This window comes from Poecilia mexicana, unplaced genomic scaffold (genome assembly GCF_051168715.1).
Source record: "Poecilia mexicana isolate PSO_F unplaced genomic scaffold, ASM5116871v1 scaffold_10, whole genome shotgun sequence".
Lineage (NCBI taxonomy): Eukaryota > Metazoa > Chordata > Actinopteri > Cyprinodontiformes > Poeciliidae > Poecilia > Poecilia mexicana.
The window spans coordinates 32,285,149-32,357,237 of record NW_028263379.1 but is presented as its reverse complement, the minus strand read 5'-3'; the positions used below and the strand labels follow the sequence as shown (position 1 = coordinate 32,357,237).

Here is a 72,089-nt window from a genome sequence, read left to right as displayed (position 1 = left end):
CGTGAGGAAATCACCTTTTTTGTATTCCCTTCTCCCCAGTCTCCAGTGGTTCTAGGCTATCCATGGCTTCTCCGTCATAATCCTCACCTTGATTGGAGGAACAGTCGGGTAGAGTCCTGGAGCACATACTGTCTGTCATCGTGTCTTCACTCTGCTCTTCCCTCAGTAGTTTCTCAGCCTGCAGATGAACCCTCTCCAGCGGACTTGGCCAGTGTACCATCTGAATACCATGACCTTCGCATGGTTTTCAGTAAGTCAAAAGCTCTCTCTCTTCCTCCTCACCGTCCATACGATTGTGCCATTGACCTACTTCCAGGAGCACCACTACCTACCAGCCGTTTGTACAGCATATCCAAACCGGAGAGGGAGAGCATGGAGAAATACATCAGTGAGTCCCTTGCTGCTGGCATCATCCGTTCATCCACTTCACCTTTGGGAGCCGGGTTTTTCTTCGTTGGTAAGAAGGATGGAACACTCAGACCATGTATTGACTACAGAGCCTTAAACCAAATCTCTGTAAAGAATAAATACCCACTGCCATTACTTGCCTCAGCTTTTGAACTCGTTCAGGGAGCCACCCTTTTTACAAAACTCGACCTCCGTAATGCTTACCACTTGATCAGAATCCGGAAGGGAGACGAGTGGAAAACAGCATTCAGGACACCTCTTGGCCATTTTGAGTATTTGGTTATGCCCTTTGGCCTCATGAATGCACCTGCAGTGTTCCAATCGCTAGTCAATGATGTCCTCAGGGACTATCTTAATCAGTTTGTCTTTGTTTATCTTGACGACATTCTCATTTTTTCAAGATCTTTAGAGGAACACAAGACACATGTCCGCCTGGTCCTCCAGCGTCTTTTGGAGAATCGGCTGTTCATCAAGGCGGAGAAATGTGAATTCCATGCCTCTTCAGTAACATTCCTTGGTTATGTTTTGGGAAGCGGGCAGGTGAAGACAGATCCAGCAAAGGTTCAAGCAGTCTTGGACTGGCCTACTCCCACGTCTCGCAAGCAGCTTCAACGTTTTCTGGGGTTTGCAAATTTCTACCGTCGTTTCATTAAAAACTATAGCCAAACTGTTCTTCCCCTTACCCGCCTCACTTCCACCAAGGCTAGTTTCAGTTGGTCACCTGAAGCTGAACAAAGTTTCATAGATTTGAAGAGGAGGTTTGCCAATGTACCCATCCTCATTCAACCAGACCCATTTAGACAGTTTATTGTTGAAGTGGATGCCTCTGATTCAGGAGTAGGGGCAGTTCTGTCACAGATTTCTTCCATTGATGACAAATTGCACCCCTGTGCATTCTTCTCCCGTCGTCTCTCACCAGCGGAGAGAAACTATGATGTAGGTGATAGAGAGCTCCTGGCAATAAAGATGGCTTTTGATGAATGGCGTCACTGGTTAGAGGGGGCTGAGCATCCCATTGTTGTCTGGACAGATCACAAGAATCTAGCCTACCTTCAACAGGCCAAGAGATTAAATCCTAGACAGTCTCGCTGGTCCCTCTTTTTCTCCAGGTTCAATTTTACCATTTCTTACAGACCTGGATCAAAGAACACCAAGCCAGATGCACTTTCGAGACAGTTTTCCCCTGATCATGACATGCCTGAAACCACAATCATTCCACCATCAATTATCGGAACTCTTTCTTGGAGGGTTAGAGACCAGGTTCTGGCTGCTCAACAGACTGAACCCAGTCCCATTAATACACCACCCAACCATCTGTACGTTCCTTCATCCGTTAGAGCTCGTCTCATTCATTGGGCCCATACTGCAAAATTTTCTTGTCATCCTGGCATTAACAGAACAGTCTCGTTAATCAGACGAAACTTTTGGTGGCCATCTTTGTATAGAGATGTCAAGGACTATGTGCTTGCCTGTCCCATTTGTGCTCGCAATAAAACTCGCAATCAACCCCCTAGTGGGTTACTTCAACCTCTTCCAGTTCCCAATCGTCCGTGGTCGCATATAGCTTTAGACTTTGTTACTGGACTACCACCTTCACAGGGTTTCACCACCATTCTCTCTATCATTGACCGCTTCTCTAAGGCCTGCCATCTAGTTCCCTTACGTAAACTTCCCACTGCCATCCAAACTGCCCACCTTCTAACTAAACATGTGTTTCGTCTGCATGGCATCCCCTCAGAGATTCTGTCGGACAGAGGTCCACAGTTTGTTTCTAGAGTTTGGAAGGAGTTTGGCTCGGCACTTGGAGCTAAGGTAACCCTCAGTTCTGGGTTTCATCCCCAAACTAATGGTCAGACTGAGCGTCTGAACCAGGAGCTTGAAGCTACCCTTCGTTGTCTCTGCTCGTCACATCCTTCATCCTGGAGTGTGCACTTGCCTTGGGTGGAGTATGCCCACAACAGCCACACCTCAACAGCCACTGGCCTATCACCTTTCGAGTCCTCTCTTGGTTATCAGCCTCCTCTGTTTCCATCAGACGAGCAACAAATATCCGTCACCTCTGTCCACCATCACCTCCGCCGTTGCAGACGCATCTGGGCTCAGACCAGGGCTGCTCTCAACCGGACAGCCGAGGCAAACCGCAGATGGGCTGATCGTAAGAGAACCCCTGCACCGTCGTATTCACCTGGACAAGAGGTCTGGTTATCCACTCGTGACATCAATATCAAAGCATCCAATCGTAAGCTTTCCCCTCGCTTTATTGGTCCCTTTGAAATAACCTCTGTTCTCAGTCCTTCAGCTGTACGCCTCAGGCTTCCTGATGGGTTAAAGATCCACCCAGTGTTTCATGTTTCTCTTATTAAACCAGCCCGTTCCAGTCCTTTCTGCCTTCCTTCCAGACCCCCACCACCCCCCCGGGAAATTGATGGTCACCCTGCTTATGACGTCACAAAGATTCTGGCTATTCGTCGCCGGGGAAGAGGGTTCCAGTATCTTGTGGATTGGCGGGGTTATGGACCAGAGGAACGGTCATGGGTTCCCCGTTCTTTCATCCTGGACCCTGATCTTATTAGAGATTTTGAAGCTTCGCATCAGTCATCTTCATCTGGACCGCCTGGAGGCGGTCATTAAAAGGGGGGTAGTGTCAGGGTTCCTGTGTGTGTGTGAGTGAGGCATCTGTTCCAGCGAGGATCTTGGTGGAGAACCTGGGCAGCCTACGCAGGTGGATCTCATCTGCCTCATCAGTGTTGGGGATAAAGGAGCAGCAGAACATTCACTCAGTGCTGGATGATTAACGTGCACCGGTAGTCTTTCTAGCCGTTTCTTGTGATTACTAGTTGATTTGATCTGTCTCTGCAGTACTTTACCAGTGGTTTCAAGTCCCTGTGTTTGCCTGCCTCTAGGTCAGTCTCTGGATTTTCTCTGGACCAAGTTCCTTCGTTCTCTCCTCCTGAGGATTTCCCTCCAAGTCTGCCTGCCCGCTGTTCCCTCCACACCTCTCCACCAGTTCTCCGGCTCCAATCATTACCATCCTCACTCCTCTCAGGAACCTCTGTGACCTATCTCCACACTGGACCTTGGCAATTCCCCATGCCTCAACCATAGCCATTCTAAAGTAAGCCTTTTCTCTGTGCATCGCTGAACATCCATTTTTTGAGCCACCAGTAATCCCGCTCTCATTCCAGGCACCTCCGATTGTTTGACACTACCGCCCCTCAGAGGACTAAGAAGATTTGTCTGTTGACTAAAAGAGAATAAAAAATCTTACCTTACTCTGCTTGTTGATTTTGCATGTGGGTCAGAAGGTTAAAGCCGAACATGGCAGATTAATTACTGAAGTTAAGATATTGACTGGCCTTAAGAGAATTCAACTTCAGAAAACCTGAAGGATCCATTTAGACAGAAGTCTCTAAAAAGCCAATGTACTCTATCCTTACTCTGTCCTGCCAAACTACGGGACTGTAACATTTTCTGCCAAAGACAAAGATATAGAGAACACTCACGGTCCGTTATTTAAATCTGACTCTCAGCTGTCTGCAGCTTTCAGCTCCTTTCTGCATATTTATTGCAAATTTGTCAAAAGTCTTATTATCCTGTTGATCAAAACACCCGTTTAGCAAACTATTGAGTGTTCAATTTTTAAGCTGCTAGGTCGACATAACCCCAGTGTGAGGCGTTATCCAATGAGAATCTGTTATCTCTTTCAAAAAGAGTCATCCATTGTTACTGTAATGCATTAAATAACAATCGTAGTGTGATCTGTATAAATATTTCAGGCCTTGTTTTTTGTCATTTTGATAACAAGAACCTCAGTAAATCAGAAGCTTAAACATTTGAGAACAATGAATTTCCTTTAACTTCCATCTATAAAGTGTTGGTCTGCCACATAAAACCCCAATAAAACCCTTTAGCATTTGTGGTTGAAACTTGGCCTGTCACCATAACAAACTTTGCTGAATGATAAATTGCCCCAATAAACTATAATATTGATGTTTGGGACCATTTTCTAGTAACATTGATTATGGCATATGATGCAAGAACAGATTCTGAAAGGTCAATAAAGTTTAAATTCTAATGAACATTTAACACTGGAACTGGAAGACATTTTAAATATCCAAAATAAATAAACAAAACAAGAAAAACGACAAATAAAAGGAATCATGAAATCTCTCTAAACAAAACTGTCCTATTTGAGACCAAAACACCAGACTGAAGATTTTAGTCATCTAGTTATTGGTAGGGAAATTATAAATCATACAAATGGAAATCATCGAGCTAATCTTAACCCTTTCATGCACACATTATGATCCTTTATGTCACAACGTCTTTCCAAAGTATTTTTGATTATCTTAAGGCATAAAAAAGGTGGAAAAGACATTTTTGTAAAAAAAAATAAATAAATAATAATCTCTAGCATTTTTTTCTAGGTGATCAATTGTAATTTTCTCGAGATACGAAGTTGCTAATTTGGAAAATACATCAGTAGTATTGTTCCTTACTGTGACATCAAGTAACATCTTTGTTACTTGATGTCACAATATTGTTTTTTTTTTTTTTCACCTGCAAGAGTCGTCTACAGTAGGAGGAGGGACTGGGTTAGTCGGAATGCTTTTTCGTCTGTCTGCCATATTGGATTTAACAAAACTTTTATTGCACTTGTAGTGGATGGCCAGTAGTTTGCAGTGTATTGTATGACATATTAGTGTCCACTTCAGTGGTCTGTGGGCATTTATAACATAAAAATCCACAAGAAACACAAGAAAATGGCTTTTAGATAGCTGCCCACTGCAGTGACGGCTATGCATAAAAGGGTTAATTTATCATGTGATTAATTGATTTATTGCTGGCCTGGTTTTGATGACCCTACATGACCTCTTTGCTCTCCCGCCCTTTGACATGATCAGGCTCCAGGGATGATTTGATGTACGATGGAACAACTTGGTAAAGGTTTCAAAGCGCATCATTTCCTCAGCCAGAGACATCGTATTTTCTTCATCTCTGTGATGAATGTCCTCTCTAAACATCCGCTCGCGCCTCACTCTTCTTGTCAGCACACACAGAGGTTTTCATCACCGTGACTCCACGGTTTGGTATTCGCCACTTGACTCCATATTCCGTCTTTCTCCTGGTTCCACTCTATTGCCCAGTCTGCTCACAAAGCGGAGGTGTAGCATGTTTTCATCAGCAGGCAGCACAAATTAAGTCCTACAAGGCCTGGCGACGCTCACAAGATGCTAAAGGGAAAGAGCAGGGTGTGTGTCTGTGTGTGTGTAGAATTTCAGTGTAAAGAAAAGGGGAGAAAAAATGCAATAAAACAGACAATAAGACACCGTATGTCGAGTGTTAAGGGGGAAATTAGCAACTGGACAATGGATCCTGTTTCCAGAAGCTGTAAATGACGACGCACAAATAAGTTTTCCTCCATCTTAACTAGAACGACCGGTTTCTGCCCCGGAGCTGATTGCAGGACGCGGATTGAATGCAAAGATTAAAGGTCCTGCATTTGGCCGGGGTCGGTGGGGTGAAGAACGGCGGAACCTTCTGGAGCCATGGCTGTTTATGGATTCTGCTGCAGCGCGCAAGTAATACCAACCACTGCAGGGAGGCGATGGCAGCTACAGTTTTTAAATTAAAAAAGTCATCGTAAGAAAGCTTGCAATGCAATTTCCTGCTTTGAATTAGGATGTAAAATACACTATAAATGTATGAGGCTGTGGCTTTTTGAATTAAGGTGCCAATTATGTTACATAAGTCGCGGTTAAAGTGGGCCACAAAGTTTAGATTAAAGTGGAACACTTCAGAGGTGAAACTGTGAACATGTTAACTATCCAGAGGAGAAAGAGAACTGCTTTCCTGTTCACAAAAACATTAACACTGTGTTCAGCATCATTAGGAAATGCCATGTGAATATTTTCCACTTGTATGTCACAAAAAACCCCACAGCATTATTATTTATTTATTTGTTTGTTTGCTTGCTTTTTAGTGTTTTTATATGGTTGAAAAGCCTGTTTATTCCCCCTTTAATTTGTTAGGATTGCATTTTAAGGTTAAACCCTAGCTGTCTTTCCACTAACTGTAGTGAGCAAATTGAAACTAGATAAAACAAATTCTCTTAATAAAGACGTGAACATTTTGAAAAATTTCAAAAGTTGTTGCATTAGAGTGAGGTGGTTTTTGTCTAAATACTTTTTCTCATCACACAAATCATGCGGTGGACAGCCGGATGTTACTACTGGTGAAAACAACAAAGAAAACGACAGTAAGTAGTAGAAGGAAGATGGTTTGTTTTTGTTTGCTTGTTTGTCCTTTCAGTCAATATTCAGCTGCCTCTATCATAGCTCTCACAGTGTTACACAGATCATAAAAAGTTTAATCCATGGCTCTTCTGTAAAATCACTGGTTACAATTTCCCCAAAACGCAGCATACGTAGCCACTGATGGGGCAAGGAAATAACTGACCTAACACACTTTTCTTCCAGTGACCAGTGAAGTCATTTTCTATCTCAGTTGATGAGAACAGTATATTCATTTTTACAGATAGTCTCAAGTTTTTCTCAAAAACTCTCTGATTTAACATATGGTGGACACAATGCCGAATTTAGTTTTTGCCCAAAGTGGCTTCACAGGAAGAGAACTTTGGTCAAGATGTGTCCCCCTCCAAACTGATATAACTGGACAGTGGTGATCACACTCCTGCTAATCTGCTAATGTGTTAGCAGCGGAGCACATTTTTTGTTTCACGCCTTAGCACCTTTGCTAACTTGAAAACATTTAGTGCCCTTAGTTTGCTCTAAAAATTATCTGTATAAATTCATAAGAACTAATTTATTTGGGTGTTTTGTCAGCTTTCAGTTGAATGAAGTTCAACTGAAAGTTAAAGTTTTGGTTATTACCTGTTAAAAACTCTTCAAAACATTATATTCACGCTCTTATTGTTATTGTTTTTTTCCTTCCAAAAGTTGTACAACTAATTTGTTATGATCCTGAGATTTTACATCACAGAAACCTGTTTGCTTGACATTGATGTTAAAAATCCGCAGAAAACTATTAGATTGGTCTTTCTCTTTATGCATTTTAAGGTCGTTCTCTTCTCAGAAGTTGCAGTCTGTTGCGTCCGCTCTGAAGGGTTGACTCGTTGCTTTTTTAGAGTTGATATTTGTAATATTTCAAAAGGAGGCAACTGACTAAATAATTGATAAGAAGACGAATCCATGAGCACTTTGAAGGATTCATGAGCAGGAGCTCAACCTGCAGTGAGGGGAAAAAAGCTGATTCAGAGGGAATCTATTGGTCTGCTGTATCTTAGCATGACAGTGGAGCTAAATGCTTAACTGTATCCAGTAGGGCAGAGGAAACACGGAGTCATGAATCACCGCTGATCTGCTTGTATGAGAGGTATTTATCAGGCAGAATCGATCGCGGGTTGCAACGCCAGCCCGACCGCACATTCAACAGTCATGAAAATTTACAGAGCACAAAGAGTAGCTCGCAAAGCTTGGTGCTGACTGCGGGTAAAAGGGCAGGAACCATCGACTCGCCCGAGGTTCACACACAAGAACTTCTGTGTTTTCTGGCATGAAAGCAGCTGCTGCTGATATAAAGAGCTTGAAATGTTTGCAACTTTCATACTCCATACGCTCTTATTGACCTGTCCTTACAGTGATCAAATTATTTCTCTCAAATAAAAAAAAGTGATTTTCACTCAAAAGGCTTTCAACAGCCATGACGAGATTGAAGAGAAATCATTTTCTAAGTAATTCTGTCGGGTTTTGCCTCGCTCCTCTATCAGAGCTTCCTTACACTGCGGTATTGAAAAACACTTCACAATGAAAGGGTTTGAAGTGCGGCAGGAAAGGGGAGGTGTGAGTCGACTGCTTTCGACTTTCGGAAATAGACATAACCTCGACCCGGCAAATGGCGCTTTATTACGACAGGCCACGTTGTTGACGTTCGAGGGCTGCCAGAACCGTTTGGAACCTGTCGGGGTTTCCGATCTCGTTCTGCAGGCTGTTCGGGCCCGCTGGGGCCCCTGGAGATTTTTAAAGGAAATTTTCAATCATAGTAGCGTTAATAGCCTTGGTGGTGTAAGGCGAGAGAGATCTGCTGGGTTGAAGAGGGAGAGATGATTGGATATTTGATTCGGCTCATCTCTGGCTGTAAAATAGGGAGCAGATTAAAAACATCCCTTACTGTACGTTCTGCAAGACTGAGGATGTCTGACGGGACATTTGTCACCCTTCTTCCCTCTTGACGTTAAAATGAATGCGTTTCAAATTTAAAGTTAAAGGTATAGCATGGAGGAAATGCTAAAAAAATAAAAAAATAAAGAAGAATTCTGAAGAAACAGTTTCTCTTTTTCTTTGGCACCCAACAAATGAAAAGAAACCAGTCCTCTTGTTTAGCCAGGTGAGTACTAATAGTGTTGCCTCACCACATTTTGACCAAACAGGGTAAACCACTGCTGGAATAAGAAACAAAAGCCATAAGATTTTCTCATCCCTGTTTTATGACCTCTGTTTATTCCTTTGTTTCCATCTTTCCAACCATATTCCTCTTTATGTCTCGTTTTACCCCACATATTCTCTCCATCTCTTTCACAAAATGTCACTCCTCCTTATTCCGCTTGATGAACCCAGTTCATCCCTCTCATCATCCATTAGAAAGGTTTTGGGATGGAACCCTTCCTTGTTAATCCTCTTTACAAGTCCTGTTCAGCCCACTCATCTTCCTTAATCACTTTTTTCATCCTATTTATTTCAGTTACCCCTTTCTTTACCCTCCTGATTCGTCTTTACAGCCGTTTTCACCAGGATCATCCTCCTTTGCTCTCTTCATGCCCTTTTTTCCACCCATCTTAACGTCCTTCACCAGTTCAGCTCTTGATCAGTTTATTTATTCTCGGCTGATTCACAGTGAATAATCCAAGGAGCTATGTGAAAAGGATCAGAGTCTAACCTCTGTTGGAATTTGACTTAACATTGCATTCGTTTGGTACGATACTCTTATTTTTTCCTGCATCAATGTTTATATAAATGCAATTCTTTACATGCCATTGCTTCACTCTTTTTCCACTAATGTACTATTTAGGGTCTTGGCATAATGAACTTCTGGTTTAGATGCTGCCTGTCCAGAGGAGAAGAAAAACAATAGCCTATAATAAAGAATGAATTAATTTCTCACCAGAATATCTTAGTCTTCTTCTTCCTTGGTACTAATCATCGACTACTCAGATGATTCTCAGCTTTCTAATCCATCCATGCCCTTGCCTTGTCCTGCTTTACTTTGATTAAACCAGTGAACACACGGTTCCTGCTAGTGCAGAAGGACGCGAGGTAAACGTAAAGAGCAGACATCCTCGGTCTGCTCTGTACTTCCATTACCCTAGATAAAGCTGTAAGATGAGTGTTTGCTGATTTCATTCATTTCAAAACTGCTGAGGTGGCTGCCATAATGCTGGCACTCTCAAATATCTCTGGCCTATTTTTGTTCGGACCAGTCGAACCCGCTCCATAAGACGTCTTTGAATTTCCCAAACAAGAGCACTATCTTCAAACGGTATACCTGACATGTCACGGGATAAGACGGGGCGAGTGCATAATGTGACAATGTAGCGGCTGACATTTGGGCAGTGCTTTAGAGAAAACGTCTTTCAGGTTTAGCTAACGTTGCTGCTGGAGTCTTTCTTGTTAAAGTGGAAGTGCAGACTTTCTGATATAAAGGCCAGTATCTGGGAGGTTAGCAGTGTGATTTTCATAGTGTTGTCATGATCCGTGTTTCTGTGTATTTATATTAAGGTTTTTCTGTGTTCAGTTTCTGTCCTGAGTCTCTGTTGTTTCTGCGTTTTCACTATATTAATGTTATTGATTGCTTCCCAGGTGTGTCTCATTACTTGATTACCCTCCTTGTGTATTTAGTCCCACCTGTTGTCTTTGTCTCTTGTCGGATCCTCGTCGTACGTCATACCTTGTCTGTTCCTCGTCTGTTGTAGTTTTCAGTTCAGTTTCTCAGTAGAACTGTTAGTTCTGAGTTTCTGATTATTTCGTCGTCACAGTAGAACTGCTTAAGTCCTGTGTCGGCGTTGGCTGAGTTGCTCAGTCTATTGCTACCAGTGTTAGCTTCATTTTCCGCTCACTGTGCTGCCTACTTATTTTGACTGTTCGAGCTGCTACCTTCATTAAATTCATCATCATTATCATCTTCATCTGGGTCCCTGCGTTCTATCTCACCACCACCAACCACGCCCCCTGACAAGTGTAAGTTGTACATCAAACAGTTTTGGTCCTGAGTGAAAAGGTAAAAGAGAGCAAAAGCCCTGCAGCTAGCTGCTGCTCGACAGACAGGCCCTCTGATGTTTTCTTGGGAATAAAAGAACTCACAGCAATTAAATTAAAGGTTGCAAGAGAACATGCTGTCTAACTAAACTCTAAAACAGCTTCACAAACGTCTTCTCTGCTGTTCAACTTTTTTGCATGATTTTTATTTTTATTTTTACCCCTAAGAAACCGCTACTGAAATAAAGCATTATGTTAACTTTATTAAATTATTTATTATTCCACATTTATAGGAAGAGAATTCCCAACTTATCTGCATTATTAATGAGCTACTATAGTTTTAATTTCTTCGTTTATAATTTCACAAACTTCTCTTGGTGGTAGAGACGTACCAGATGTATTTTTCCTCACATACATATAAATCTTTACATATTCATATTAAGTATGCATCCATTCATCCATATAAGCCAGCGGAGCTCAACATGGGGTTTGTGCTTATGCATGTACATTTGCAGAAGCAGAAGTGAAACCAAGCCCTTAGAGCCAATTAGGCGCTGCCACCTCAGCAGTAAGAAGCTGTTTCCCAGTTCTCCCAGCTCTCCCAGAGCCTATTAACCCCAACTCTCCCAGTGAGGGGTTAATAGGCTCTGCCCAGCCATAGCTTCCAGCTAAGCTAAGCTATGCAAACTTCCTCCTCTGTGTTTGTCTAATGAGAGCAACGGGCGCATTTGCTGCATTGAAATATCAGAGTGGGAGAAGACGAGCGAACGCCTCATTAGGGTCAATGTGCTGCGAGGAAAACAGAGCTGTTACATTAACAGAAGAAAACTTAAACATTTCATGTTTGAGCAAAACAATGTCACATTAGTATCATGTTTTAACAAAAAAAAAAAACATTTCATGTTATCACTATATTAATGTTATATTGTAACATTTTAATGTTTTAATGTGATGTAGCTCTATTTTCTTGTAAAGTGATGTGCTCAGACCTTCACATTGTGCGTAATGGAAGGCCGGGTGATGTGGTGAGCTGAAAACAGTTTTAGTAATTAAAAAAAAGAGACCAAATTATCATTGACGACCAAGAATTCTGTTAATGGGTTTTATAAATGGAATCACTTAGTTGAACAAAGGCAACGTTATAATTTAAAAATGAGCTTTGATTCTAGGAATAATTTCTCTCTTGGCCTCAACAGATGCTACACTTCACACAGCAGAAGACAAGAGAGCAGAGATATTCTGCTTTAGAGAAATACGACCCTGGATGAAGCAGCTACATATTCAGTCATATAAACTATGCTCAAAAAATCTGACATTAAACCTGGCCGGTTCACAGTTCGGGACTCGCAGAGCTCCCAATAGAAAACTCACATAGTTCCTGATTTATTTTATTTTATTATATGTTTTGTAGAGCATATCTAAAATATTTGAAAGAAACTTCAGCTCAGTGAGGTAAAATGGTGGTAAAATCACACGCTATTGGCCGGTTTTCGCAAAACAGCCGATCCAGGAGCACCTTGGTGCTGATTGGCTGTGCTCTCCAAGAAGGCAAATAAGGAAGACTGTTGATGTTAGCTTACATGGTGGTGCCAAGATGGCTCCCAAGGTGCATATTAATTAACATTAATCTATATTAAGATTTAATCTATTCAGGGACAGCTGTCTTCCTGAAACATCTCTGTTCTAGGCTGTGGGTTTGAATGAACCCGGCATTGTTCCAAACATATGCAGACAGTCTGCAAGGCTCTGAAGTGTGGACGTTAAAGTGTGACACCAGAGCACAGCTGAGTCTGAGGACTCCAAACTGTCCCTGAAGCCCGCTGCGCTGTCCTCGTTCTGGGTGCTCCACACTGACAAACGCCTCATTGGAATCAACACTCTGAAGACAGACGACTTCCTGTCCACAGGTTTATTAACGCTGCGTGGAAGGTGAAGCTGAAATACAGAAAGCAAGATCAACTTTATCTTTGTCCCTGCCATACACGTACAACAGTGATTCTTGAGAATAGGGACAAAACAGGTCCTATGGATAAAGCAAAAAATTTGAATAAAATATACACAAAATATAATTTTTTCAAATATCTGACTAAACTAAAATGGGTCATGTGACCACAACAATGTATGTTTTCCTGGTGTTTGCTGATTTTTTTATTTTATTTTTATTTTAAACATTGTAGTCAATGGATGATGCCTGTAAAATCCTTTGTCCCGGAGCAGAATTCAATACATTATAATAGTTTAAAACAATTAAAGAAATACTAAAATTATATATTATGACAATTAAGTATAAGTAGTCATATAAATATAAAAATTATAAAAATATCAATGAATTGAATTAAAAATAATTTTTATATATTTTCCAACTCCATTGAAATTTGTCCCTAGTTTTTGTCAACACCGTCAGACATGAAAAGAATGTAAAAAAAAATCAGGCATTATTGGGGGGCACCAGAACTTCTGAGGACCCCATGACCACTTCCTTTCTCTTCCTTTGCAAAGAAAGCTAGTTAGCTCTGGTTAGCTTATGTTATTCCTAAGTCGTTTGTCACAACCATGATGTGTCAACACCATAACGGACAATTTACAAAACTTTGATGAAATTTTGTGAAATAAAAGCTTAATTTTGGTTTACTATAAAGATTTAATGGATCTGATGAGCTGCAATATGGCCTGCTTCAGAATAACATCATATAAATTGAGGTAGTTTGGCATTTCGTCAACTCCGTCAGAGTTTTTGTGACTCTTTCAGTGAAATTGTTGTCAAATCTCACTTAAATGTGCAATTAATTTATTTCAATGTATTTTACATAAATTGCATTACTTCGCATGTACCAAGTTTTTCATTTTATTCACTAGTTTGTCACCACCCTCAGTTCTGTCAACTCCGTCAGGTGGACTTATTGTTGTTGTTTTTTTTTTATTATATTTATTTTGTTTCTTGAGAAGCATTTGTCTGTAAAATGAGTAAAAATATCACTAATAGGGTATGTTAAAAAATAATTTTATATTTATTTTTGTCAGATGACAAAGTTCTGGGTCAGGTCAATTAAAAATGTAATTTTTAAAAAAAAATGTTGCAACTGGGAGCCTGTACCTGAGCATCTTTACATTTCCTAAACATTATTTATCATATTTGCATACATTGGGTTGAGAAATAATTAAAAAAAAATAAATATGGGAAAATTAAAACCCATTTTGTCCTTATTCTCAAGAATCACTGACAAACAAGCTGGAAATGAACTATATGACTTTCTCTCAGCAGTGACAAAAACTGAACTGATTCACTTTCATAGTGCGTAGTTTAATCAAATTTAAAAGGATGTTTTCAAAAACTTCTTAAATACCATGAATGATGATCCTTCTGCCTGGTGTTTTCCATGCTCCTCCCTACATCTTAATTCATATCCTGAAATCAAGGTTGAAGTAAAGCTCATTAACTTAAAGCACTAATTCCTCCTTTTTATTCAGACAATTCTTAGAACTAAAATCCCAAAACAGATCAACTTTATATAGAGGCTGTTCTGCAAAACCTAATATTAAAGTACATTTTCCTAAAAATTAGCATCTTAACAGGTTCTTGGAGGCATCCTATGGGATTTAAATACACTCAGTGAATAAAGTAAAGCACCAAGTTAAGCAGTGAAAGTGTATAATCTGATTTTTACATAATATGCTGCCCATGCTGACCAGCGATATGCAAATAATTCAGTTTGCAAAGGAGCTTCAGCATTTATAACAGCAACCACTGGACAGATAGACAATGAAAAAAATTATGAGCTGTAACTCTATCTGAAACTTATAACAAAAAACAAAAACTAGTACGAATCCATGAATATGAATGCAAAATGGAAAAGAGGTATGTAAAAACTCCATTGGTTTTAAGTGGGGAAGTAGCATCCAGGAGCATCTAGCTACAGCTCTGCACCAACAACAAACCAAGATAGAAATTCAACAGCAGTTACTGTACAGAAGAAATGTTTGCTACGTCAAGGAAGGGTTAGAGAACCACTTTCAAAAAAAAAAAAGTGAGCTCCATTACGGCACAGAGAGGAAATGTAAAATGTAGACAAATTTGGCTGAATCCACCTTGAGGATCTACAAAACTTATGGTAAACTATTCTGTAATCTGAGGAAGCAGATTAACGTGTTTGCTAACCTTGAAAATGTTTAGCGCACTTAGCTTCCCCCAAATGAATTTCTCTTGATAAATTCTAAAAAGCTAATTTACAAAGTTACTAAATGTGACATCTACGCTGGAGTCTGAAGTTTTGGTTATTGACGGCTAAGAATTCTTTAGGTAGTTGGCATTCTGTTCATGCTCTTATTTTGAAGTGCCTGAAGACAGTTTCGTTTCCTCTCCTTTGTTTCTCTCACTAGTTTTACCAACAACTTCATTTCGAACAAGAACAAAAATAAAATACGGACAGTCAAGAACAAGATACAGACAAATACAACATCTAAAGTTTTTATAGAAATGTCAAAGAGGGAAAACGGCTAAAGCAGAAAAAATCAATCAGGCTGAAATGCTTCCTGTTGATCTGTGTTTGGTTGTGTGGAACCAACTATAGACCAAGTTGATAAATAATCATCATTAATTATTACATCATGTAATAATGATGAGCAATCATCATTATTAGCATCAATGATGAGTAATCATCATTATTACATGATTATTCATTATGTAGTAATTACATGATGAATAATCAAAATGAGGGATCTTCACTGAAAATAAGTTCTGATTGCATTTTACAAGTAGACCAAGAAATGCTTTTTTAAAAATATGTATTTTTTCTTCATAGGAGTCAGAGACATTGTTTCTGAAAATTTTAACATGAGTAGCAATTTAATAATCCACCCACTACAACTCCACAGCACTGGAGAAATGAATAAGAAACAAATCCCTCTAAATTATAACTAGCAGGTGTGAACCAATAGAGAATTTACAACTTTAACACCAAACTGCACATATTCAAGCCAACTTGCTTTATTCACTATTGGACGTTTTCAGAGCTGAATCGAGTTAAAGATAGAAATTCTTCTCACGTTTCACCGCCATCGTCCACATTCTCATTCTGGCAGCCATCCTTCACTGAAAATATAATATTAAGGAAATAGACTCATTATCCTGAAAGTGCTAGTGATAGTCTAAAATCATATGGTGAAACTAAATCTGGTCTCGTAACAGGCACCGAGGGGCCGCTCCAAATGGAATCCTGACCACTGCCAGGTTCTCAGGCCAACTCTTGAAGGAGGAAGCATTTGGTCATTTGATTCATAGAGGTCTCCAGAGGACGGCGGCTTCCAGCTAGCTCCCTGTAGCCCCTCTTTAAAAAACAAAGAACTTTATGTCAGCTAAATATTACTATTATTACTCTGTGAATACAACGTGGGCAAATACCAGCACGTTTGCCGTGAATCAAAGCTTGGAACAATGTAGAAGTATTGGTTGTTTCAGGTAGTAGGGTGTAAGAGCTGCGGAAAATCACTTTGTATTTTATAATAAAAATAAAGAAATATACACAGATGAATGGAGAAACTCAACGGTTGAGAATCATGGAACATAGAGGGAATGCAACAGAAGGAGCCAGTGGAAAACAATATCTGTGTCTCCCCTACCATGTAATTCAAAATAAATACATTTGCTTACTGGAAATATGTCAGTTCAGAAAAAACTAATCTTTTTGATAAACTGTTTTGGAGCTAGGATTTTTTATTTTATTTATTTTTTGTCATTTTGAAACTGGTTTATTTCGCAAAATTACAATGGAAGCAACTTTTTTCGCATCACACGAGCCAGCCAATCAGGTCAACAGCCAGCCAATCAGGTCAACAACCTTTGTGGTTTCTGCCACTGGCAGAAACCACAAAGAAGAATATAGCAGGAAGTGGTAGGAGGATGATGTTTTTTAAGGACTTATATTGTGTAAACAAATGTATTCATGTGTGATGTTAATTGTGTTTCTTACTTAATGGAAATACCCCAACTGCAAAAAATGCATTTTGTTTCTTTTTTACATTAGTGGAATAGAGTTTAAAAAAAACAACTTCGCGCACATTTATAATGGAAACACAGCTGATGGGAACCAGGGAGCTACTGAGGAAAGGTGGGAATGACAAAGATGAGCTAATTAGAGGTGAGTGGATGCAGCTGGGGAAAAGGAACAGGTGGTGACAAATGAGGAAATGATTAGCAGCTGAGAAGGGGTTGCGGAGAGGCAGGCTGAGGGTGAAGTGAAAAATATACAAGTGGAAAAGAAACTTAAACAGAAAACAAGAAGAAACACTAGTCTGACAAAACAAATCCTAAACTCAATGAAAATAAATGAACCCACATGGCAACATAACAAAACATTATCAAGACAGAAAATATCTGAAACTAAAAGACCAAACAATAAAGAATCACAGGCTGAAAGGGTATCGCCACCAGATGCCACTGTATTTGATTTGATATGGAATATAGCTGGTCTTTGGTGCTAATTACAAAAATAAATAAATAAATCATTTATCAAAGCTAGGAGAAAATATGACTTGTTTGTGTAATTTTAAGCCCAAGAGTAGACGACTCCAGGCTGCCATTAATTTGGCCTTTGTTCAACAAACAACGTTTGATTTCCAGTGAGAGGGGAGGAGAGGCAGAGAGCCATTCAGACGCTCCAACCTGCTGGTGTTTCATCATGGGGATGTTCACATGAAAACAAACAAAAGAAACTTTGTGAAGAGACACACTCACACACACACACACACATCAACGCATGCAGAAGACTCAGATGTCACTGACTTTCTATTAGGAAGACTCCACACAAAGTATATCAGTGTTTTGTTTTCACCAAACAGAATGAAATATGAGCTGCACTTTTATCAGAAAGCTGCTGCACAAAGGAGCTGTCAGCTGATTTCCTCCAAAATCCAAAAGGTTTTAGACAACAACGCTACATTCTATAAACTTTTTTTTTGTTTCACTTGGTTGGAGGTCAGTTTGTTCAGTCAAAGGGTGTAAAAGTTTCTTCATGAATGAATGAATTCCTCATGGGAATTTTGACCTTTAAGTTTAAAATGTTGGGTTTTCCTAATCCTAATGTCTATCACTGCTGGATAGCTTGCATGCTGCAGTAGCCATCGCCTGAAAAATGAAGCTTGTCTCTGCGTTTGAAATGCAAGGCGGCCATATTTGATCCGGAGGACGGCTTGTGGAGGAACCTTTCCCTTCCCATGGTGGAGTTCCAGGTTCATGGAATGTTCCTGTTCTTTCCAACTTGGTCCGATGACTTTGACTTTTTGGAGCTGAGTGTTCACTAAATCACATATTCATTTTTTTATTATTATTATTTATTTCTTCTGTGGAATTAGTTTACGTATTTGCTGAATTCAAATATTTGATATTAATTGCAGCTTGTGAATCTGAAGCACCAATTCTACTTCATATGCTTATTGGGTGGCGCTTTCAAAAGAGGCAATCAGGAAGCGCCCTTCATTTTGTTATTGCTGCTGATTACCTAAAGATAAACTCAGCTGTGGACATTAGCTTCTGCTGTAGTGCCAAGACGGCTGCATGCACATTAATCCAAAGTGAAGTATATCAGCTGTTTGAACTATTAAAATAGGAAACCAATAAGCAGTAGATGCTTATTAAGTATTCACAGGTCAGTGGTCCTTAGCCCAGTATAAACTGGGGCCCACTGGGTTATAAATCACACGTCTACATAGGTTAATGTGAAGGTCAGTCTCACATATTCCCCATTAACAACAACATCTATTTATAAATATTTTTATATTTTTAACTTCTTACTAATTTCATCTTTTTCCACAGATACCAGGAGTCCACTCTCTACTTCAGTTATGCTCTACGTTTTTGCTGATTCATCTTGTAAAATGTTAACATAATACGTTGAAGTTTGTGGTTTTAATGTTAATAAAATGTCTAAATAGGTTTGCGAGACTCAAACTGAATCAATTTCATCCCGTCAGATCTGCTGATTTAACCATTTTTCACCCCACAACGATTTTCCTCCCAGATGTTTTCAGATTTTTATAAACGCACCACTACATTTAAAATGCAGCTCTGCTTTTATTCATCCGTCTGGCTGTTTTATTACTTGGAGTTATTGAATGACCAGACCTTGTATACACATATTTTAATTTCAACTGCTAAAAAGCTCACTTCTTTTGAGCTTAATGATTTGCTGCCAGCAGCAGCGCCTCATGGTGGATTTTATTCACACCTTCAAAGGATGAAAGGATGGTTGAAGAGTTTTTCTGAGGAGCTAATAGAGGAACAAGTCGACATAAACACAACACACACACGCCCACGCACACACACAGAAAAACTTTATTAGGACATTTCAATCTTGCTGATAAAAAGAGATCTCTTGTAAAAACATTAAACTCCAGCAAATTAATTTTTACACTTCCAGAAGCTTCCAAAAGCTTTTGTGAATTTCATTTAACGCTGTGCTTCAGAATGTAATTAGATGAACATAAACTCATTGAAAGTTTATTGATATTTAAAAAATGTCATCTGAAGTGTGATTGGTGTTTGGAAGACAAGTGAGCATTTTTAATAAAGTTATCCAAATGAAACACATTAGTGTCGATTTGACACCATATGTTTACATACATGTATGTGCATAACTTGCTATGGACTATTTAACTTATTTATTATCTTGTGGAAAAAAAAAAGTACGGTATAGGCTACATTGGTAATTTGTGTCCATACTGTATTTATCAAGTATGTCGAAGCAATAGCTCTATCTTCTTTTATGTTTAAATTATGATCTCCATTATTAATCTGCATAAAGTGGAGTGTATGTTCTTTTCACAGTAATATATATATATATAAATAATATATATATAGAGCTGCTCAACGCACCACTGTTCCAGTGAACCAGAGTCGCAGACAGACATGGTAACACACCAAGCTTAGTGTGGAGAATCGGTCCAGTCTGGGGGTAATCTGGAGCTCAGGATGGGAATCTAAATGATTTCATTTGCACCGAGCTAAAATCAGACAATTATGTTTAAATTGGACTGTTTCTTGCGTGTGCTTGACTAGCTGCTTTATTGTTTTGTTCATGAATAAGACGTCATTAAGACGTCATTTTACATAAAATAGCCCTTTTATGTGGTTCTTTTCTTAATTTGATTTTATCTTTCCTTCTTTGATCACAGCATAATAACCGGTGACTGAAAGGATCTTGAATCAGGTTTTTTCAGAATTTATTTCAGCTAGCTTTCAGCAATACAGAGGAAATATCCATGGAGTAAAAGCCCTAGGAACTAGAGACTTTCCCGACCCATTAACTGGAGAGGTGGTCAATAGTCAGTCCATGAGATGTGAGAGGGTTTAGGTGGGGCTGGCTATTGCGCAATAACAGACAATTAATAACTATAGTTATACAGCCCACAAACTGAGCAGCAGCGCCTTGATTCCTGAACATCTATTAACAACATAATGGCTGCAAACAGATGTTGATGACTTATAATGTATGATAGTTAAGTATCAGCTTCAGACGACTTGAAACTTCAAAGTGAATTAAAATGTAAAATAAGTCAATTCATAACCAAAAGGTCATAATGACCACAAAAAACTTAGTTTGGTTAGTTGTTGGAGTTGAGAGAAGGCTGGTTTTCAATATATATATATATATATATATATATATATATATATATATATATATATATATTATATATATATATATAATATATATATATATATATATATATATATATATATATATATATATATATATATATATATATATATATATATATTTTTTTTTTTTTTAAGTTTATTTGATAGGGACAGACACACATCGACATAGACAAACTGAATAAAACAGCAGTCCCATGTTTGCATCGTGGTGCAATAGCAACAGCTAATTCGCAGCACTTGTCCCTAGATGGGCTTTTAAAAAGTAACTCTAAAAATTGAAATGATAATCAGTTAAAATAGCACAACATAATATATACAAACAGCGATATGTAAAACATCAAAAATGGGTACTGTGCTGTCCTCGCCCTGAGTTTTCAATCTTTTCAGCCGCTAGACAGCCAGACAACGACGCTCCAATAACCAAACTTCTTTCTTTCTTTTTAGTTGTTTATTGAAGAGTGGCCTCTGACCACTACCATCACTTTGGCCATCGTAAAGAACAAATCTTGTCGGAAACACAACGAATAAAGAAAATAGTCAGCTACTCCACGAGCTGTTTGGTGTCGCATTCCACCATCTTGGATCTATGTTTTCTTTTAGCATCACAAAGGCAACATAACAAAAATATCCACCAGGGGTTGCTCTAGTTCAAAAACCTTGCTGGTCCAACTAAACTAAACAAAAGGCAGCACAGGTACAGTTCTGTTTTTGACATAACCAGAGTTTTGTTTGATTTTTGAACGTTCTGAAACTGGTTACAGACTTTAAATAAACAGGAAGTGAGTTCTAAGTTGTAGATCCTCTCACAGACGGAGCACTTTGAGCAAAGGTGGTTCTTCGAAAGGGAACCTTACAATTTCCATCCAAAGCTGCTCTGGTAGATCTGCTATTGCCCTGCAGTCTCTGTATACAATCGCTTAGTAGTGTTGGTGCAAGTCCATTTAAACACTTAAAAATCAATTTTAAAACATTATAATTTAGAAAATTTGTAAAATTATATATATATATATATATATATATATATATATATATATATATATATATATATATATATATATATATATATATTTTTTTTTTTTTCTTTTTTCTTTTTTTTTGTCAAATATATAATACACTTTGTTGTTTATAAATAAGTAAATACATTCAGGATAACTCAAGAAAAAAGCATGTTTGATGTATATCACATATATAATACTCTGTGTTCTATATGTGATGCACCATGCCTTATTTTATCATTAAATTATTTTTATTTATCTTAAATTGGAAACATTTAAACCTATGAAAAGCTAGAAAAGCTAACATCATGCGTTCAGTCACCACATTACCTCCAGGTAATATCCTCCAAAAAAATAAAACATGAAAATTAATGTGGCTTTGGGACAGACTGTGTTCGCTAAATGGCTTCAGTTTACAGGAGCTGCAGGAAATGAAAGGCCCCATCTGTCCTTGCCTTCCACTCATATTGTTCCACACCTGCAAAGTCGGGACCCCCCTTGGTGGGCCCCTCCTGCGTCTCGCTCTGAATCACGGACCAGGATATTACCTTCTCCTGCTGCTTCTGGCTCGTTATGGAGTTAGTGTTCATTGTTGTTGACTTCACACGAATGCATTGATTCACTGGAGGTAGGTGAGAGCAACCTGGTGAACAGGTTCTATTCCAAGTGAAATCATGTAGTTCTAGTGCCAACATCAGAATGAATATGAGGGGAAAAGAAAGATTCATTTCAATCAAGTTTGACTTTGAAATGTCACCAACGGTGACCAAAAAACTTCAGTAACACTTTATCTGAAGGGATGTGCATAAGACTGACAAGACAGTGTCATATGACATAACATCTGTTATGAACGTGAAGGAGTCTTCATCACTGTTATCATGAAATGTCATTCTGTAAATAATGTCACTTTTAATGCAAAGTTAAAACTTTTAATTGACTCTTACTGTAAGTTTAATGCAACTTTGCATAAAAATGTCAATATTTACTAAATAATGTTAAGTTGATCCTTTTAATTCAACTTTGAATGCACATCTGCATTAAAAGTTGCATTATTTAGATATGTGCAGTCATACAAACAATTCTATGAAATATGTCATCATCTCTTTAAAATAATGACCCAGGTCATTTTCTTTCCACAAAAGTGATAAGTCATTATTTTAGGAATAAATCATTTGACCGAATTCAGTTCAGTCAAATTCATATATTCATAAGGAAGCACACACAGGCCTGAAGAGTAAGAAAAAGCAAAAGCTGAATAAAAATATAAAGAGTCGGATCATTTTCTGACATCACTGCAGGTGAAATTTAAAAATATGATCTTTTTTCCCCCTCACATTTCTCATAATGTTGGTACCACTGCAAAGATAATGATCCCAGATTCTGCACTAAAATTAAAATTTCATGTGTGACTGAAAAAAGCAAAAGTAGAGAAAATCTATAATAGAGGAAAATAGTTGTTCTGGTCGAACCAAGGCTGGTACTCTGTGTTTTGTTGGGTTTGTTCCTTATAATGGGCAGATAAGTCAGTGTTGTGTTGTTTGTGTTTGTTTCAGGTAAATGTGAGGATTTAAGTGCACTGAATGTCTTCAATCAAAACCATTTCCATTTCAAACAGTTAAGCTACCAACATCTCAATGCTACTGCGATCTGTGTATGTTAGGTTTAAGATGACGTTGGCTCTCTTATTTCGTATGCAGAATGCTTCAGTAACTGTAGGGTGCAGACTGTAGTGACTTTGATAAGAACCAGATTTCTGTGGCTACCTGACTTGGGTGCAAAGTGTCAAAAATGAGCTTTTAATGTGATTATCTACCACAATGGATCATCAGTCTTCATTTCTCAGGTATAAAGAGAACTTTTAACTTCTCATACCCTTTGTGAAAGCCCTTTTATAATGCTTGAATTAGCTATTGTGTGATAGCACTGAGCATTTCATCCATTACATGTTTCGTCCGTTTTTATTGTTCAGCCCGTTTTGAACCCAACTTTTTTCTGATATGAAAAAAAGCACAATATTCCAATTTCTGAAGCTGAACTTGAAAACCAAAGATTGTCAGCTTGTGCGTATGTTATTCATGTGTTCTTTTATAGTAAAAAGTTTTTTTTTTAATGTAAAATGTTTATAATATCATATGGCTCCCCTAATGGGAAAAACCCCCCAACAAAAATTGTTTTCAACAGTCCTTTGAACAATCAAATCAATCATATTTCCAACTAATTATTTCAACCCAGAGATATGAAAACAAACAGCAGAACCACTGGATTGTGCTAAACCAGAGGTCATGTTGGCTGTTAGAGGGCTGCTGCACCTGCACAGATGATAGATCTGTTGTTTATCGACTGGATGGTTGTTCGATCTCGGCCTCTCCACATGCCAAAATGTCCTTGAGCTGGAGGGCTGACTGAACCTCCTATTGGCCACAACACTGCAGCTGTCACAGAGGAAAAGGGTCTGGAAGAAAGAGATGTCTGGATTAGGGTCATTTAAGACGCAGAGTTAATAAGACTGTGAAAGAATCTGGTGATGTGACCACAAAGAGTAACGTGATGCATTAATATGGCTGTAAGACATTGTGGAATTGTCTAACTTCCTGTTTTGTCCTCTAAACTAACTCAATAGTGGAGACAGAAAAATTTTCCATGGTGAAAATCAACATTTTCAAATCAATAAGCCCTTGAAAATCATCTATATAGTAGCTTTTCTATGCAGCTTCAGATCTATATTTCTGATTAAGGGTCATTAAACATAGAGTACAGGCTGGAGCAGCACACAGCAGAGGAATGTTCTGGGCCTTTAAATCAGAACCAGGCCTCTCACAGTGCACAGCATCACATCCAAAAAGATTTAAGTCTTCCTTCTTTACAACCATGACCATTAATGTACACAACAAAACAAAATATGAAAGAGATGTGAATTAGAAGAAAATAATAGAGGGTTCTATAGTTATATTATCTAACAATTGGGCACTGTCCATGTACACTGACAAGCAGATCTAGCAGAGATGAACTGAAGAGGCAGAGATCCATGGCTCAGCTTAGGGAATATTTAATGGTGCATTCCACAAATCTGTTTATGACAGACAGGAAAAGAAAAAAATTATTGTTGAAAAGGAAACCATAAAAAGTCCAAGAAAAGTAGAAGACAGAACTCAGAGAACATCATCCTCTATTAAATGTCCTACAAAGTCATCTGGATGGTGCCAAATGCCCATGCTATTCATTCCCATTTCAACACACTGTTACGCAAGTAAAAGTAAAAAGTATCCATCCAAGAAAATACTAAAGCTGATTATCTACTTTTAAGAAACTCAATACTATGGCAATCCTTAAAAAAGAAACGGCTGGAGGCTTTAAAAGACTTAAGACTGAAGTGGAGGTTCAGCTTTGAACAAGATGACCTTAAAAGAACAGTACCATGTACATTTGACTTTTGAGCTTTACAACAAGTTTTAATATTATTCCCTCATCAAAAGCATACCTGTAGTCTTTCTTTGACTCTTTCATTCATGTTTGAGTAATCCTTTAATATCCATAGCAACCATTCATATGTGTAAAATATCTCGGTGGATTTAGCCCCGCCTTCAAGAGACAGCTCCTCCTCTGAGCTACAGTTTTCAAGCATAAGCCTGGCAGAGCAGCCCTCCCCTGTTACTCCCCTGCTTAGCTCCTACAGACTAGCTAGCAGCAATTAGCAAACACCTGGTGGAACTACACATCTGCTGAGCTATAGGAGCTACTTCTTTGTGAAATGCTGGTAAAAATGTTGTTAAATGGTTACTAGAGGAGCCATGAAGTGATGACTTCCTGAAGACGGAGTTTCAGAAAGAGCAGGAGGTTTTAAAGGAGAAACTCATTCACATACTGTGTCTGTACAATACATAGCATTGCCCCTTTAAGCCAACAGATTGTCCATCAAAACATATTCATGTGTTAGAAAGGCTCAGTCAAGATGACCTTGATTTGTTTGAGAACCTGTAGCAAGATTATCTCCACCCAAATTGTCTGTAAATGTCTTCCGGTAGTAATGTGTGAACATGTGACAAAGTACAAGTGTTATGCATACTTTGTAAAGGACTTCAGTCTAACAAGCAAAGAAAGGCAAAACATCACAATTTACCAAAAGGCAGGGTGACACAGACAGTCCTTTATTTAGAAATAGTCACTTAAAAAAAAATCATTGATTTTCAATTCTCTATTAGAGTTTTAAGAGAGGACTAAAATGTGCTGCTCTGCTCACAATGGAAAACATTGTTGTTCATGACACACACATCAGCAAAGTGCAGTTCGGCTAATACAGCACATCAAAAACACTGGAGCAGGAAGTCATTAATCAACTGGCCAGAAGGTCTGAGTTAAGGAGTCAGAGGTCAGGAAACTGGAACTCACCTCTTTGTTTGAAATCACGGAGAGATGAATATCCTCTGCTGAGCACTCAATAGCTATAGATCTACAGAAGCAGAGCTGCATAAGGAGGCCGCATTGTTTCCCCTCACAGGCTTCACTGAGCGGATCACAACAACAACGCAGAGCTTTAAAAATCTACTCACAGCTGTTAGTGCTGAAAAATGATCCAGTTCTTTACATGATAGGCAATGAAAGCACATAGATTCACAGACAGATAAAAATATAAAAGATCAAAACAGAATTAAGCATAGCTTAGGGAAAAATTACAACCTAAAATACTATGCAGCTATAAAAAATATTGTACAATTTTTATCCAAAGAAATGTGCAACTGAGTGGGATCATTTAGAAAATGTACAAAATATGCATGGATGTTTCTGCATTAAAAAAACAACAAACTATTTGCAATAAAAACGGTGCAAACACTTCTGTTGTCTGAACATTGAGTTATTGGGGAGCAGTGATAATTATAAAGTCAAAGGGAGGAAAGAATTGTGATAACACATCTTTGTCATCAGCTAGTGACAGCAGTCTGTCACTAGCTGATGACAATATTCTGCTAATGTAAAAAAACAAAACAATTTTGGAATTGTTTTGTTTCCATTAAATAAAAAAGCAATTAGAATCACACTGTAGTAAGTTTGTTCAAGTGGTAAGTCATCAAAAAACACGCTGTGCCATGATCCTCCAACTACTTCCTGTAGTCTTCTTCTTTGTGGTCTGCGCCAGTGGCAACATCTGGTTGCTCATCATGTGATACGAAAAAAGTCTTTCCATCACAGTTTTGCGAAATAAATCAATTTTGATAAGGCCAAAAATCCACCTCATCCTAAAGTCAAAACTTTTTATTGAAAAATGAGTCCTTTCAAAATTATTGTTTCCATTAAACAAATTTATTTTTGAAATGTCAAAGTGCACAATTATGAAAATACAGCTACTGAAGAAGATCTGCAGCTCAGCAACAGCTTCATGCGTTGGATGGGAAACATGGGAACCTGATGTTATTTTAGCTAAAATCTTTTATTATATTTTTTTTATTATTTTGCACTAGCTTGAGGGGTCATGTTAGCACTGATATGTATTTCAAAGGTCTAGGAACAGAATCCTAACAGTGGATCTTCCTTTGACTAGATGTGAGTGACCTTGGTGTAGGAGGTAGAAGATAGCAACTTTTACACCAGCCTCTGTAGGTAAACATTTTATGTCCAATGCCATGAGTCTCCAAATCCAGACCTTGAGAGTTGGGGTATTGCAACTTTTAGATGTGACACTATTTCAGCACAACTGAATCAAACGGTTCAATCAACTCCAGTATTCAGTCATGTCTGACTAGTGACCACATTATTGATGTAGAGACAACTAAACATTGCAGGACATTGGGCTTTCAAACCTGGAATTGAATACCTCTGTCCAATGGGTTAACTGTACTCATGGTATAGCCCATTGATCGAGACATGAAAGATTTGCTGATTAGTTTAATTGTTTTCACAAACATTTTTTGGCACATGATCAATAGGGTCCTGCATTGTGTTGCAGTTTTTTCACTGTTGCTTTGCAACCAGACAGTTCTGGGTGTTCACCCACATAATGTCGCATAAATTATCTGTAAATAGATGCAAGTTGCTTCCATAGCAAGTCTGGAGTACTGGAATGACATTTAGAGCTTCTGGGCAATTGGGTGCAAACAACATAGTATAAGCATGCATGTGCTGTCTTTCTTTCATATTTTAGAACGTCATAAGTTATTTATGTGCATCTGAACCCCTGGGCATGACTACTGAGAGGCAACAATGAACACTGAGCCACACGAGCGCATGTGAGAGCATGTGATTGTGTGACATTTATCTTGGTTAGTGTCAGAGTTGAACAGAAGCTGATATTTCCTTGCAGTCACTGTATGACAGCATTGGGGACAAGCTCTGGCATGAGCAAGGGCAAGAAAGTTTGTTTCAAAGTGGCCACACACACACACACACACCCACGCACACACAAGCGGTTGCATATGCACGTTTAAGACACACTCAACTCTGGAATTGCCTGGTTGTTGCCCCCAGAAGCTGTGAGTCACAGAGGAAAGACAGGCAGAACTGTCTTTTCTACAAGCCGCTTAGGAGAAAACATCAAACTGTGAGTGTGTCGGGAAGGGAGTGTGCACAACGCTGTGTGACTGTTTGAGGGGAAAAAGAGGAGAGTGATTTCTTTTTTTTTTTTTTCTCTACCTTTGAGAGCCTGACGGGGCGAGTGAGGAATGAATGAAATGTGCTGGGCTGTGTGTGGACGGAAAAGGAAACTGGAGCCACAGATTAATCAGGATTAAGGGCCGATATTCAAGAGACATTCAGCAGATTGTTCTAAATTCAGAGCTACACTCCATATGCCAGCAGTGTGTCGTTCTTAACTTCACTGTAGCTTTCGGCAGCCCAGGCCTGTCTGTGTGTTTGGGTGTCTTTGGACTGAATGTGATCTCGAGTTATGCAGGTTTCTTTCATGTTCAAACAATGGAAGCTGAGAGGTTCTTCTGTGTGTGTTGTTCTCTCCACAAAGTCTAAATATTTTCTTAAGTGCCATCAAGGAAAAAAAAAGATGTTACATGTTGCTCCAAGTAGATGGTGACAAGTTGAAAACTGGAAAATGAAATGTGCTCCTTTTTTTGCTTCTTCATAGACTTTTTTTGTTTATGTACAGTGCCTTGCAAAAATATTCTTGCCCCGTGAACTTTTCTGCACAATGTAATGTCATAACCATAAATATTCAAGTCTTTAAGATGTCAGACATATGACAAACAGCTTTTTGGAAACTCCTTTGGGTGTATTCCCAATGCAACGTACACCAAGATGGAAAACAAGAAGAAAGAAGAAATGAGGAGAGGTGGGGCAAAAAACAACCACAGCCCATGATAGAGTGTATCTGTAAAGACTTGAATTAAAATGTTTATGTGTGTGCGTGTGTGGGGATGTGTTCCTGTATTTGCTACATTACAAGGACAGTTTTCCAAACACACACCATGTTGTGGGTGTTAAGGGTTAAGTAACCCTTAACCCTTATGGGTTAAGGGTTCCTTTTAGGATGAAGATGTGAATTAGATTAGGGTTAGGTATGTAATGGTAATGGTTAAGTGTAGGGTAAGGGTCAGTGTTTGACTATAGAAATGAACTGAAAATGAATGAACATCAATGCAGAGACCTTATAATGCTAGAAAGACACACAATGTATGTGTGTTGGTGAGCGCATGCTTATATATGTAAGGTTTCTACATAAGAATGTTCAGTAGGGGGCATTCGGACGCCACCCAGGAACTGAAGCATGGTGGAAATCAGACAAACAACAAAGGCCAACCAGAACTGATGGGGTCCATGTCCCAGGACAGGGGCCCCAGGTCGCCATGCTAAAATATGGTGTTGATGAGTGTTGTAATAGACTGCATTTAAAACAGCAGATTGAAAAACTGCTGCAAAATGTCTTCTGATCTCACCATGGTCATTCTTACTTAAAGATGTTAAACTTTAAATTTAACATAGGTAAACTTAGAGTGTACAGTTTAACGATGTTCATCTGATCTAATTCACCTGTGTTCATTAACCATTTTAAATGTAAATTAATGTGTGGGGGCCTCAAAGTCTTCCATGCAAACATTTTCTTATATATTTTGTTACAGAAATGTTGCACCAAAATATTTAAATTACAACTTTTTCCACTTTTATTGTTGATTTCCATATTTAAAAATTTAAATGAGTGTTAAAATTGATATAGATGTATCTGTTGTAATATGTTTGATAAGGTGCTGAACGTTTTTCCTGTGGCTGTGCAGACTTTCAGCTCTTCCTGCATGCGCTTAGACAAAAAAAAAAAAAAAAATTACAATGGCGTGGAAGAAGCATGTGAAGAGAGGCTCAAACAAACGAACCAAAAAAAAAGACTCTGCAATAAGAAACAATTAAATTGATGGATGCTCCTTAATTGAAACATGAGTAACTCTTTGTTACTCATGTTTCAATTACATGAAAGAATCTTAATCATGCTATTGTGCAAAAAAAAAAAAAAATGCTGAAACAGCTTTAAAACAGACACTATTTCTTCAATTATAGAACAATAGAGATATTATGCTGTAGACAATGATAAAGAGCAGTCACTTGGCAGAAAGATTTATAGCAGACAGCTCATTGCTTTACTCTGCTTTGATGCAGTTTAAACATATTGCTTCCTTGACTTGCCACCAAATTACAAAAGCTAGATAAGAGGAGCAAACACAAAGCACATCTCACAGAGAGCCTTGGTGTTCTCAGAAAAAATAAATCAACAGTATTACGTACAGATATATGCTCTCCCTTCCACTGGACGGGATAAAAATAAAGCATCGAGCAGAAAGAGGTGTTCAGGAGAAGTGGGAACAAAAGAGTGCTGGGTTCTGAACGATGGACTTCTCAGGATTATCTGTGGCGTGTTGCCATTCAGGATAATCCTGTTACAACTGCAGGTAGATTTAACCAACAGTTTGAGGTAAATATAGAATAAAACACTTTCATCACGATTTAAAAACTACATTATGTGGATGCCAAGTGAAGCCACTGTCCTCCATTTCTGTGAAGGACGTTGCTTTTGACTATTGCTCATGGAGAGACATTTCAGTATCTAAAACTAATAGAAAACATTTAAGCAACCAACTTGCATACTGGATGTGGACTGTTGGATGTTAAATTAATGAGCAGTAAATATTATGCTAATTATCAGTATTGAACCGAAGAAAGCAAGTTGCAAGCCTTTAAAATTGTGACGCTTTTTATGGGTCAAATAGACTCAAATAATTGTAATAGCAGTTGCGCAGGGGGGCCCAAACTAATTTTTTGTCTTGGTGATTCCTGGCGGCGCCCCTGAACCCTGCACCACAAAATCACCCCACTTTAACATTTTATTTTTAGAAAAATGCTAAAAACGTGTTATTTAAGTTTTAGCTCAGGAATGTTTTGTGATAGTGTTTCACTGTATGATATTCCTGGAATATCAGTATTTTGAAATAAGCTTCTCTGAAACGCCAGCCAAGGTAAACCGGACAAGAAATGTTTTGTAAAACTTATGCTTTTGATTTCCATTCAAACGTTCTTTACGTTTGAATGGAAACATAAAGGACGTTTCCATTCCTTTACGTCATCTCTGTGATGACTGATGATACCAGTTCATCATCTCTGTGATGAATTGGTATCCATCTCTTCACAAACAATCACTTCTTTTTCAAGTACATCCAGGGTATTTGTGTAACTCGTCTTTTGTTTCTTCAGGAGGAGACTGAAGTGGACGCTTGAATCTGCTGGTTATGCAGAAACAAATGTGACACTTTCACAAAGGTGTGTATCATGCAGTCGGCATACTGCCGTGCTGGAATTTAAACACCTGTAGTTTCTAAGTGACTTCACCCACATTCAGTGATCCAATACTTTGGGCAAAATAGAATATCAACTTAAATTAAAATTATTTTTTGACCATTTTTTTTCTCAAGTACCTTGAGATGATTATTTCTGTTAATTGGTGCTACATAAATAAACTTCATTAATTTTAATTGAACTTGGCTAGTGTGGTACAATTTCTGAAACCAGCAGCAGATCCAATAAAAACAGTATTGATTAAAATGTTGTTTAGAAGAAACACATGAAAGCGTTGAAACCTCTAAAAACATCTGTCTCAAATCTGACGAACTTTGACCTTTGTAAGGTCAAACTTTGTAAAGAAAAAAGATTTTAAAAATGTCAACTTTTTAATTTCATTCTAAAAAGTAATGTGGCACAGAGAGAAAAAACGACTGCGTCTGAGTAACAGAGCAGGACTAAATAATGAAAGTGGGCCAAGGGGATTGGAGAAGAAAGCGTTGCATTAATCAGCTGGCAGCGGCTTCAGACCGGACCAGCCCAGCGTCTCAGCCCACAGCGGAACTTTGAGTCAGCTGTGGAAGTGGGCTCGTCCCTGCTGCTCCACTTCTCAAAGCAAACACAAAACCATTGAATACCGCATCCCACATCTAGCACTCACATAGCAACATGATTAAAGGTTCACACTGGATACTGGCTTCCTTTTTTCTGCAAATAAAGCTAACATACGGGTCTCCAAACAGTGATGGAGTGGAAAAGGTTTGTGGAAAGGATATTTCTGGAGCACAGAAGTATTTCTAGAAAAAATGCAAGAAACAGAACACAAGAATACACTGGGAGACAAAATACAAATTACTGAAGAGATAAGACAAGTGCTTAAAGGTGACTTATTATGCTTACTTGAACAAGTTGGGATCGGTCTATGATCTATGCAAAACATGATTACATTTTTTGCACAAAATAACTCTTAGACTATGATAGTAAGTCCGCAACAAGACATTTGTATTTTCCAGCCACCACTGTCTAGCACATACTTCAGTAAAACCAGCTGACCAAACATACAGGAGCTCAGCTTCGGTTGCTAGGTAACGGGGTACTGCCTGTCAATTGTGACTTAGTAATCGGGAGATTTTTGAGACTATTCATTTCTAGACACTCAAACACATTGTTATTACCCAAAGACGGTTCTCTGTTCTTTTTCAAAGCACCCAGGTTGGTTTTAGAAGCAGTAAAAACTCGTATGGAAGTACAAAAAGGTGCAAAATGTGAACTCACTCTTAAAAATAACACTAATGAACTGAACATGGCAAGACCTTAGAAAGTATACAAATAATAAAGAAATGATCAAAACAGAAACACAAACAGATTAAATTACACACAGATGAAGATACATGGTTGGAGTGTATGTAAGGGAAATCAGGACATTTTTACATTTTTATTAGACATTTTAAAACCCATTTGTTGTGTGACTTCCACTTCAAAATCACAAACATCAAATTCTAATGAAATCCTTTGAGGTTTCATTAGGATTTGAAATTTCACATCCTTTTTCTCACAGAAATCATGGAGAACAAACGTGATTTTTCTGTCTTTGCTGAAATGTGGCTGGATGATGGAGCCGTTTGTTCAGGTAGCTTTAATGAGGAATTTGATTGTTTTCTCACAGTCACATAAAGTCCCACTGCTGCTATTAGAGATGGTTTAGAAACTATAATTTTTATTTTAGCAACTGTTCGTTTTATATAACTAATGTGTTTCTACGGTTACAGTGAGCAGTTGCTCAGCTTAATCAGGTTTGAGGGCTGCAGGGTTGTAGCAACAGATGGGCTAAAATATATGAAGGTGCTGTCATCATACACAAACAGAAGTCATGGATTCTTGAATAGCATTTATTATAAACTTAAAAGATTCTATTTGCAGATGATTTCATCAGCCCAAGGTAGAACCCAGTAGTGCAAAGTTATGACCTTAACTTTAGCACACAATCCTTAGATGTTCTCTGAAAAATGTTATATATATATATATATATATATATATATATATATATATATATATATATATATATATATATATATATATATATATATATATATATATATATATAAAAACATTGCATTTCTGACACTAGATTTCTGCCACCTTCAGTTTTTCATGTCAGCAAAGGGCAACCAGCTATTTTGCAAAAGAATAAAAGAAACATTTAACTTTGTGAACACATTCACCTTTCAAACACAGACTGCCTATGGGGTCAACCTGCAACAACTCTGTTTGTAACATGGAACATTTCTGCCACAAAACGGATACTTCAGGGTTCTGTGTTAAATTGATGTACTCCTGAAAATGTGTTAAAAGTTAACATCTTAACTCTCTTGCTGCCTTCCTTATCCTTATAAATTCAGGTTAGTTGAAGTTCTGATGTCTTAAAACAGTTGCAGTCTCAAAAAACATTTGTAAATGTTATTTTATGGACCTTAGAACAATCTCTAAGTTTACTTTGGGTCACTGGAGGTGGTGCACAACGAGGGACTTGACGCTTCAATGCCTGAATTAGATGCCGATGTCTCCTCTGATTGGCTGATGGATAATGAGCATTAACACCATGGCTGAATTATTAATATAATTAACGTAACTGCTTACATCAGTTGCTGCCATGAATTTTTATGACTTATCATGTGAACAAACTTATTCACCTGTGATTTTAATTTTTGGAAACACTCAACATTCAGCATTCATATATATATCAACATTCATATATATATATATATATATATATATATATATATATATATATATATATATATATATATTTTTTTTTTTTTTTTTTTTTTTTTTTTTTTTTTTTAAGTTAGGAGAATATAGACAGATTTGTGCACATTTGTAACAAACAATCAGTGAAAGAGAGGAAAAGTGTTCATTTACTGGGGATTGTTCCACCCACAGGACTGTACAGAGGAAGGAGCCCCACACACTGGAAGCAGAGGGTGGTGAAGTAAAGAGAACAGGAGCTTTGGTAGCAAGGCCAGCTGGTTTACATTCACATTGATCTCGTTTCTGGTTTAGAGGCTGTGAAGGAAATCATGAGAAAACATCACAATAAAAATTCCATCTATTTTCGTCCTAATTAAGCCAACACTATTTCACAGTTTCAATGGCTGGATCAAAAAGTTCTAATGGCTAAAAGTTGATTCTTAATGTTGGACAGTTTGCTTTACATGCTTTATATTCTGTAACATTACCTCACCTGCTCTGTCACTCATTTATCATTCTACTCTGTTCAGATTCCTCTGTCATTCATCATTCAGTGGCCAGAGAGGAAGAACTTACTTCTCCATCTTGTTCTATTACGGCAGAATGTGCCGAGTATAATTTAGCATTAATGAGTTTCTGGGTGTGCATGTGTGTGTGAGCCTCTGCCCTCTGATGTTCTTGAGCCAGCCTTCCTCTGCACGTGCCTGCATAGATATGGCTGTCTTAATGACTGCATTTAAAAGCGCTAATGAAGAATTTGCAGTTCCAGATGGGAACACACAGTTTGACTTTCTGATTCATGATCTGTCACATCCACTTTGAGGAGCAGCTCCAGGGTTGTCGCTGTGGTTGATGATAATCAGGCTTTTCTTATGTTCTAATGGACATGACTGCATACTGATACATAGACCTACATTAAGTGGACCAATACGAAGTGGAATCTTACAGAACAAAACAGATCCATTGTTGCTGAACAGTTCTGCCAGAGTGGCAACTCAAATCAGACACAGAATCTGTGGAGGTAAAGATTAGGGTGATGGCCTGGAGGTCTTCCAATCTCAAAGACTTAGAGAGCTAAAGACTAAAAGCTCCAGTATGAGATCTTTTATTAAAAAATGTATATTTTTAACATATTTGTTAAAACTGTCACTACGTTGTGACAGTACGCTATGAGTCAGATAATCTGTGAATAAAACCCAGCTCCTCTGACTTTTCCCACTGCTACCTAGAAACAACTAGTCAGAGCCCGGAGCGCTGTCAAGCAACCTCGAGGTGGCACTGCTCATTCCTCCCTTCCGCTCCCCCCATTGTTTTCTGCTATGCTGCAGTTACTTCCTGATATCAGAGCCTGTTCTAAATGCTATTGCTAGTTAGCATGGCCACCGATGACAGCAGACGGTTTTCCTCTAACGGTAAGTTGTTTCTCTGCCATTAACACATTGAGCAGTACATGAGATTGATTGACAGCACTAAGCTCCTCCCCCTGGCTCTGACAGTTTGTTTTCGGTTTGGGTTTGACGTACACTGACTTGATTTGACTCCACTAAGATCTTCCTCTCGGCTCTGATTGGTTGGTTCTGACCAGGAGTCATGTATTTCTGCATGCATGTTCTTTATGTTATTAAAATTCTCAGGTTCAGCTAACGTTTTGCTCAACACACATCATAATAAGCTTGTTTGCTTGTTTTCCCATCATGAGGAACTTCTTGTGTGAAACCAGTAATGAGAAACATTTTATAAGCCATCTAATAAGTGTGACTAATCTGCTTGGGAAATAAACATCTGCAGATAATTCGTTCTGAAATAATCCAGGACTGGACTCTAAACACTGATATTTATATTGACTCTTTTGGCTTTTTATGTTGTTTTGCCTTTATTGCATCTCTTAATTTTTGAACTAATTCTTTTGAATTTGTTATTTGTTGAGCATCACCTCAGCTGTTACCGACATCAAGTGTGAAAGTCATGTTGATAACTTTGCCAGAGCTTACCAGATTGATTCAATGAGAAGTCAGACTGCAGTTAAAATCTTTCAGATAAACGAGGTAAATCATCAACTGAGCTGCTTATTGTATAATAAGTCACACAAATGACATGCCTGCTAGTTAATAAAGCAGTGAGGAAAAGATCATAACAGAATTTCCCCCCCCTGACTTCATTGCGGCTCTTGATTGGTCTGATTATTGTGCTTTGGAAGCATCATTTCCTCCGGTGTCTGCTGCATCCAGATCCGCCCCTCAGCAGTTTGCATCATGAGACCTTGATGTGTGCTAATTAATGAGGCTGGATAAAGCAGAGCCTCCACAATTAAATCATACCAATAACGCTGCCTGCTGCAGACGCTCAGTAAGACTGTTTACATCTGAAGCCTTTATGTCACAATTAGCCACAGAATACTGTCTGAGACGAGACATGATGCATTACATCAATTACCGTGTCCCACTTTAAGAAACAACTTAGTTGACAACTCAGCATTTAATTGACAACAGTTTGAATTTCAATGACATTTTTAGAATTTGTCTTGTTTTTACATGAGAAAATTTGACTCTTGCACATGCAGAGAGGAAATATTTAACCTTTAAAGTGATTTAAGGGTTGGATTAAATATGATGTAATGTTTCCTATTAACTAAAAAACTTGCTGTTTGTGATGCGCCAAAACTCACAATTACTTCAGAAATGTACATCTTTTGTTATATTTTTCACCCATCGAGGTCTGCATTTTATCACCCGATGGATTCATGATGCATAACGATTCATTCTGTACTAGAATCTACAGAGTAAACACAGGGAGGCTAACTTTTCCCGGAAGAGTAACTTTAACCTTATTGCGTTTGACTGATGTAACTTTAGATAAAGCCACACTGTGTCACTGCTGACTGTAATTGAAAAAAAAAGTGATTTGAATCTGGATAATTTTCCGCACGAAAACAAGACGGGTGCTTTCAATTTTCCACTCCGGAAGTTGTTTTCCAGACTGGAAAACTCACAATTACTTCATTTCTGACATTTCTCTCCAGAAGACTTAAAGTCATTTAAACCAGTAAAATTAAGGAAGGCTCTAACAAGTGGTCGTTACCTTAACAAGCTAAGAATAAATGCTGTTCTGCCTGAGACAGACTGAGCTGGAAGCTCATTGAAATGCTAACAGGACCTTGACTGCGTCCAGTACTGAAACCACCTATCCGACCGGACCAAGGTGGGACCTTAAACAGGTATTACCAGGACATTGGAAACTATACAGCACAGCTGTATGGGCTCCAACCAGACAGAACGCTACAGACGCTGGAAGAAACATCAAAGACGAGCAGCGCTAACGGAGCTATTACTACTGGAATTGCTAATGGAGCTAGAACACTGAATGTTAAGCTACTAGTACTATGGACACAGGACAAAGTTCAGAGCCCCCACAGCTGTTGCCGAACCGGACAAAGAGCTATAAGTACTTACTGGATCAAACAGTCCAAGCAGAGGTAAGTGTCATTCATTCTTTCATTTATGAAGCTGAAGGCAGCAGCAGCAAATACCAGCTGCTACAGCCAACTCTGTCCTCTTTGTCTGTTTGGTCCTCCTCACCTTCGTTACTCTGTGTTATTTCTACATTCGGATCAATTTCATTGCACTCCGGTTCAGATTGCAAAGGCTTAATAACATCACTGTTTTGGCTGAACAGAGTAAGGCGGTTGGACCATTAAATGTCATTTACCCAGAATGCATTGCAGCTTGAACAACATGGAAATGTTCATGTGACAATATTTTATTAAAATTTATAAGAATTAAAAAACCTACAGTATTATTACTGCATTGTTTTTACATCTAAAATAAATATTTCCCAAATAATTTCTATTGCTAAAACTAATCTAGGATCCCTTTAAATCTTCTAGATAAAATAAATCTAATATCAGATAAAGACATCATCAGCACTGTGGTGGAACTGCTCAGCGCTGTGTGCTGCACAGCAGACTGAGCAGCATGTGGAGGAGGAAAAGTTAATTACAGAGCTTATTTTTTCAAACATCAGCAAATTTAGCTGTGCCATTTTTTATTTTATTTTATTTTTTTCATTGAATAAACACAGACTTACCCCGGCCTTACGTTAAAAGCTGATGTGAGCACAATGAAGAGCAAAATGTATCAGCACCTGAACAGCACAGCAACGTATTCATACAAAGCAATTAAGGTGGTGGTTATAGATCTGTGTGAAGGTTGTGTGATGCAGCCACAGAGGCTTCATGCTCGTATGTTCCAACTGAGCTGTTAGAACAGACTCAATGCTCCTCAGAGTAATTAGTGCGACACTGAGGAGGATTCTCACTTACCGCCTTTACCGGCTTTACATTCAGCTGCTTAATGATTTTAAAACAATCTGGTTGCTATAAATATGTTATTTCACAATAATTTTAGCACACCGTCCTGCTCCATCAGTAGTTAACACTGGATATATAGCAACATTGTAGAGAGCAAACTCAGTGAAGGAGATCTAAATCTGCCATGGATCTGAAGATAAACACAAAGTCGGCTCCATGCTAGCTGAATATTTCATTATTTTTATATCATTAGCAGGGTTTCCCCAAGAAAACTTGCTAAGCCCGGTGGTCCAACATGTTTTTGTATTAAAAGATATTAAGTAGACAGAAAAAGTAAAAATATTACTGGGTAATCATATGCTATGGGAAAACATTGTCAGTGAACTGCTATATAACCCCAGAACTAATCTTAAAAACAACAAATCAAAAATTACAATTAAAATGAATATCAATTATTTCCACTTCTGTTAAATCCAAATTAAGTCAGCAGCTCCATCAGGCCCCCAGGGCTTCAGGGCCCCATAAATGCTAATATTTTAACACAGACCACAGATATAGAAATGTAGCATTTGTTTATTGGGATGATCAATGCTGCTAAATTTGACATAATGGTTTCAGCATACATAAATTAAAAGATTTTAAATTATTTAACATTTATAGATTTTAAGGAGCTGGCAAGTTTACTTTGTAAAAGTTCAAAAACAATATTTATAGTCAGTTCATGCTTTAAATGCATAAACTATAAAGATATCTTCTATAACCATATCTTTTAGGAATAAATCTGCTCCGATAGTGAAACGCTCAGAGTAACGGAGATGCCAGCAATCCGACTTAAAAAAAACCCCGCATTTTTTTCCCCCCATGATTAGTTTGGATCAGGTGATCAATAAACTAAACCCTGATTAGTTTGGATCAGGTGATCAATAAACTAAACCCTGATTAGTTTGGATCAGGTGATCAATAAACTAAACCCTGATTAGTTTGGATCAGGTGATCAATAAACTAAACCCTGATTAGTTTGGATCAGGTGATCAATAAACTAAACCCTGATTAGTTTGGATCAGGTGATCAATAAACTAAACCCTGATAAGTTTGGATCAGGTGATCAATAAACTAAACCCTGATAAGTTTGGATCAGGTGATCAATACCAACTTTCTCCATTAGTTTTTCAGAGTTCACACTCCAGATTGAATCTGGACCAAACAATCACTCAAACCAGAACTGGTCCATGAATTATATTTAGAGGGAAACAGAGCAACAGTCGTGTGAGAGGCGACATGCAGCTACAGTTTAAATTATTCATATTTCTAACAGTTTGTTTTATTGTATTCATCTTATTTTAATAACACGTTTCATCTGACTGGGAGTCCTGACTTGAATCTGATTCCAGTCTCTCAAGGGAGCTAGAGATTAGGGTGATGGTATAAGACCTTCCAATCCCAAAGAGTTGGAGCTAATCACCAAAGATAAATCTTTCAAATATCAGTAGAAACATGCAAAATGCTGGTCATTAATAATACCAATTGTTTGACATTTGTTGTAATGCCAATAATAATATTACTATTTTTTCTAATATTTGACCTATATTTTTTAAATAAGAGGTATGTTTTAAAAATGTATGCTCATTTTACAGTATTTAAATACCTTCAGGGAAATTTCCATTTTTTAAATTCTCAAAAAAAAAAAAAAAACTGAATTGAATGAGAATATTTTTTTGTAACTTTGCCAGGTGTATGAATAATTGTGAGCTTAACTGTATTCATATAGTTTAATAATAGTTACAACATTTAGTCCTTTTTCTTAAAGCAGGATAAAAACTTCTGTAAGTTTTGTAGAGATGAATAGGTTGGAAAGAAAACATGTAAGGATGCTAGCTAACGCTAGCTAGCATCTCAGCTAAGATGCTAGTGTGGCATTCAGGGGTTTGGACTATACAATTTTGAGTGTTGCCAACAACGCCACCTGGGGTTTTCACCCAGGAATTAATAAAGGGACGCAGGTCCGGTTTTGCAATGAGCGAGAGACAAGTTTCAAGACAATAATAATTTATTACAAAGAATAAAAATACCTGTATCTGAACAAAAGAAAATTCACAAAATAAATCCAACCAGGCTTACCGGTGGGTACGGTCAGGTCCTGGATGGTAGGCTCCAAAACAAAGAAATCAAAGCAAACACCCGTGAAGTCACTCACTCTCTGTTATTCCCTCCACCTATTGATGCTAATCACTTCAGTCACACCAAAAAGGGACGCCGCATCCAGACCCGAGCGCACCACCGGCGGTCTAAAGAAAATAAAAAGGAAAAAATCAATCATTAAAATACAGGCAATAAAAGATAAAAATATGTAGATAAAACCATAAAAAGTCCTTGTGCTTGACAAGCACAACAAAATGAGCAATCTGGTCCAATTCAATCCGAAATCAGTGCGATCAGCCTCTCCTTGTCCTGATTTCGGAAGAGGGGTGGGGGGCGTGTCCCACACGCCGATCTTGACCGCTAAATAAGCGGTAATTCAGTCCAAACAAAGCAGCAGCATTAAGTGTGATGATCCGTGGAGATTCCTAAACAACAATAATAGTTTAAAACAAAGGAATAAATCACAAGATTTGTCACCGAGTCCACCTACCGATCAGGCCAAGCTCTCCTCACTTGTACCCAAATGGGAACGCTCAAATGTCGACTCTTATTGTAGGAACCACCTCACCCACGATCAAACGTGGAGGTAAATACGCCCGTACGTTTCTGCTGATAAAAGGCTCTATGACTACAATGTACAAGCAGTTATAAATACGCAGCCAGCCAACCTCACCTGTACTCTGCGCACAGACGGCTCAACACGGAAGCGCGGTGCGCGACGTGTCCACAGCAAACAACGAGTCTCAGACTGGAGCTCACCTCTGCTTTTATACTGAGCGCCCTCTGGCGCTATTGGCCCACTTGCAATCACCCCGCCAGCAGGTGCAGCCTATACCTCTTCCTGCCACACTAGCTAAGGATCTTAACTAAGATCCTCAGAGCTGCATTTACTACAGATATTTTGTTGTTAGGCATTTTTTAAAAAAATTAAAAGGTATAGATTTTATAGGTGAAGTGTTGCTGGACATTAGAACGACTTTCTAAATTCAACCGGGAGAAAAGTGGAGTCTGTAAAAACTGAAGGAGAGAAAGTTTAGCTTCCAGTGAAGAACAAACAAACCAACGTAAAGTTTGTGAATGAGGTAGTCATTCACCAATGACTACCTCATTGGTGAATGAGGTAGTCATTGCTGGAGAGCATTCTAGCCCAATACATCAACTTTGTGAAACCTGCGTTTGAAGAGTTCTGCCTGCCAACCAAGAAGTACGCTGACGTGATAATTCCTAGAGGAGTTGATAACACCGTTGCCATTAACCTGATTGTCCAGCACATCCAGGACATCCTGACCAAATGACCTGACGGGTGGATCAATGGATACGGGTTTATGAAGCAGCAGGAGCCCGGCGTGGAGTCCAGCAGCCGGCCCCACTGACCTGAAACCACGTCAGCCTCTAAGTGCTCTTCTTCTTCTTCAGTGCTGAGGATCAGCAGTTAGAAACTGTAAAGGTCTTCCAGCGGTCTGATTCTCCTCTGACTAAAGACATCTGTATATATAGAGAATTTGATTTATCTATATATATAAAATAATATTATTTTATTATAATAAAAGAATAAAATTTTATTATTTACACCAAATAAAATTTGGTGTAAATTTTACTGTTGTATCTTAATGGGGTTTTTCTTTTTGTTTTTACAAATGGATTCCTTCTTTATTGTCATGTGGAACATGGATTACTTTTTTTTTTTATTATTACAGCTACTACTTAGAAATTATATATAATATTATAAATATTTGAGAGCTTCCAAAAAACATTAAATTACTCCTAATAAATTTGGTCTATTTAATTGTTGAAATGACTGCTACTGCATCAATAAAAGAACTAATGAAACCTAAACTGATCAAAGTATTTTGTAGGAAAAAGTGTTTTCCGCCAAATGACACAAATGCTGTGTATAAGATACTACTACACTACATTTATATTAACTGTTTATTTTGAGGTGCAGATCTTAACTAATAAGTCTGATAACATTAAATACACTGAGTTTTAAAAGCTAATTCTTTACCTAACAACATATGGAGTCTTTCAGTAAAATCCTACTCAGGTCTTGAACCACTTCATATGTGAGTCCTGAGGCAAAATGGTGCCTCAGTGCTAAATTGTGAGAGAAGTTAAAAAGTCAGCATGGTCAGTCTGTATCGAACGTCCCGAGGGAATCAGTCAATCAATAATGCAACGAAGCGCAATACCTGCAGTCTGTCTTACAGACGCATGCACACCTGTCACTGTTCCGAGGGGGCTGGAAAAATATGTCCCCGTGTGCAACTAAATGAAACAGAAAGAAAAGGGAATGACAGATGTGTGCATGGAGGTGAGAATGTGTCCGACCCACAGACTTATCAACATGGAGCTCAGCTGGTTCCCTCAAGTCTTATTAGTTGATCCTTGTACCGTTTAAAAGAGAAACAAGTAGAGGAAAAGTACAGGAAACTTTGGACAGCTTAAGTGATGTTTAGTTGGTTGGGACTATGACCTGAAAAAATAAATAAGTGTGTGAGAGAGCTATTCATATTAAAACACTTGCATAAGCAGATGAAATTATCATGTATGGTAATGTACGACGTCTGAATCCCCCAAATAAGGCTTGAAAACAAAAAGAGGAGTTGGGGCATATAGACTTGGAGGTCGGAGTAGATATGGCGGCAGCGGGAGTTTCAAATGAGCGGCTAAATGAGAAAGAATTAGAGTCAGATGACCTAGTTCCAAAGAGAAACAGCACTGGTTCAGTAATTTGACAATGGTTTGGATTTTCTAAGGAGGATGTGGAACAAAATATGGTAATTTGCAAAACGTGTCAGAAAACCATTACCACAAAATGTAGTAGTACGACAAATTTATTTCACCACCTGAAAATGCATCCACTGCAAAATGAAGAATGTTGGAAACTCCATATGTCAACGTCTCTCCATACACCAAAGATAACGTCGACTGAATCAGCTGTGAAGCCGATGACATTAGCTTCTCCGTTTCCTAAAGCCGGTATGACAGAAAAACTAAAGAGTGGAGGGAAATATCAGACGCAGTTACAAAATATATCACCAAAGATATAGCTCCAGTTAGTGTTGTGGAAAAGTTTGGATTCAAAAATCTTATCAAGATTCTTGATGCAAAATACAACTTGCCAGGTCGCAATTTCTTTGCTGATAAAGCACTGCCAGAGTTGTACATTTCAGTAAGAAAAAATCTGCACCTCCATCCCCCAAAAAAAACAATGCGCACGTTGTGCAAAACTCAGAAACAGGAGAACCGGGACATAGAACGGAGTGACAAGCTAGATGTGAATCAGGGCATAAAAACAGAGAATCCAACGCTGAACAGTGAAAAATCAGTGAGTGTCAAATCAGGTGAAACACATGATGATTAAGCGGTACAGCAGGTGATGAGTGAAGATTACTGGTGGTGAGTGTCAATAAAAACGATAAAATAAATCTAGCAACAGGAAAGAAACTAAAGAGAACATAACAATAAACCAAGAGAGGATAATACTTATCAAAGAAACCTGAATGAAAATGCATGAAGAACAAAATGCAAGAATAAACTTAGAAACTAAATTAAATACAGAGGAATAAACCTGTATGGCAAGACGATTTGAGCAATAATTAATACATAGGACTGTATGGCAAAAACAGACACTGTTTTCAGATTAAAGGATTTTCAGAAAAAGGTAAAATAATATAAAGGTATATTATATATTATATTGGAATATTTTCTCCACTATGATTGGCTGCTGTTAGGCCTACTGATTTTAAGTTGAATGTCCATTACATATAGGCACCTGTAAAAATAATTTCTATTCACATTGCTTTTTTGTTCTCTGGGAATTTAATTTTGATGATAAATACAGAAACAACCATAAAAATCAAAACATCAACAATAGTGATGGTAATATTAACAATAAAATAGTATTCAGTGCAACGTAAAATTCAACTTCTTATACGGGGCGGTAAGGGACCTGGATCATGGATAGGGGGGCGCTGGCCCAAAAAAGGTTGAGAAACACTGGTCTAGAAGCAGCGTTTAACTTAAGGTCTAAGATGTGCACTAAGACGACACAGTAGTGTATTTGAACACTTAAATGTTGCGTCTTAAAATGTGTTGAAATATCACTTATTAAATATTACTTTAACACTTAAGATAAGTGTTAAAGTATGAGGATTTAAGGTCCTCATTTTATTTTAAAAATGAGGACCTTAAGTTCTAAGGTGGTAGAATGAGATCATGGATTTAAATAGCAATACTTTTACCATGTAGAAATATGCAACTAAATAAAAGGTTGATGAGTATTACAAACTAAGAGGCATTACATTGATTTGTAGCCTAATATTATTTTAGTTCAGTGTGAAATTATGGTGAAGAGCTTTAAAACAGTCTAGAATCTGACCTAGAGTCAGAGTTCTGTGCTATCAGTTTAATAGAAATTAAAAATAATATTTAATGAGACATAAAGACAGGTTTCCATAATTCAATCAGATTTTATTCATTATTAACATGGTTAGTGGAAAAAAATGTAAAAATTGTGATATAAATGATAGAGTTTAGAAACAAAAGTTACAGCCAAACTTATAATAAAGATCTATATGTAGACATATTCAATTTAAAAACATTAAAATGTATGTCATTCACAAGAAAAATATGCAAACATAAAAGAAAACATCAAGTTACTACATTTCTAAACAAGTCTAAAAGAGCACCTAAAACTAACATGAAAAATAAAACAATATTTTAAAAGAATTAAATCAAATTAAAAGCAGAACAAAAAACTAAAGTAAAGCTTAAAAAGATCTAATGATTAACTTCTAAACAACAAATTAATAGAGAAATCCAAAACATTCTCAGGATTTGACTTTCAAAGCATTAACTTTGTAACTGATTGATTTATAATTATCTCATCTGGACATCAGTTCCAACAACAATTTTGTTCTGAAAAATAAATCAATGTAAATATAATCAGTAGAAGTGAATAAAAAATATCCTAAGAAGTGATAGCCTCCATAGATAAACAAAAACCACACAGTAAAAGAAAATGTCTCAGATTTATGATAAAAGCAGCTGTAGTTGACGTTATTTTACCTACAATGCAGTAAAGGTAGCTCCCAAATAAACTCCACCAACAGCAAACCAGATAAAGTATCACCATAAAGACCAGTGAAGAAATTACCAAGCAATAAAGATGAAAACCAGATGGACTGAAACTAAAATACACATTTTAACCAATTGAACATGAATTTCCTTCTGTCTCTCTAGGTTTAATGAACTCAGCTGAGTCTCCATAGTTATAAAGTGAAATTCCTGCATGTAGCGGATGGGTGAATGTGGTCTGGACTCTGTGGAGGAGAGTCATGGTTTTAGAGATGCTGTAGAAAGACAGAATACCTGCTTTGTGATCCAGATACACTCCGACTTTGGAGGAAACTGGACCTGACAGTTTGGTTTTATCATTGTTGTGATACAATATGTAACTGTCTCCGTCACAATATAATGACCAAGATTTATCATTGTATCGAAAATCACTTTTATCTCCTGATCTGCTGATATTCTTGTATGAAACTGCTACATCGACTTCTTTTCCTTCTCTCTCCACCTCCCAGTAACAACGTCCAGTCAGACTTTCTTTACTCAGAACCTGAGAACGAGTAAATCTGTCTGGATGATAAGGACAAACCTGTTTTTCTTTCTCTAATGTTGCTTTTTTGTCCCAATTACATGACACATAATTGCCTGCTGTGTTTCTATCCAGAGTTATTGTTTTAGTAAATTTTAAGAAACCAGCTCTAGTCTTAGGTTCTGGTTCTGACAGTAGAACATCCACCTCTGTGATCGTCAGTTTGATGTTTGTCCATGAGTCTCTCATGACTTCCTGTAATTTATCTCTGAGCTCTGACACAGCGGGTGTCACATCCTCAAAGTATCTCAGAGGACGAACTATGATGCTGGATAAGCATGTAGACTCACTGAGTGCTGGCAGTGAGGGGTATCGGAGGAGAAATTGGTTGTGATCCTCTGTGTGTGAGAGCTCCAGCTCAGCGTCTTTCCTCTTCAGCTCAGTGATCTCCTGCTCCAGCTTCTCCTGGAGATATTTGACTCGACTCATTTCAGCTGCCACCTGGGATCTGATCTGCTGCTTCACCTCAGAGCTTCTTTTCTGGAAGAGATGGATCAACTCGGTGAAGATCTTCTCACTGTCCTGCACTGTTTTATCAGCAGAGACATTGATGGCCTCCACCTCCTGTTGAAGCAGCTTCACATCTTTCTCTCTGTCCTGGATTCTCTTCTGGATTTGTTGTCGACTCACCTGGAGCTCCTTCTGCTTCTCATCTCTTTCTGCTGCAGCTGGGACTGTTTCATGGCCTTTATGCTCATCCATAGTGCAGAGATAACAGATACACTGCTGATCTGTACGACAGAAAATCTTCATCACCTCATCATGACGAGAGCAGATGTTCTGCTGAAGATTCTCAGAGGGATCCACCAGCTTGTGTTTCTTTAAAACAGGAACATTGTAGTGAGGTTGGAGATGATTCTCACAGTAAGAAACCAGACAAACCAGACAGGACTTTGTAGCTTTCATCTTCCTCCCAGTGCAGACACCACAGGCCACATCTCCAGGTCCAGCATAGCAGTGGTCAGCTGGAGCAGCTTTGGCTCTACTTTTCTTCAGGTCCTCCATTAACTCTGCTAACAGGGTGTTTTTCTTCAAGACAGGCCTCTGTCTGAAGGTCTCTCTACATTGAGGGCAGCTGTAGGTTCCTTTCTGGTCCTCTCTATCCCAGAAGTATTTAATACAGTTCATACAGTAGCTGTGTCCACAGGCTGTAGTCACCGGATCCTTCAGTAGATCCAAGCAGATGGAACAAGAGAATCTTTCACGGTCCGTCTGAACTCCTGTCTGCGCCATTTCTTCTCTCAGTGAGAATGAGCCTGTGAGTTTCACTTCCTCATAAATGAAACTGAACTATGCTCTAAAGATGACATGTTGCTTCAAGTATGGAGGCCTGTGATTCGTTAGACCAACCACTGATCTGAAGGCAGCAGTAGGAGGAGTTAGCAGACTGGTGAGTTCAGAAAGAGCTTTGTGGGGTGTGTGTGTGTTTGTGTGTGTGTGTGTGTGTGTGTGTGGGTGTGTGTGTGTGTGTGTGTGTGTGTGACTATCTGCTTCAGCTCTACGTTATTCTGCTTCAGAGCTCCTCTGACTGATCGTCTATTTCATGCTGAGCAGATCCTTTATCAGCAAACGACCACACTCAGCTACCTACCCCTCTTCACAATTCTCAAAAAAAGATGTCAAAAAGTTTCTTTTTGCTCCACCTCCATCTGAAAAGAAAGACAAAAATGAATGTATTGAACAACAGTCTCTGCCTGTGGATAACCTCACCTCCTCATTAGAGACTCTGTCATGTAGATATCAGTGAGGTCTTCACTTCAACAAGAAATTAATGCAGTCAGTACCCTCTATAAAATCTCAACCATCTGCCGACAGTGTGTACAGAGTCAGCATGGCTCACAGAATACACACTACTGTAGTGTGTTACTGTTTTCAGTACTGTGAAAACAGTAACACAATTTAGTCGCCATAGTTTCTGGAGCAACTATGGCGACGGTGGTAGGTGTTAGTCCTTTACAGGCCCGGCAGCATTGGCGGGGATTGTCTGTCCACAGAGTCTGCTCCCCCCCTGGACTGGAAGCTGTTTGTTGTTTTTACCTTAACCCCTAGAACCCGACGGACCCACCAGTGGGTCCAGCTGCCGGGACCTCGGCTCGCTCTGTAAACAAAGGCTCCACGTGCCTTTAAATTTTTTTTTTTTTTTTTTTTATTATCCGCTAAAAGAGGCTTTGATCTTTCAAAAACTATTCCGCATAAAGGTTTTGCCCAAAATGTTAAGTTTAAATTTATTTATACCCCCTGAGGGTATAAGAGGAGTGGCCAACTCTCTTATTTCTATATGGATTTGATACAGTAGGGGCTTCTGCACTTCCCATAACTGTGCCTTCTGTCACTTTTTTTCAGCAGTTAAAACTGTTTAATCTGTTGTTAACATGTCGTAACCTGCTTTTCCAAGCCGCCTTTAAATGCACCATGAGCGCTAAGATACTCGCACTGGGTTTACACATGTGCAGCAGTGAAGGAGACCTGCTGCTGCTTTGCAGAGCTGCTCAGTTGTTTTAGAATCATGCAGCAAAACGCAAAGAACTTTGCACAGTTTTTTCCCCAACTAACCGTCTGAGTTGAGTAAAGCTGTTGGATACAGGTAATGTTAGCTAAAAGATGACTAGATAATACCAATACAGCACGCTTGTTAACAAGTAGCCTGTAGGCTAATGGTGTTGTCTATGTTCAAAAGTGGACAGTACTTGTTACATTCACTTGAGTAACTTTTTTGGAATAAAGGTACTTATAAAAGTAGTTTTACTGCATTGTACCTTTTTCTTTTACTTGAGTAAAATTGCTATTATTGCTACGTAGATTCATTTTGCCCCCTCAAAATAAACTGATGCTCCCCCCTGTTAAACTTGTCCGGAGCCGGGGTTGGTCCTGTAACTGGTGTGTTGCCAGTTTGAAACCCCACTCTTTCTGTCTCAGTCATTGTGTCATTGGGTAAGACATTCCACCCACCTTGGTGTGGCCTCACTTCTGTCAATCTGTCACAGGGCAGCTGTGGCTACAATGTAGCTCATTACTGTCAATGTGTGACTGTGTATCTATGAATTGGTGAATGAATGAATGTAGTGTAAAGTGATTTAGAGTCCTCTAAACTAGATATGTTACCATTGGATATGCAGGGATCAGATTACACTAGCACTTCTAAAATGATCCATTATTGTCTCAGAATATTGTCACAGAATATCTTCCTAAATCTTTTGGATTATCAACATGTTCTATGGAAAATGTAATGTGGTCCTTTTTTTGGTGGTTTGCTTTGAAACTCTACAGATGTGTTATTTGCTCAGTCTGAAGCAAGTGAGACCTGCATTGCTTTACATCATGCTCTGGGTTCTGTTTTGAACTCGTGATAGAGTCAATTGGCCATCACTGGGAAGGTTCATCACTGATCCATGTTTGCTCTCGTCATAGATAATGCATCTGACTGTGTTTTGTAGGAGTCCCAAACCTTAGAAAAGGCTTTGTAACCATTTCCAGACTGATGCATGTCGTTGTTTTTGCTTCTCATGTTTTTTAGTCACTTGAGTTTGGAGCAAGAGGTTTTGTTTTTTGAAATCATTCAACCTACTTCGTTTTGTCATTGAGGTTCTTAATTCTACAGACCAGATAAGTTTCTACAGCTCAGTAAAACAGCAGTTTGTCAAATTTGACCCCCTCATGCCACATTACTTTGGATCAATGCAGATGGATCTTGATGCATTGCACACAGTGTTAATGCCTACTTGAATATCGAAACCTCGTGACCTTCCAGATGAAATTGTAACACAAGAACTACAGAGGAAGGATTCCAGTTGCATAAAAAATGACTAAATTAGTAGCAAAAGTAATTTAATATGTGTTCCATACTGCTCAGAGCAAGAGGAAGACACAGACTGCACTATCTGTCTCCCTTTCATTTCCCCTCCTGATCCTTCTGTATCTCTCATGATGAATGAGGGGATGTGCTGTAAATCTGGGATGGTAGAACACACATACACACACACACACACCTACACGCACACACACACACACACACGCACGCACGCACGCACATACACACACACACATATACAGGCAGGCGGGTGGTGAATCTGGGCTGGTTGGTTCTTTTATAAATGAGCTCTGCTGTGGTGGGATGGCTGCAGTGATGACGATGCAGAATGCCATGACATGCAGACACACACACCACTTCAGAGCTGAACACACACGCATGCACACACATGCTCACAAACACCTCTGGTGACACGTGAAAACATGTTTGAGTCGAAGTTCCTGGAACCACTTGGCCAACCACTAGTTGTACAAATGAAAGTTGGGATTTAATAAAATAGGCAACAAAATTTGAAAACAAAAGAAAAAAGTTAACAGAACATATTCTGAAATAATTCAGTTCATCTCCTTGCTGTGTTTTGATTGATGAATCAATGCATTTACATGAACCATTCACACAAGCACCATCCTCTATCTAACTACTTATCATATGCAAACATTCAACATTCTGTCTCTCCGTCAGTAAGCAGTGACCCAGCATTAATATTGTCCAGTGAAAAATACCCTAACTGCTGAGGTAGCACTTCCTTCTCATCTCCCAATGATTAGAGAACATATTTAAAACAGGAGACTTTACATCTTAGAGTTAGGTATGTAAGGGTTAGGTGTTAGGGTGAGGGTTAGGTTGTAGAAATGAGCCTAAGTTTCTTTGAGGGAAAGTCCCCTCAAAGATAGTCTGTCAAACATATCACAAACATGTGCGTGTGTGTAGATGTTTTTGTCTTGTACGTCCCAGTGTTAACTTTGTGATGGTCTTATCTGTATCAATGCTGGTGGATCCACAGGATACTGGCAGTTTCATCAACATTTAATTTCTTTTTTAGGTTTTAATGACCTTTATGATTGTTCATGATGATTGACAGACAAGTCAGATATGATTAGTCGGACACAGAAGATGGATCAGCAGAGGGGCCTTATACATCAGGGAAAATAAGTATTGAATCCATTACAATGTTTCATAGTAAACATATCTCTAAAGGTGCTACTGGTATTAATTCTTCACCAGGTGTTGGTAACCACTCAAGTAATCCATGCATAGAAAGAAACTACAACAAATAACTTTATAAATTAATGTAATGATGTAACATTAGACAACAGATTTGTAACATGCAAAATGCTTGTTAGGAGTTTTGAGAAACATTTGGCTGCTGTAACGCTAAAAAAGATTTTTCCATTGATCATTGAGAATAGCAATAATAATTTTTGACAAGCAATATATTTTATGAAATGTGTAGAAGGGAGTTTTTTTTTTCAAAATGTATATACTTTCATCTTCCGAGACATCTAATTTAGATAAAAACTTTTTGGTTGAATAAAAATAATTTCAAATCAAACTCCAGGGAAGTTGAAATGCAGCATAAGACCAATGCATGTAGTAAATTATGAATGCATATTAATGATTACTTAAACTTTGAGATGTTCATCCTGCATAGGTTACACAAGTTGGCAAATATGAATTGTTTTGGCTCGCCAACAAGCTTGTTGTTAATGCTTTGCAGCACTTGTGTGACTTTAGAACCTCAGCAAAGAAGTCATAAACAGGACGCAGTCCAAAGCACAACTCTTATCTAGATCAATAATCTGGGGGGAGGCAGACCATCCATTTATGAGGCCGGAGCACAAAGCCCCAGAGTAAAAAATATTGCCAGCAGTGCTCCACACCGTGATGCATAAAGGGATAATCTAGGACACTGGCCAGAAAAAGTTGCAAGAAACAGTGACCCAAGGCCCTGCAGAGATCGATCAGAGGCTAGCACCAAAGGAATCAAACACTCACACAGAGACGTTCCTTCATTTTACGAGTGAAAATATTCAAACGCAGACACAAATAGTTATGTTGGACATTGTATGATCATATATTAGACTAGAAAACATCAATCAAGTGGAATAATATGAGCCCATCCACCTGGATGGGATCAGAAGGGCATTTAGAATATTCTACTCAAACAGAAATCTTCACCAGTAGAAGACATTTGAAGCAGCGTTCAGCTTCTATGTGCCTCAAATCTGGAACAAACTTCAAGAAAATTCCAAAACAGCTGTAAGACAGTTCCTTTGAATTAAAGCTAAAAACCCATGGTTAGAGTTACTTTTGATCCATAATAAATGGACCAATGGCCAACATATTTGATTTGTATTGATGATTTTAATCATGGCACTCAACAAAATGTAATGTTTGTTACTAGTTTCACAATCTTTAACTGAATGATGATTTTATGATGTAAAACATCTTGAACTAACTTGTAGAAATATACTGTACAAATAAACTAGATTAATTGATCGATTGGCCAGGATTCCCAGAAGTACATATTAAAAATATTTTACTTTAGCTTCAGTCTGTTCAGAAATTGCAGAAAAATAAAGTAACATCTACATTGTCCTCTGAGATTTTGGTACAGTGATGCATCATGTTTCTTTATTTTTCCTGGAGTCTGCAAACATTTGAGTTTAATAAGCAAAGATAATTAGGAAACAAGTTGGCAAAATTCTGAATGCATTCATTTCAATTAAACAATTACAGAAAAACATAAAAGAAAATAGAGAAGTGTCTCTAATGCCAGGCAAACTGATTACTGTGATGTCCACATCTCAACCCAATGGCAATTCACCTGCTTGCCAGTGTTGCTGGTCTTGAACAAGATACTCCACCAGCCTTACCTGAAGGTGGAACCAGTGGGCCTTGTGGCTCTGTGGCCCTGCTGCAAGGCACCATCACTGTGGCAACAATGTACCTCCCCACCAACAGCATATGAATGTATGAGTGAATGAATGACTGAATGTAGTGTGAAGTGCCATGGAGTCCTCTGTACTTGTTGAAGGCCAAGTTTGAGATGCACAAGGTGTATGAAGTACCAGATCTTTGTTTGCTGATGTAGCAGAATGAAGGTAGACGTTGACAGAGAAATTTGTTTCCTAATTTCACAAAAAATTAAATGAAACTGATTGGTAGGTCATCATACAGCTGATCCTAAACAGCAAAGGAAATGAAAATGTTAGATGTGTCCCTCAAGGTTTGTCTCAGTGTATTATCAGCCTGGCAGGCTACCAGGCTGATAATACTTTACTTGCCTGGCACAACTCTAGATAAGAGTTGTGCTTGTTTTCCACTTATTGTCATGGTGTGGTGGTTTGAGAGATGGTGAGGATGAACGCAGAGACACAGGTTGTGAAGAAAATGATGAAATGCTCAAACAGTCCAAAAACAGGCAGCACAGCAGAGAGAACAGCACACAGCTAAATACCGGTAGCAACTGACAAAAGACTGGACATGGAGCAAGCTAACCAGGACTTAAACAGTTCTACTGGAGAGCCGACACACACAACAACTGACATTAGACGAGGACCTGACAAAAGACAAAGACAACAGGTGGGTTTAAATACACAGGGATGGTAATCAGGAAAACTAGACACAGCTGGGATCAATCAACAGGGAGGACAGGACATCACAGAGAGTCACGAGGGAACAAGGACACAGAAAAAAAGAAATAAATATACAAAAACACAGATCGTCACACATATGACATTGGTCAACAGCCAAAAATAATTGTCTGGGTTGTTTTGTTTTTCAACTGTTTTATGGTAATTCTGATGTGCTGAATCCAAAAATCACATTGTTTTGTTCAATCTGAACTGTGCTACGTATTAGTTTTGGATGTTGGGGTGCAGTGATGATGCTGATTACTGCTGAACTCAGAAGAGAGAAATCCCTGCTGCTGAGCATACGAGGCGTTCAAAGAAACTTAAGTTTATGCAATGAATTTTGCACAAAGAAGACATAATTTTCAATTCACATGTTCTTACCCTTATCAATGTTTATTACTCAATTTACAGAAATCCAAGTCTGTAACATGTAATTATTAAATTCTGTTAGAAAACAATTTTTTCTCTCCTAAAACTTTTTTGGGATGAGAAATATTAACAGAAACTAACTGATAAAGTCATAAAAATGTCATCAATTTAGTCAGAAGATCAGATTTCTCCAAATCAAATTAGAATAAAAATCTGACTCGATTGGGAAAAATAAATGTCATTTTTTGATTCAGTGGTGCAAAATAGTCCTAATTCATTTTAAAAAATAGACAACTTATAAAAAAATACATTACTAATACTTCTTTGATTATGAAAAACACTTGAGCTGAAGCAGGATGAATCAGAAGACAGATCTGTTTCAAACAGCTCTATGCCTATGTGGCGACACTAAGGTAGGGATCTGCTACTCTGCCCCTCACAGCAGGGTAATCAGAAGTTGTCAACAACGCCACCTTGGGAATTGCACCCAAGGAATTAGACTGCCAGTAGGCTCGAGGTTCGTGACCAAGGAGAACAAGACTTTTCCAAAAAAAATGAAGTACAATTTATTGTTTCATGCAAAAGAAGCACAACATAAGGAACACAATGGGAAGGGAGTGTACAGTACTGAGGCCTACCAGCAGGGGGAGGGCGGTCCAAATGGGAACTGGTTCCTAAAATAAATGTATAAATCCAAAATAAATCACCCCAAACACTGGTGAACAGGCATTCAATCGTGAAGAAATCCCAACACCGGCCACTCGCACGACACACAGTTCCAGTCTCCCAGGAGGCCCCTCCCACTGCCTTCAGCTCTCAGCCTGGAGACAAAGGGTGGGGTTAAACAAGCAAATACAAAAAAAAACAATTGCAATTTAAACTTGGCCACAGACTAAAATTAGGTTACATCCAACATAACCAATTAAAAATCATCAATGCTTTACTAGAATAGTCTAAAAGAATTCATGGCTGCTACCTGCAGCAAGGCTAGAGGCCACACAAAACAATAGAATGTTCCAAAGTAAATTTAAACTAAAGAAAACCCAAAACTAAGCAACTAAACAAAACAAATAGTTCCAAAATCAAACAATAAAACAAAACAAAACAGTGAAACAAAACAGCAGGGTCTCCAGTGAGCTGCAGCAGTGCCAGGGCTGGAATTAGATGAAAAGGTTAGTAGGTGATTTACAGAAGATGGAAGCCAGAGGAAACCATTGTCACTTACCAGAGCTGGATGACTTCACCTCAAACCAGAGGATCCTTTCCAGCCCATAGCAGGAGGATCAGCTTTCCAATATGTTCTATATATGAATAATTGTTATTTTTGGTGTTATGGAGCTGTATGGGTGCAATAAAACAATACATACCCGTTTTATGTGAAAACTGCACTGGGGAGGGTGAATTACAACCATACCCCAGTACCAAGCAGGAGACTTCCAGTGGTTTCTAGATTTAAACAATTCAAGTCAAACTCTGAATTTGTAGGTCTTATGTAGAAGGAGAAACATTACTTACTGATGTTAGGGCCTAAGACCTGCATGCTTTCCAAGCGACTTTCCCAACAGCGTGTGACCAAATGCCAGCATAAGCAACCAGGTGAGATAGTCTCCCTTTATACTCTAACAATCATGAGGCAATTAGGGGGCCAGGTGTTCTGAATATTGGGGCAGGCTTCTTCCTGCTACACCTATTATATCCTAAAAGTTAAGAATGTCATTTAATCTGACAATTAGATTATTGATGTTCTGATGTTTTGTTCTAAACAAACTAATCATTTGGAAACATTTAAGTTAAAGATCTGTACATTTTCACACAAAGAGTACCCTCATGCTACACTTTGCTTTATAAAACCAGGTTGCAGCTTTATTATTGAACCATATTGCTACTGTACACCCAAAGAAACCCTGGAATATGAGCAAAATGCTTGGACAGCATTCCTGTGGCCGCCCCGGCTGCCACCTTCCATTATCTCAGCACTTTATGGTGTCAAACCACTCATTATTTGCTGCTTGAGGGTCATTGCATTCTGATGACAAGGTCAGCATCCTGGACCTTTGGAGGAGCCTCAGAGGGAGCCACAGTGTGAGTGTGACGGTGTGTGTGTGTGGGACTGAGCTGGTGTAGGGTCTGGGTGTCCAGATCTGGTCCTCCAGTGGTCTGCCAATGATCTGATGATTTTAGATGTTGTTGTCTCCGCTCCAAAATAGAAGATTCAAACAGTCTGACTAAATCCTCGGAGGATTTAATCAGAACATGAAGTTCTGATAATTTCCCAGAGTTTGATTCAGGTTTGATAAACCAGGAGAAAAAACCTGAACCATGCAGAACTCCGCAGCTTCAGGACTGACTTTGGACACTCCTGGTGTTGGACATGAGCTCTTTGATTTTTCCACATCATATGTTATAAAAATACAGCTGGGAGGTGATGTTCACTAATCGTCTCTACAAGGTTCAGATGAAGAGGAAAAAAGCTAAAACTTTGGAGTTTAGAAGATTTTTACAGTATTTTTTTGAAGAAGTGATTCATTTTTGACTAAATCATTCTGATATTTTTTCAAATTTGATTGAAAATAAATTTAATTTGCTTAATTTATTGTGCATATGAGATGATGGATGTTATAATTTAGATCAGTTGCGCTATTTTCTGTGCATACTGTTATATAGACCTCCTCCTGTTTGTCTCTGCTTTTGATTTTAAACAGTGTTTTATCATATTGCGCTTATTATATTCATATGCTGTTAGTTTTCAGAATGTTGCTGTAAAGTAACAACCCTTAAAGATGAATAAATAACCAATTTATTTCTCTGAAAAAAGTTATTTGTAACAGTATTTTACCCTTAGACTTTTGTGGCAACATTATCAGATAGGAAGTGAACCAACTACTTAACAAAAAACAATTAGCATGAAACTATCATCATAAATCATTAATTCCAGTTTGATTTATTGCAAAACTGTTTTTTTTACACTAGTGGAATATGGAAGACATTTCATACACATTCATATTGGAATGCTGCTAGTTTTTTTTAAACATGTCAAGTTTTCTAGAAAATGTGTTTATGTTGCCAAACACAGCAGTTCAAACAGTTTGTAGCTTTCAGCACAACAATCATCCAACACAACAATTCATGTACTTCACTGCAGTTTGTACTTTTGCTGTGTGAATGTTGTTTTCCAGTGTAATGGTGCTTCAACAGAATATTATAAGTTTTGTGTCTTATGTGTTTTACCCTTAAAAGTGAATCATATTTTCAGTTAAATAATAAAATAAAGTCATATCTGTCATGATGGGTTTAACGGATTTCACCCACATGCAGGAACACCAAAGAGACGGATGTAAAAATGAAAAGTTTTATTTACAGCAAGCAAGAATTAAAGGAAAGCTGGTCCAGAAAACTGCTCGGCTGCTCTCGGTGCACTGAGAAGATAAGAGAAGTGTGGTGAGTTCAGGTGACTGGGAAACAGGAGGTTGCGAATGAGAATTAAGTAAACTTACTGGCTTAGTGCATTCGAATGGCTTGAAGGGGGTTGGTTGGTCCTGTAGTTCTTTCTACCTATAGATTTGCTTCTCCGTGGAGCTTGGTGGTTCGGAAAGTGGCGTTGGAGGGCGGACAGGGAGGCTTGTCCTTGAAAGCGGCTGAGTTTAGGTGGAACGGCCGGTCGGAGACTTCTGGATGGCTGGCAGGATCTTAGAGTAACAGGTGAGGTTTGGCTTTCAGGCAAGATCCCATGACGTCGTGGGAAAAAACCAGTGGTCAGGCAACCAGATGTGGAAGGATCCTGAGGGGAGCAAAAACCCACAATGAAGCACAACACAACAACAGGCAGATCTCAAGAAAGAGGAAAACTCGGAGCAAAACTCTGAGGGGCTGGAGGTACCATCTAAGGTTGACACTCTGGCGTCGAAGTACCGGCGTTCCACCCTTCCTATGCTGCCGTCAATTAGATGATCAGCCTCCGGTGAGAGGATGACATCATCAATTAAACCACAGTCCGCCACCTCTCGGACTCCATCTAGTGGGGAGATAACTCAGCAAACCAAAGGACCACCTAAAAAAAAAAACAGAACCTAACAATATCAGAGGTGCCAAACTGTTGAAATGATGACTTACTGTGGTCTCATTTTTATACTATAAAAACCTGTAAATACTGAACTGATGTAAAATCTTGCAGCAACAACACAATAACAACACAAGTCAACATCATGCAGACGCTCATTCTACGCTGATGAACATTCACTGACCTGGACATGCTGTCATTATAATCTGACCTCTAAATTTTTACACCCTTCACACTTTACTGGCTTCATTTCCTCACTATAAACTTAATTAAATTATTTCATCTTTAAATGCATCAACATTTGTAGCAACATAAAGTGTGTCTCAGCAGCTTCCAGGCAGTAATCAACATCCTGCCCTGATTGTCCATTTGAAGCTGCTCAAATGAAACTTACAAAACGCTTTAAGAACATGAGTTTAGTCATTCAGAAGGAATTTCAGTCCAAATGCTTGCTCATGCAGAGTTTAGCATCCAAAAGCTCCTTCAATAATCTGCTGTCATTGTCCTCTATCAGTGGCCAGATCTTGAAAATGTTGCTGAACTCATCAGTTTGTTCTTTTTCCCTAAGAAAATACAAATCTGTTTTCTCTGGCCAACATCAATGATGGATTTCTTTCTTTTTTTCCCCTCTACCCTGCCTCATTTTCACTGAGGGCTCCTTTGTGAGGAGAAGAACCTAATCTATATTTGGCCCCTTTCAAACCAGACGGTCAGAAAAAAATCATTGAACTGTTTACCCGGATTGATTCCTAGTTAGATTAGATCCACAGTCGCTCTACGTTGCTGTTGTTTCTTCAAATTGAATTAATGGACTCTGAATTTGAAATTAGCATGGGAATGGACTGGACTGAACCCTGCTAGGCTGAACGTGTTGGTGGTGACACAGCCAAATTTGCAGAACCATAATTCAGCCACACTTTGCGCTATGTGAAAAAATTCAACAGTTTCTGAAAGGGGAGACTTTGCACTTTTCAGCCAATATTGGGTTATTATGATAAATTTACCCCCTCCTTGGCAAGGAGTGACATTAATCTGAGGGGCCACTCTTTTAATATTCGGTAAATTGTAAAAATAACTTGTTAGATATTGAAAGTTCCAGCAGATATGGATAAATGGGCAAATATATTTACGCACTAGACATTTGAAGAAATTTGTACAATTAAAATAAGCAAAAATAACAAGGCAGAGATTTGAAATTTAGGGTTTAAAAGATTTTAATCTGGGAGGATAGTGGTAGAAATAAAAAGATCTGATATGGAAAGTGAGTTGGGATTATACTGGGTTTAAAACATGTATATTTTTAATAACCTTATTTACATTTTTAATTGTACTGCTTTCCACATTTGACCCTGCGAACAGCTAAAGTCTAAAAATGATCTAAAAACCTCTGGTAACAAAAGTATTTATACAAGTGGAGATTAAATTATGTCACTCTACTGTTTTTTTTTTTTTGTTTGTTTTTTGGATAACATGTCCCTAGAGAACATGCATGTCACAGATTTTCGATTCATATCACATTTAAAACAATTCTGAGAGATTATATGGAATGCAGTATTTTCTGTATTTTCAATCCACCTCACTGTTGTAAAGTTTGTTGATCTGTCAGATAAAATTCCAGTATGATACAGTGCAGTTTACGGTTGTAATACATCAAATTTGAAAATAGTTCATGAATACTGTTGTATTACGGCTGCTAGGTGGTTTAGCTACCTGTACTGTTCGGATCTATTAGTGTAACTCAGACGTTGTCCCAGCGGAGCTCACACTAACTCCTCTGGGTCTCTGTGAATCAATGGCAATTTCCGGATGATTTTCCAGTTTACAGTTTCAGCTCAGCTTTTAGAAATCTGTAATCAGTCACTTCGGGTCTCATTTGGTTCTCATGTAGATTAGCTATGCTGTTGTACCGGGAACACGATTAGCTTTTTTTTAAGGACAAGCAGGGAGTTTTTATTGCTGGAAACTGGAAATAAGATGCAATTTGACTCAAGACGGTTTCTCAGATGAAAATAATCGTATCCATCATTTTCGTTTCAGCTTTGTACGGTACCTGTTACTCTTCAGTTTTATTTCCTTTCTTGTGTTTTACCCTCTTTGTGGTTCTCCTCTGCTGGTATTGGCATGGAGAGCAAAAGCCACACCTGACTTTGTCAGCACTTCTCTTTTTAAGAGTACTGCTTGGTAAACCACTGATTTTTTTGTCTCCTAAGGTAACTTGACCACATTAATCTAAGCAGCCTCTTAGGAATATATTCCTAAAATTAAAACCAGTTAGGGCTACTTATTTCTTCTGGAAAATTTGATGAGTTTATTTTAGGATGCGTTCACCCCAGCCTGATTAGTCTGCTTTAATCAAACTTTGGTTCACTTGCCTAAAAACGAAAGTCCAGTTTTTGCAGAAGTGTGAATGCATAACTCTGAACAAAACAGAGAACTCTGGTCCACCAGAAAACCTCGGCCTCAGTTTGATTGAAGTGAACTCTGGTACGGGTTGACTGGATATGTGAACACCAACCGAACCAGAGACCGCTCCAAAAGGAGTAAGCGGACTACAGTGCAGGGCATTCTGAGGACATGCTAATTTAGCTGTAGCAGGAGAAATGGCTTATTGTCTTTAGCCAAAGACAAAAGAGAAATCCTACAAACACTAAAATCTGACGCCTCTCCATTTTTATTTACATTTTGTGAAGAACAAAGTTGTGCTGAGGTCTTCTTTGGAAGTTTTTGTATCGTTTCCCTCAGTGGTTCTTGGTGCAGCACCCCCACAGGCGAGGAGGGGAAAATGGTTTAGTTCATTTGTCAGTCTAGAGCGAAAGAGAACCACAGGAGATGAAATGTAGCAAATGTTACAATTTCTTTCTTACTTAAAAAAGTGTGTATTTAATATTTTTCAAGGTAAAAAAAAACTTACTTTTATTAATCAAAAAACATTTCACAAAAAATGTTTTGACCTATAATTCCAACAGAACCAGTCTAGTAATTGCGTCTCCACAGTTACTGCTAAAAAAGATTCCTGAAGTCGTTGTGTGGACAGCAGTCAGCAGAGAAATGAATGCTAATTCACCTGCGTCCCACAGAATTACAGGAGTACTTAACAACGATCTCACATCCCGACACATTAGTCATACGCTGTTCACAGAGAGCAAGACTGAAGCAGTTTCTTGTCTTCTCAAGCAGAAAGATTGAAATTGTTCACTGAAACATTACATCTGCCAACCATCAGATAGAGGAATTAGCTCTTACAGTGGGGAAAAGTAGTTGATACTGAAAACCTGAAAGATCAGGAAACCTGACCTTTCAGGTTTTCTGAGAATGGAGAGGTCTGTTATCATTGTAGGTACAAATCAACTCCAAAGGACGTAATCTTAAAAAAGTAATTCAGAAAAACATTAAGTAATTAAGTTGCTGGTTTAGTGCATGAAATAACCATTTGATCACCTAGCAACCAGCAGGAATTCACATTGCATGTATTAATTTCAGATTACCTTTATTGTCATTCAGCACAACATCAGAGATGCACTGCAGAATGAAATTATGATGCACATTAGGCCACAAATACAAACCTGCTGGATAAACTAAAAGAAAAGTAAAAGAATAAAATAGAAGAACCAGATAAAAAAAAGAAAAGAAAGGAGCCAAGGTATAAATATAAGTGAAAACCTTTGCAAGTTATGTAAGAAATGCATGAGCAATAATATGCACAAAACTATCAAATACAGATAGATAAAATACTAATATAGTCTTTGGTGCCTGTATTACACACACCTGTCCAAACACTCAATCAGACTCCAACTTCTCCATCCTGGGTAAAACCACTGAGGACAGCAGGGACTGAACTGTAGATCTGCTACACCCAGTATTTATTTTATATTTCATATCTGTGATTCTAGCTGATCAGAAGTCTTAAAAGTAGACTTTTGTTATTCAGTTTGAAGGTAGAACCTTTTCAGTTACTATTTGAACAGCAGTCAGGTTTCCCTCTTAGACACACGTTAAAACTCAGGTTCCTCTGTGAAGCATAAGGACAAAACTTCTCCGCATGTTTAAGCAAAGTACAAATAATCTGCACTGACAGTGACTTGGCTCAAACGGTGACCGTGGGTTATGAGAGGAGAGAAACAAGTCCTGACCAAACCCTGCCACCCATAACAACCTCACAGTGAACATGCATACACAAGCAGCACACCAGCTCACTCACATTACGTCTCCTAAGTCGAGCCCCGCGGCTTTATCCCATTTTTAATGCGCCGCAAAGGTCAGGCTATCAAAAAGTCACTCGATAGGAAATTGGTACGTTGTCTGAATACCCAGAAACAGCCGCTGTCCAACCCGCTCACTGACTTCCTCCATTATGTTGTTCAGCTAGTTGGCTGCAGTGAGACAAGGTAACAGCTGACATTTAGTAGGATTACAATAGTCTGATTACATGAGCAGCTATGAATAATAATAGAGGAAACTGGTCAGAGAACACAATTTAGGTGGGGGATAAAAAAACATTCATTTTCAAACACTGATCAAAAGCATGAAGCAAAGCCATGTTTGCAACAAAAAAACATTATTGACAGTTTTTCTGGACAGAAATCTTATTTCTTTGTATGTAACATTTAGGGGATGTAATAGGAAAGCATTACCTTTCAGCTGATTTCCAACATTCTCTTTACTAGATTATTTTGAAAAGCAAAACATCCATTCGACACTTTCTGCTCACTGAGACGGGTTCACCAGAACTTTCCGTTGACATGCTGAACTGGTCCAGATTTTATTTTTGAAGACTGAGTAGGCAAACTGTTAATGTAAGTGAAAGGAACCCCTCTGTGGCGATCCTCAGGGCTCTGTTCTTGGGTCCCTTCTGTTTGATTCAATTCAGTTCAGTTGATTTATACAGCATCAATTCACATCACCTCAAGAGACTTTACAATAAAAAAACATCAACGTCAGTTATTAAATATTGCAGTCAAGTTCAGTTGAATATTGAAATTGTTTTAAGAAGTTTTTATATCCAAGGAAACCCAGCAGATTGAATCGAGTCGTTGACTTGCAGCATGAAGCAATAAGAGACAATCAGTTGCTTTGTACCGCTGACTTTACAGCAGTCCACCATACAGAGCATGCATGTAGTGACAGTGGAGAGGAACCCTCCCTTTTAACAGGAGGACACGTCCAGCAGAACCAGAACCAGAACCAGAAAGAGCCTCAGTGAGAACAGAAGAACTGATCCAGGATTACTTTCTATGTTAAAGACAGTGAGACAAAACTAAATTTGATGTAGTTCACTTATATAGCACCAATTCACATGCAAACATCGGATCCCAGCAGCTGCTTCCTTTTCCTAATGAAAGTGAGGAAGAAAACACATGGATTATACAATCCAACTGTGGCTTTTTTAAAACAGACATCAGTTTCTAAATCACTGCTAAAAAAACACTTGACTGCTTTGTTACATAACTTTAAACTTTTCTTTTCCATCAGTATGATTGTCTCTCTGAGTTGTGTGTAGCGTTCTGGTGGTTTTATATGAAACCAGACTTTATTTATCCAACTGTCTCCCTGTAAACGAGAGCCAGCCTGGGATCTGAGTCAGACAGGAGTTAGATTATTTTCCGTCTCGCAGAGTTAGATAGTGTTTCCCAGATGTCTCAAGTGTAGCGTAGAAATAAAGAGCTGAGATATGATCTGGGAAAAGAGAGAAAAATTATATCAACAGGTTCCACTGCAGCGGCTTCTAACTGACTTCCAGACTGATGGCACAGATTGTCTCCGTTGTTTTATTTTATGTTTTGCACTGAATATAATCAACATCAGGGTCTTTGCAGCTCTGATCTTAATAATATTACCAAATGTGTTTCAGATACAGACTTTCTGCTGCTGACTGAGATTTTCACTTCAAAAATAAAATCCTTAGTTGTCATAAATGTTGTGATTCCTGTTACTCCCCTGTTGATTATCTCATTGCTCTCTCCTGTGCTGCAGCCTGTATAAACTCCTGGTTTTCATTCACTCTGATTATCTGTCATCCTGGTCCAAACCTTTCAGTGGGCTTGTGTTCATGATCCTTTGGACCTGGTTTCACCTAACTGAACTGTCACAGTTTCGTGCGGACATGGACTGTCTCTGACTTTTGTTAGACTGTGGATGTTGAGACTTTTTCCTGTCTCGTGATGAGTTCTGATCATTTGATCAGTGTGTTATTGCTGTTGGTGTTCCTGAACTCTGACGTCTTTGTTTCCAGCATACAGACGAAGCTGCAGCGTTGTACTGTACAGTGATGTCAGATCTGATCATCTTGACCAATTGTCAGCAGCATGAAGCACAACCTACTTCCACAAACTGATTTAGTCTGTTTCAGCAATAAAAAGTATTTCTGAAGCAAAACCTTGCAAACATTCCTGTGATATAAAAGTTAGACATTTATAAAAAGATTTGTTCTTCTTAAATGTGTGGCTGTACTGCTCAGTCTCATCAGTACTGCAACTCTAAACTTTTTGTTCCAGAAGTATTGTTAAATATGTATTTAGAAAGCTTTGTGTTGATCCAGAGTCTCAACACAAGTCACAGGGAAGGAGATAAAAATGGGGGTGATTGTATAGAAACCTTTCAACTTGGACATTTAAAAAAGTTACCTGGTTTTGTTGGAGATGACAGTATGTTTCTCAGTCAAAGTTTTCCAAGTTGTATTTGTGACTCTGTGTGGGGTCAGGAAGGGAATAATACAAAGTTCTGATCCATAATCATTCCATAACTGAACAATACGGGTCAGTCTCTAAGTTGCGGTAAGAAAAAAACAACAAAAAAACAGCAGTAAACATTTGAACCTTTATCAGGAGCTGAGGTCACATACTGTGATGACTAAACAAACAGATTCTCAACAAAACAGTAGAACTCTGTGTTATGAATGATTTGTTCATCTGAAATATGAGCTTCTTTTGTCAAAACAAATCTCTGCATTCTGGCTGTTGCAACAATTATTTTTCACAATGCAAAAAAATATTATAATAATGATAAAAATAAATACAAATCAAAGCTGTTCTCTTTCATTTGGGTTCAGAAAGTTAACTTTGAAATGTATGGCGCTCCTGCCAGGCAGCGTTAAACACCTGGGAACAAACTGCCATAAAGTTTTACTGAATTGAAACAAGCATTTTAAAAAATGGACTCTGTAATGACAGTGGAGCGGCCTGAAGGGCCATGAATCAAAACGGAGTCATAAAGCTGCTGCAGATTCTTCATAACTCCAACAGTCTGAGGCTTCCAGCTCAGCCAGTCAGAAGACTTCAGCACACAGTCACAACGACTGGACGTCCTTTTGGAAAAGTCATTTTCATGCAGCGCTTTGCAGATAATGAGGATATTTTCCTGTGACAAATATTGCTTTTCTTGGACTGATTAAGGCGCAAAAAAGAGAGATTTGTTTTCCCTCCTGCTTTGGACAACTTAATCGATGCATTTGGATAACCGTCATTGTTTCTGTTCATGTGCAGCCACAGCCGGCTCAGAGCAAACATTAACACCTGGTCTGAGGCCTGACGATGCTGAAGGATTGGACTGGATGGAGCAAAGATTTTTTTCACTATAATGCTTCTGTAAGCTCATTTTTGTTCCTAAAGAAGAGCTCTAATCACCATAAAAAACATGATTTATGACTGAGGTAATATAGTGCTTTTGTTGTCTGGAGAAAAGTGCACAGATTATCTATCATGGCTGTTCTTGGGGAAAATAGATTTTCACTGAACTACAGACGGCCAGTGAATCAAAACTGAGTCAGAAAGGATGAAGGATTCATACCTGAAGCACTCTGAGGTTTACATCGCTTACACATTATGCAGAACAGGATGGAAAATACCCAAAAGTCCCATTAAAACATAAAAGAGGCAATTATCAAATGCAGCAGAAACAGGATGATTCCACTGTATTCTGTAAATACCTAAAGCTAAAGCTTGTTCTGACAAGTCTACCAGAGACACTCAACGGTTTACAAAAACACTATATCTCTTAGTTTTATGAGATTAAAATCTATTTGCTTCATTGATGCTGCCATCCTTGTTGGCTCCAGCTTTGACTTAGTGCTTAGTTGAAATGATCCATCTGCTGTTTCAAATGCCAGAACTGACACAGAACAACACAGAAGGTTAAAGAAATGCACAGACATGCAGGTAAAACAAGGAGCAGGAATCAAAGCTTAACACAGAAAATGCAAAACAATGTGTCTGGAAAACTAAAGACATGAATGACAGATGGGCAGAAGCAGGACTCAGTGTTTATCAGTTATCTGTAAGAAACTGGTTGGAGAAAAGTCAGTGGATCTAAAACTATCATGAACACCTGAACAGCAGAAAACCAGGTTCCAGTGGCCTGAAGGGAAGCAGTGGTAGACGGCAGATGATTGGATGAAATAAGATTTATTAATAAATCCTGAATCTGGATTACCTAAAGACATCAAAAATTGACAATGAACTTTATTCTGTCCAATTACAATGAAACATGTAAAGATTAAATGCTTAAAACCAACAAAGTCCAATGAACAAAATGTAATCAAAATGTAATGTTGTAGTTCATGACTCTGTTTTTTGCCTGTGTTTGATTTGAAAGCCTGGCTAAATATACAGTCAGCAGTTCCATTTGACTGAATCCACTGTTTCCTCCAGATGTTTTTGCCTGTTGCCAATCAGAGTCCAGCATCACATCTGAGACAATATTTGCCACAAGGTGAAACGGCGTTCTGTAAAGTCCTTCAAAAGTTCATGTTTTTCCCCAAGGCTGTATCCTAACAACAGATTGGAAGCAATTTAGATGAAAGGTCATATCGTAAAATAAATGCAAAATTATAATGTCATTAAGTGACCTTAAGTCCTCGTAGATAGATGGTGTTTAGTAAAGTGCTGTGTAAAAGGGCAGGCGTAAAACCATCTACCTAAAACTGAGCAGCTTCAGAGACCATGACTCACCAGGTTACTCACACCGTGGTGAACACACTGCTGAAATCCATCACACCCATAATTACCCCATCAGTTCCAATACAGTCAAAAATAAATAAATAAATAAATAAATAAATAAATAAATAAATAAAATTAATAATAATAATAATAATAATAATAATAATAATAATAATAATAATAATAATAATAATAAATTATGCTAAACCATCCAAACACTTCTACTGGGAAACTTTTCAATCACTTATTGGTTTCCTTTAAATATTTTGTTTTCTTCTGGAGTTACAAGGTCAAGACCGATCAATAGATCAGATACAGCTCTGGAACAATGAAAGACCACCGAACCACTGGAGACCTCCTGGTTATCCCACCAGATGTTGATTTCTGAACTCTTCCTGAGTTAAAACATTAATATTGTTGTTTCTAAATGAATAAGAATTCATTTAGAAATGAATTCATATTCATTTCTAAATGAATATTATTTGAAGTCTGAAAGCGCTGCATCTTTTTCCTTATTTTGACCATTTCTCATTTTCTGCAAATTAATAAAAGATTTTTGCTTCAATTTTCAAAGGCATGTTGTCAGTAGTTCATAGAATAAAAGAGCAATGTTCATTTTACTCAAACATATAACTATAGAAACTAAAATCAGAGGAACTGATCAGTTCTCTTAATTTTTTCCAGAGCAATGGATGGATGTGGCTCTGTGGGTACCGTAGTCATCTTGCGATTGGAAGGTTGTAGGTTTGATTCCAGCTTCCTCCTGCCTTATACATCGTATTCACACTCACATATAAAGGTGAGGGTGACTCTAGTGTAAAGTGCTTTGAGTGGTCAAAAATGATTGGAAAAGCACTATATAAGTTCAGTCCATTTGCCATTTAGATAGATAGATGTTTATCTTGGATTTCTGCTCCATTTGAGCTGAAATTAAAAAACAAGAAACATCCTGTTATTCCATTTAATGCTACCAGCTGCAGCCTTGAGAAAGCAACACTCTTTTCCTTCTTTCTTAATTCTTCTAATTGCCCTTGTGTGCAGTTTAATTGCTTGCAAATGTGGAAAAACACCTAGAGACCAGCTGCCAGAGAGATATATGGACACCCTTCTGTCAAATTTTAATCGGATGATTGATTGATGGCCTTAATTAATTGATATCAAACCCCCCTCCCCCCATGGGAACTATGTGACCTCTTGACCCCCCCCCCACCCCCCCATGGGAACTATGTGACCTCTTGACCCCCCCCATGGGAACTATGTGACCTTGTGACCCCCCCCCCCAAAAAAAAAAAATAAATAAATAAATAAATAAATAAATAAATAAATAAAAAAATAAATATAAAAATAAATAAATAAAAGTGAATATTGAATTAATAAATATATTCTAAGCAATGTTGAATTAGATTAGGAATTTTGTAACTATCTCTGGTTTTAAACAGATTGTCTTCTTGATACACAGTGCTGGAATTAAGTGCCTTTAACTCTTGTTCCAAAAGAGAGACACAGGCTGACAGAGAGGAAGGGGCCAGGGAGAAAGTCTTACTGCTGCGTGTGCCTGCGTGTGTATCTGTCCTAAAGGAGGAGGGGGGACCGAGGAGAGTCTTATTGCTGCGTGTGTGCGCATGCATGTCTGTCCTCAAGCATGAGAAATCCTTAGAATACATCAAACATTCCTCCAAACAATACCTCAGGATGATGTCAAAAGCTTACGGTGCATTATTTGGTGTTGGACAATATAATAAATGCTGCATCAAACTCTTAACAGCGCGTGAGAGAACACTTAGAGCAGGGCAGACAGGGCTGACCTCTGACCCACAGCCTATGATGTCCAGCACAGAATACGTCACACATTCCTTCAGAAGGAGAAACAAAAGATCCACTGCTGGCATGAGAGAAAACTTAGAGCATGGCAGACATGGCTGACCTCTGACCCACAGCCTATGATGTCCGCCACGGAATAGAGTAATCCAAAGAATACATCAAACATTCCTCCAAACAATTCCTCAGGATGATGTCAAAAGCTAAACTATTAACAGCGCATGAGAGAAAACTTAGAGCATGGCAGACATGGCTGACCTCTGACCCACAGCCTACGATGTCCACCATAGAATAGAGTAACCCATAGAATACATCAAACATTCCTCCAAACAATACCTCAGGATGATGTCAAAAGCTTACGGTGCATTATTTGGTGTTGGACAATATAATAAATGCTGCATCAAACTCTTAACAGCGCGTGAGAGAAAACTTAGAGCAGGGCAGACAGGGTTGACCTCTGACCCCCGCAGCCTATGATGTACGGCACAGAATACGTCACACGATCCTTCAGAAGGAGAAACAATAGATCCAGTGCTGCATGATCGTCTTTAAAAGGACAACTGCTTAATGGGAAGCATCATCTTGGAAAGATCGCAACTTCACAGAACTTCTCCCATCTCCGGTACAACAGGAGTTGTAAACTTTTAATTTTGCTTCATCTTTAAACCAGCATTATTCTGAAATATGTCCGGTCTTTCAGGCAAACAGGTTAATTTTCTTGGGTCTACAACTTTCGGTTCTCTGCGTGTGTGCGCATGCATGTCTGTCCTCAACTATGCGAAACCTGCAGAATACATCTGACATTTTATTCTGTCAGTTATTTGGTATCAGACTATAGATAAGTGCTGCATCATGATATTTAACAGGACATGAGAAAAAACTTAGAGCATGGCAGATAGAACTGCCCTTTGATCCTACAGCCTGTGATGTCCTCAACTATGCGAAATCCTAGATAGAACTGATCTTTGCAGTTATTTGGTATCAGACTATAGATAAGTGCTGCATCATGATCTTTAACAGGACATGAGAAAAAACTTAGAGCATCTGTTCTTTGAGTCAACATACGGTGAAACCTGCCTCATACTCTTTAACAGGATATAAGATAACCCGTGGCTAGGTAAGAGGGGATGACATCTGACCCTGCAACCGTTGATGACTGCCTCAGGCAATTCTTCTGAAGGAAAACAACAGTTTAACTGTTTTACTGCAATATTTATGGTAGCACGACTAGTCGGTGCTGACTATGAGTTTGTAATTTCCTTCCTCCGTTCCGAAAACAGTCACTTAAATTTTAAACTCTACAGATACTTTTCTGTAACACCTGCTAGTGTGATATATTTCAGTAAAAGTTCCTCATCTGTAACTGTATTTCTTAAGGATATGTGTCAGGTACTAAACAGGCCTACATGAGGCTATTCAAATTTTACTTTTAGCTTTTCTACAGTTAAAGTGAAAGACAAACTAACATCGATCCCTTTCCAGAATTTGTCCTCACATCATTGTGAATGCTACTTTGCTTCAGTCTTTTTTTTTCTGTTGTTGAATCAACACTGATCTTCTCAGTGCTTCATGGTTTCTCCAACATAGTAAAGGTTGGTACATTTGAAACTCACAGATATTTTTTTTTTCTTCAACACTTGCTAGTGTGACACATTTCAGTAAAAGTTTCTCATCTGTAAATGTATTTCTTAAGAATATGTGACAGGGACTAAACAGGCCCAGGTCAGGCTGCTGCTCATATTTATCTTTCAGTTTTCCCCAAACTTTAAAGTTTTTTACAGTGCACAACCACACTCCAAGAGTTGCTCCAACATGGTAAATTGTTTTGTTACCTTTAAAATTATCTACAGCTTTTGTTTCTGACTTATATGCTCTTTGTTTTTTTTTGTTTTTTGGCCCTAATGATTCTTTTACTCCACCCGTTATCTTACATGCTTAAGTGCTCTAACAAAATATAGTTCACCTGTAGTTGTTAAGGTTCCATTACTAAAAAATTATAAATGATCAATGTGAACCATCAGTCTTAAAATATTTAGTACGATTTCTATTTATTTAGATTTGATGTTTTGATGTGAGCACTTGGATTTCTATCGATTTATTGAATGATGCTCTATGTAAATATTTATCAAACTGAATGATCATTCAGGTTTTATATAGTTTTTTTCTTTTCATTCAATGTTTGTTGCAGAAATTCAAACATATGCAGGCTAGGCTATCGACCAACAATTCAATCAGTGAATCTTTGCTTTTTTTCTCAAATAGCCCCTCTCACGGAGACTTACTCACATCTTCTGACACCAGGCCCAACTTATAATAACATTAACCAAGTTTGCTGTTGGTACACTTACCTAAAGAATAAAACTTGCTCGCTACACAACCGAGCTCCAAGAGTTGGTCACAACATGGTAAATTGTTTTGTTACCTTTAAAATTATCTACAACTTTATTTTTTCCTTTATCCTAATGATGCTACCTGTTCATTAATGTTCACTAACAGACAGTACACCTCTTGTAACTGATAAGTGTATAAATGTGAAGCATCAGTATGCGTTCAAGAAGATCATATCAGTCAGATTTCGTAAAATATCATGAAACTCAAAGGAATCAAAATTATAGTTCACAGAAAGGTAATCTATCCTTTGTTAGGGAGCTTAGACTGAAAGGAATGAATAAAATATACTATGAAAAAATTCAATTTGCAGAATCCTGATAATAAAACTTCAATTGTGAACTGAATGATTAGATTGTATCTAGACACAAAAGAATCAACTGTTAATTAGTAACCATATTGTGGAAATGACCACCAAGATCTGAACAAACAAGAAACTTGACAACCTCAAGAGATTTCACTCGTTGGAGAATGAACCGTCTGACTTTCTTTAGTCGACTAAATTTAATCTTACCAAATTTTTGCCGTAGAGCAAACAGGTACTGAGTTTGAAGCGTGGATCAGATGCCTCCAGCCGTCTGCTAAAGCTAGACTCCGGCCTTCCTCACTGTAAAATAAAACATTCTGCTTAATAAAAGAGTTCAAGTGAACATCACTTCATTCTCAACAACTTGTTTGTACTCATCGTAAACAAGCGGCAGAAACTTTTGAATTTAAAAAAGAAAAAAGATGCTTTATAAGTTAATCTAATTTAAGTTCAGTCTGCAACAACTAGAATAAAATAAAAAGTGAACTATTTGAAAGTAGTGAGGATTTTGGGTGGTAAATGTTTAACATTTTAACATACACAGACATTACTCCATTTCTACTCAAGCAAACCAAAAGGTTTGGAACAGTACCACTATGTCAAATAACGACATGCAGTAAATACATGCTGCTGCTGGCAGAAAGTAAAATAAATTTTGCATTGAATAATATTTTGGATGAGTTTAAGAATATTGTTTGCCAAAATCACACAATGTAACTACACTTGTCTTTTACACGTTGCAGTAATTGAATCTTTTGGGGCATTTGGTTTGCATAAATTTAAGTAACTACAACCTATTTTCCTGCTCCACATACTTGGCTAGCAATTTTCCAGTTA

The 72,089-nt window shown here is 38.2% G+C and overlaps 1 protein-coding gene and 3 long non-coding RNA genes across 4 annotated transcripts; 1 reads left to right on the top strand and 3 right to left on the bottom strand.

The window, feature by feature from the left end:
• The first annotated feature begins 2,900 nt into the window (after positions 1 to 2,900).
• LOC148157526 (uncharacterized) lies at positions 2,901 to 3,679 on the top strand. Its single transcript, XR_015764381.1, has 3 exons — positions 2,901 to 3,212; positions 3,312 to 3,523; positions 3,594 to 3,679. It is a non-coding gene; the product is annotated as an uncharacterized LOC148157526 (long non-coding RNA).
• Positions 3,680 to 23,298: 19,619 nt separating this feature from the next.
• LOC106904590 (uncharacterized) lies at positions 23,299 to 37,515 on the bottom strand. Its single transcript, XR_001414945.2, has 4 exons — positions 37,280 to 37,515; positions 34,002 to 34,145; positions 25,710 to 25,824; positions 23,299 to 23,775 (listed from the first exon to the last, which is right to left on the bottom strand). It is a non-coding gene; the product is annotated as an uncharacterized LOC106904590 (long non-coding RNA).
• Positions 37,516 to 40,165: 2,650 nt separating this feature from the next.
• LOC148157525 (uncharacterized) lies at positions 40,166 to 41,260 on the bottom strand. Its single transcript, XR_015764520.1, has 2 exons — positions 40,766 to 41,260; positions 40,166 to 40,700 (listed from the first exon to the last, which is right to left on the bottom strand). It is a non-coding gene; the product is annotated as an uncharacterized LOC148157525 (long non-coding RNA).
• A 3,467-nt stretch (positions 41,261 to 44,727) lies between these two features.
• On the bottom strand, positions 44,728 to 47,228 carry LOC148157524 (E3 ubiquitin/ISG15 ligase TRIM25-like). Its single transcript, XM_088009812.1, has 2 exons — positions 46,568 to 47,228; positions 44,728 to 46,417 (listed from the first exon to the last, which is right to left on the bottom strand). The coding sequence occupies exons 1-2, from the start codon at positions 47,168 to 47,170 to the stop codon at positions 45,482 to 45,484; spliced, it is 1,539 nt and encodes a 512-aa protein (XP_087865938.1). The 5' UTR covers positions 47,171 to 47,228; the 3' UTR covers positions 44,728 to 45,481.
• Positions 47,229 to 72,089: the final 24,861 nt, after the last annotated feature.

What these genes read in the sequence shown, in the direction of transcription:
- LOC148157524 (XM_088009812.1), bottom strand. Translation starts at nt 47,170, where the DNA reads ATGGCGCAGACAGGAGTTCAGACGGACCGTGAAAGATTCTCTTGTTCC. An exon ending in AGAAGCAGAAGGAGCTCCAG is followed by an intron (nt 46,418 to 46,567) that starts GTGAGTCGACAA and finishes CATCTCTTCCAG; the next exon opens with AAAAGAAGCTCTGAGGTGAA.